We start from the raw sequence: 70,881 nt of genomic DNA, 5'->3' as shown, positions 1-70,881 counted from the left end.
AACAAGGCGAGAGGCAAGCAAAAGGAGGGGGCCTTGAGCCTGTTTGAAGCTAAGGCAAAATGGGAGGAATTCACACACACTCCAAACAATGAAGAATAAATGAGAACAGAAACCTCTTACTTCTAATATGCACTCAAATATACACAAATCACAAAACATATACAAAACTTACACCAGAATGAACGGTGGATATAGGCATGGCCAGAATCTGCGTTCACTACAGAAAGACTCAGCTTTTAAAAGGGACAGACAGATGTATATTTTTAGAATTTGTCTTCACAATTCAAAACAGTTTTTCAATTTTACATGCACACACAGATGGACACAGGCAAATGCCCACAAACAGAAAACACTGGCACCTTAACATTAACAATGCAACAACAACAGCAAAAACCTCCCTGCTTGTTCCTACATGCTGTCCATCACAGCCCTGTAGAGACACAGGAATTCTTCCTTCCTATTTCTCAGCTGGAAGAAAGCGAGAGAGTCTTGGTGTACAGGTAGGAAGGTTCATGTAGAATTCAAGCAAACCATTCAACAGGGAGACAAGTACACAACAACAAATATATTGTTCTATTACTTACATATTCTTAAATAAAACAAAGGCTGATTATTCTCATTGTAAGGTCATGGTAGTAGTATTTGCTGGGTACCAAATCTTCTACTGCTTTGATGGTTTCAAGTTACACCCTTGCAATAATTGCTGTCATCTTTCCAATTGGCTTATTACTCTACCTTGAGCAATATTTATAAGAAGAAAAAAAAATGCAAATGTCAGTGGCAAGTTAATTCAGAAAAGGAAAACTGCTATAGCTTTAAGATCTTTTTCATTTTTTTAACAATAAGCTGCGCATGCTTCAAAGTTCTTTTAATGTTTGGGGTAAAATACAGAATGAGTTTCATCAGAGTTCTGAATTATTGCTTTCCTGGTATTTCTTCAAGTACTCTTAATAGGGTTAATTTTGCTTCTTGGCCGAATTACAAGGAGAAGGTCAGTGTTACAATCGACTTCTGGATTGCAGGGACAAATTTCATCCGAAACTTGTACCCAACAATACCTGTACTCATTTTTTTTCTTCTTTTCACAAAAAAAAAGTTTCAAAAGTTTCATAAGTTTTAGTTGACAACAATTAAAAGTTCCCCATCCTAGCCAATTTTGTTTACCAGTGTCTGTTTAGAAAAAAAATAGTAGTGGTAGTTTGTATGCTAGTATCACCTATTAAAAATGCTAATAATGAAGCCTAAAATTCCAGGTAATAGTATTATCACTGTTCTATTATTATTATTGTTACTGTTATATTTCACCATATTTTTCTTCTAAAAAAGGAAGAAAATAAGCAACACCCTTTTCGAAAGCCCTTTATACTTCTAGGTCTAGACAAATGTTTAAAAGCCGTGCGAAATAGAAAACTTTCAACTACCAGCTTTAATTGAGTGTATAACGGTATTTTTAATGGAGCCTTCGCAACCAAGCGCTCTCCAGATATATCGGGACTACAACGCCCATAATGCCCAGCCAGCATGCGTTCCGGAATTCTGACCATAATACTGTAGTCCCAACACACAGGATATTACATTGTGGAAGACCATTGTACTGAATTTTCACCACTCTTGCCCCGCATATGGATTCCGCTACAGGTAGCGGACACCGGAAATTATATTCAAGAACGAGTGAGACGTACCCTCTTTCTAGCCAAGGAACAGCTCTAGTTCCTATGTAACCTCCAATGAATATTCGCCGTTTATCGTCACAAAGGGGCGCTGTCTCGTGGGTAATTCTGCGCATCCGTTTGCGTCGCACGTGGGACGTCATCAGATAGGGCCCTTCGGCAGTCTTCCTCGTGGGGACACACATGGAGAAAGCGTGTTTGTTGGCTGGAAGTCTGTAGCGAAGAGACAGAAAGGAAGGAAATGGCAGCGCTTATCGCTGAGGAGCAGCTGCAGGCCGACCGACTGTCTCCAGAGGCGGGACAGGGTGAGCAACTTCAGCAGCTGGGGAATGAGGAAGGGGCTGTCGCCTTAGTGGAAGCTGGACCTGGGAAGCTGCAAGTAGCTGCTTTGGGTAAGAAGCGGAAGGAGGCGCCACCTATCCCCAAAGGAAGGCCTAAATCTGGGCGGGTGTGGAAAGACCTCAGCAAAAAGCGGTAAGATCTTGGTCGCCAGGTGATTGGACACAGCATCTTGGGGGGAATAGGGGAGCAGTTACAGCAGTTTTTTCAACATCAGCAACTTTAAAAAGTGTGGACTTTAACTCCCAGAATTCCCTAGCTTGGCTGGGGGATTCTGGGAGTTGAAGTCCACACATCTTAAAGCTGCTAAGGCTGAGGAACACTGAATTAGAGGGACTTGGGCTGACAGAAGCACTGTGTATTGGTCAGTTCTCCTAGCTAGAGTTTATCATATACACCTCATGCCTATCTAACATGCAGACTAAATGTTACAAAAACAAGAGCCTTAAAATGTTGACATTTATCCTCAGTTCAAAGTGAGTGTAAATTTTAGAGGGCTTATATTGAATAAACAGCCTTTGGTGGCTCACAGGGACTAAAATGGCAGGATGGTTTTAATATTCTTATTTGTTATGGTAATGTTTTTTGATGTGTGAAAGTAACCTTTTGTTTACTTGGGACTCCTTGCCAAGTAAGAGCACACAGGACTCTGATCATAGACCTGCTTCACTCAACATGCTAAACTTTACTAAGATTGTTTGGTTTAGTTCTAGTTTATGGCTCAGTGTATTGTGCCAACTTCATTATTTATTTGTCACATTTATATAGCTGCTCATCTCACACAAAGCAACTCTGGGCAGCATACAACAATTAAATAAAACAGCAAATAGATAAAAAACCATTATAAAAAGATAAAAAGTAATTACTAAAATTAAAATCTTATAAAAAATTTCAAAATATACAAACCTCAGAGACAGCAGAATATCAATCATAGTTATTCAGTAAGGCTTTGCTAAGACAAACTATGGCTGTCTCACAAGATGATATCATCTAATACTAAAGCTTAGCTCTTATTTTTAGTTGATGGTATAAATGTCCCCATCTCCCCAGATTTTCCCACATGATCCAAGACAAGCCTTTACATACTTCCTGGAAACAAAAGATGAAAATACGTCAGGAAAAGAAGCTCATCAAAAATTTTGCCCAGGAGCTGAAGGAACAAAAACAAAGGGAGCGTGAGGTAAGGAAAAAATAATGTTTGTCTCAAATGTCTGGAAGTAAATATAATAGGTCCATAGTGTTATTCCCCAAGCATCTCTCAGCCCGGTCACCATCTTCACTAGTATCTTTTGTCACTCTAACTTAGTTATGGACTGAATGAGCAGGAAAGGACTGGTCCTAAGTCTGTTGAACTCACACCCTCTGTTCTGATGCTGTACAAGAAATGTGAACATAATTTGTTAGCTTGCTATATCTAATCCATGTGCCTTCATCCTCCTGCAGACTGACATAATGTAGCTATTTTGAATTTGACACATAAGAAGTTGTGTTCTGCTTCTGATGTAAAAAGTTTAGGATAGGGCTGCCACCCTGTTCAGGCATACATGCATAACTTTGATGATACTACTATTTCGTGAAGAAGTATTTGACCCATTTCTGAATTTCTGCATATCTTTGTTATTGAATGTTAACAGAGCTTCATGAGGATCCTATTTATATATTAAGAAAGACTTAGTGGACATACACTAGAGCTTGATGCTTTTTTCATTTATGTCATAAACAAAATCACGTAATATGCAACATGGGCATCCATGGGGAAAAGATGGGGGAAATAACACTTGCATTAGATGTCATGACATAATTCGTAATCATGTCACTTGTATGATGGCAGAGTATCACATATGGTCACTTTGATGTTGCTGCTGCTCAGATGCTGCTGACATGTGCCAGTGTGAAAAAATACTCTCCCCCCCAGTTCAGTCAATTCAAGTAAAAGAATAATTAGGGCCAATTTACTTTATTTAAAAATCAGGCCTGGTTTGAGCCACCTTTGTCTTATATAAATCCCGCAAATGTTGGTTTTCCTCATTACAATAAGGGTCTCATCACATAGATTCTAAAGTCTTCTTGTGTCCCGCTTAAAAGAAACTTCTGGGGACCTCATAAAAAGTGATTGATGCTTATCAGTCTAGCAAAAGTTTATGCATGAGAACTTTTAAAGTGAGAAGCAACTCAATAAAACTTTTTTCCTGTGTTACTTTCTCTACTACTTACTCTTGACAGTAATTAATAAATTCAGCTTTTGGCTTTTTGGCTTCATGAAGCTGAACATATTAGGTTTTTTTCTGTCATTCTTTGTATTCTTGTATTTTCCTTGACCACTTTGGAATTAATCTGTCTGGACATACTGGTTTTTTGTCTAGACTGTGACATATAAAGTAGTATGCATAAACGTTGTATCTTTTTTTTCTTTCAGGAGAAAAAGCAGCGGAGGAGGGACAATTTAAAAAGACGGCTAGAAAATGAGCGGAAAGCAGAGGTTGTGCAAGTGGTGAGTTTTGGATCAAGTTATTTTCGTCCAGAAAGAAAACTCCTTCCTTCCTTGGTTGAAGAAGAGTGGAAGCATTACTGTATTTCATAATTAGTCATTTTTTTACTTGACTTGATAGAAATATATTACAATGTATATAGTCAGCAGCAGTATATAATAAGTTATGCTTCCTCATTGCCATGAAGGAGGAGTGTTTTGAGGGGTGGAGGTGGGATTGTTAATCCAGTAACTATACAAATATAATTTCACTCTCTCTTGCTTAGGCTGGGAAATCTTTTGGTGAAAGGAAACTGCACTTAATTTTTCTTGGGGGAAGGGGGGCACAAAGGCCTCAGTAGGAGGGGTTGACAATCCAAAGCAAATGAAATTGTACAACAGTTGTATGCAGATAGATTTTCTGGTTTGGGGTGGAGATATTAAGCCTATTTTAACTTCACATATTTCCCAACTCAAAAACATGGAGAACAGTGCTGCTGATTTTTGGCAGCCATAATTGCAGGGACTTTGCCCCTCTCCCTCCCGGCCTGAAGCATTAGGTAGGTAGATAGGATCCTGGAGGTTCAGTTTGCGCCCTAGGCTGAGTTTAAATTTAAATCTGCCTGAACCAATTTCCTGCATTTCTGCCATAGAGATTCCTTTTGAATGAGAATGAGTCAACAAGAGAGATGCATGCTAGGATTTGGATCTGAGCCATTAATAAGGGAGCCTCAAGGGCACTTGATAGGATCCATTGCAGAGAACTTCTGTACCTTGAATGTCTCTTGAACTGTTCTCTTCCTTGGCATTGATAGCGTGCTATGGGAGTTCACCTGACCTTTTCTTTCAATTACCCTGGCTCTGATCCAAGTGTGAGAGAGAGTACCAAGTCCAAGCAGACAATTATGTTACACTGATAATAATTTATTACCAAGTTTATTCGGAGTTCCATACTGTTGGGACATCATAAGTACCAGTCTTGCAGCATAGAAAAGGTCAGAGGCATACCAACATGTGAAGTTATATAGCCCTACAAGTGGGATCATCGGCGGGCTGGTACCATGTTAATGTGGTTGAACGTCTGTATTGTTTTCATTAAGGGTCTTATACATTTGAACAGATAGTACCAAGTCCAAGCAGACAGTTTATCTCCTTTCTGCATAAAAGAAGTTGGAAGGGAAGAAAGGGGAAAAAACCCATGCTTTTCAGTTACAGTGTCTTACAATAAGTATTTGGGGGTAGGGAAAGGAAAGCCAAGCAGTGCAAAGCTGATGGGCTGGCTCTCTTTCATATTTCTCCATCTGCTGTTGACTAGTGGAATTGTGTGTTGCCAGGTGACCATTTGTGCATGAAGGAGCCTGACTGGTGGTATGTGTGTGCGCGCGCCAATTGTACTAAGGTCTTCCTTCACTCCCTCTTGCATGTGTAGAGTTTAATCTGTTGTTTTCCTTAGACGGGGTCACCTTTCACAAAGTTTAATAATTATCCTTTTCTGTGGAAAAGCTGTTTTTTCTAAAAAAAAAACAACAACAAAACTTCATGTTCTATTTTTGGAGTTTTTTAAAACTAATTTGGATAACATTCTGGAAGCCTCTCGCTTGGTTGATTGCTTTTCAGAAAGTTTTTAAGTGTACATGTGATGAGACCAATATTTCTCTTTTTTTTTTCAGATTCGAAATCCCCTAAAACTGAAGCGTGCAAAGAAGAAACATTTGCGGCGCATTGAAAAACGAGACACACTGGCATTGCTGCAGAACTCCCAAGCACAACCTAAAGCAGCCAAACGATAAAAAAGTGGAAATCTCTTTTCTGGTACATTAAAAGACTTCTTGGGATGCACAAGTCAAGACACAGAATCCAGTGTATCAAGAGACGTTGATATATCATAACTTTTTACTTGTCTTCTCTCACAACCAGCTATCATACCTTCCCTGCCCTCCCCATAAGATATGTTATTTTATCTCAATAATCTTTAGGAAATATTTCTCTTTCTGTAGTATTGGCATTAAAAAGACAAATGTGGGGAGAACAGCTGGGATATTTGAAAATGAGAGAAAGCCCTAAAGGAGTTATTGCAAAATCTGCAGCGTCCAGATGACTTCTAATTTCCAGAACTTACATTTCATTTGTTCTTTAACATGAGAAAAAAAATAATAAAAAATGTACTTTTAAGAAGAAAATGTGGTCCAGCAAATCTCTTCATGGGTTGTGTTGATTGTGGAGGACTTGGCAAAATCCAGGGTAGTTTTGTTTTTTTTTAAACTGGAGGTGTCTGGAATTTTTTAAAAAAATGTGTCAGTGGCTCCCTCTGACTTCCATCATATAACAGAATTCTGATCTTTACTAGTTAAAGGACAAGCCATATATTTTAAGTAATAAATACTTAAGCTAGAAACAAAGGATGTTAGATTTCTTTTTCTTGCTCTACACAGTATAGCAAAATAAAATGCATCTGCTTTGTGGAGAATGGTTGGTGCCCTTTACTTGTGTCAGCTTCAATTTATTGCACAGCAAATTGGGATTCTTTGGGAAAGAGTGGAGGTCTACCAATACTTATGGCTTGTTTGCATATGCAAGTTTTACTGCTTTCAGCATTTTCTGCTCTTCATGTAAGGAAATATAAGGGGATGTAAGGAACTATGAAGAATGTATACTTAATTGCAGCTCCAGAGGATCCTGGATGAAATGGATTATCTGGACCCTTTTCAGTTGGGATTCAGGCCCGGATATGGGACAGAAACAGCATTGGTCACACTCTTGAATGATCTGGTGGGAGCAGGATGTGGGTAGTGCATTCATCCTTCTTGACCTCTCAGCGGCTGTCGATACCATCAACCACGGTACCCTTTTGGGTTGGCTTGGGGAGTTGGGGGTGGGTGGCACAGTTGTGCGCTGGTTCACCTCCTTCCTTCAAGGCTAGTCCCAATCAGTGTTGATAGGGAGCAAGCGGTCCAGACCTCAGCCCCTCCTTTGTGGGGTGCTGCAGGGTTCAGTAGTCTCTCTGCTCCTTTTTAACATCTACATGAAACCACTGGGTGAGATCATCTCCCACCATGGGATGAGGTATCAATTTGCAGATGATACCCAATTATACATCTCCATCCCGGGTGATTTAAGTGATGCTGTGACCACCCTTTTGCAGAGCCTGGAGGCTGTAGGGGTCTGGATGGGGACGAACAGGCTTCAGGTGAACCCTGCTAAGACAGAGTGGCTGTGGATTGGAGGCTCCTCTGTATCTGGGGGTTTACCATCTTTGGTTCTCAATGGGGTTGCACTGCCCCAGACAGACTCAGTGCGTAATCTGGGGGTCCTCCTGGACTCTCAACTCCTGCTCAAGAAGCAGGTGGCAGTCATGACCAGGAGGGCCATTGCTCAACTTCGTGTTGTGTACCAGTTACACCCTTTCCTGGATCAGGAGGCCTTCTGGTCAATCACTCATGCCCTAGTCATCTCCTGTATAGATTACTGCAATGTGCTCTACGTGGGGCTATCCTTGAAGAGTATCTGGAAGCTACAACTGGTGCACAATGTGGCCGCGTGGGTAATCTTGGGTGCCCCTAAGATGGCACATGTTACACCTTTCCTGCAGGAGCTGCATTGGGTGCCGGTTTGCTTCCAGGTCCAATTCAAGGTGTTGGTTATCACCTTTAAAGCCCTACGTGGTTTGGGGCTAGGCTACCTGAGGGACTGTCTCATCCTCATTACATTGACCCGTCCCACCCGGTCTGGCAGAGAAGGTATGTTACAGACCCATCTACAAAACAAATGTTGACTGGTGGGGCCCGGGAGGAGAGCCTTCTCTGTCATTGCCCCTGCCCTATGGAACATTCTTCCCCCGGAGGTGAGACGGGCCCCACTCTCCTGGCCTTCCGGAAAGGGATAATGACCTGACTCTGCCAATTCGCATGGGGCAAGAAGGGATAAAATCAACCCTGGGGGTGGCTGGTGCCTTGAAGACGCTCCCTGAGTCTAATAACTCCTAGTTAACATCAGTTTCTTGGAAGATATTTATTATTTATATAGGAATCTTGTTGTAATGTATTTTAATTAATATTATTCTATCTTAATTAATATTTATTCTTTTTACTATAAACCACCCAGAATTGCTCTGCAGTGAGATGAGTGGTGACAAATTTGAAATATAAATAAATAAAGGGAAATGTTACTGATATTGAAATACATTTTCAACTAAATCTTTTTATAAAGACTAGACATTTGAGTATTGTAAGAAAAAGTAATCCAAATCACACTCTTCGTTTTTTTTTTTTATCCTGCTCTTCCTTGTCAGCTGTTCTCCATCAAGGAAGCAGTCTTACAGCAAAAGATTTGTTGGGTTGCACCCATTGTTGTATAAATGTGGAAGTATAAAACCTTTGTTTCTATCAATTAAAAAAACAACTAATTGTGATTATATTGCTCAGTACTTATATGAATATATGTAGCTTGAGGTATTTAACATATATAAACCATAATGTATAAAATTTGATGTTCCTTCTGGTTTTGCCTATGGGATATACAGGATTTGAAATTTCTCTGCAAATTCTTAAACCAGCATGCTAAAATAATTACTTTCAGGAGAATTCCTTTTATTGTAGAGAATTATTCAAAATAAAAAAAAGTTGTATCTACTTATGGCAATGTTATCAGTTGGGCTAGGCTAGGTTGAACAATACACAAAGGTTTTACACAAACAAAGGGTGCAATGTGAAGGTGATTGCTTTGAGCATCTGTGGCTATTGCTCAAAGGTTAGTCTGTCGCTTGAGAATGGCCAAGCTACATATGACTGAATTCATACATACATAGCATTTTCTGGACAAGTGTGATATTATTTATCACATTTTAAAAAATGGCATTTACTCTTTTTTTACTAGAAGCAATGAAAGATAATGAGAATATTAAAATAAAGAACAGATTATTGTGCAAGTCTGCTGTTTCCCAGAATATTAAAATTTAGCCTCTGAGTGTAGAAGCAAATGCTAGTTGTACCTTTCAAACTTTAAAAATGAGGTCTAGAAACCTGGGGCCAGTTCATACAAGCTATTAGGCACAAGTGAAAACCGGTTTAACTTCTTGCTTCTTTTGGCCTCTTCCCTCAAGACAGCCTGAGGAATTTCTTAATGTGTTTTAATAGCAAGAATTATATTATTTGCATAGCAGTAATTGTTTCTTAACAGTGACTATTGTAGGTATCTACTTACAGTTTGGCAACTCCCATGCTTAGTTTTTTTTTTCCCACAGAGGATAATCATAGATCCAGATGATTGCCCATTTTTATTTATTAAATGAAAGTTGAGTTTCTCAGGCAGGTAGATTTGATGCCATTGTCTTATTACCAGCCCTGATAAACAATATTATTTTGTTTACCATTATTATTATTATATTTTTATCCCATCTATTCGTTTGTTTATTTTGGTCAACTCAAGGCAGCAAACATACCTAATACTCCTGCCTCCTATTTTCCCCACAACAACCCTGTGAAGTGGGTTGTGCTGAGAGTGATTGGCCCAAAGTCCCCCAGCCGGCTTTCATGCCTAAGGCAGGCCTAGAATTCACAATCTCCTAGTTTCTGGGCCAGCACCTTCACCACTACACCAGACTGGCTTTCATACAGTAAGTATGATCCTATTTATATTTCAGGATTCTTTTCTTGTATGAATGATTACAGGTAGACCTTGTTTAGTGACTGCCTCATTTAGTGACCATTTGCAGTTATGACAGTGATGAAAGAGTAACCTTACGACCAATCTTCACATTTACGACCTTCACAGGTTTGTAAAGCAAAGGAAAGCTGAAGCAAGATCATAAGCACAGTTTCTTAGAGACTGCTTTGCTTAACAAACAAGTTGCTGGTCCCAATTCTGGTTTAAGAGGTTAAGTGGCTTAAGGGGCTAAACAAGGACTACCTGTATATGCAGTCCTTAGCACACCAAAACTACCATAATACACAGTCTTGATTACTGTAGGCAAGGTTGTGTATACTTTGTTTCATTCATATTAATTTTGTGTGGCTTTATTTTCCTGTTAGTCCAGAGGTTGGCTAAAGAGCTGTTACTATTTTTTTTAATCCATTTTTCATCCCTCCTACTTGGGGACTCAAGGCAATTGATATTTCCATCTTATATAGGATATTTAAGCTCCATTTATTGGCTATTGGCAATCACTATGCTTATGATACTTTTTTCCAGACTTTAATGCATGATAGTGAACAAGTTTATGGAGCTCCGAATAACTGTAGCAACAGTTGCAGAATTAACCGCCTGAGTTTTCATTAAAAAAGAAATAACACAAAACCAAGTCTCTGATCACATTCATAATGAGTGAGTCGATATCTCAGAAGCAACAGAAGTAGCTGAAAGGTATTTTAGATTTGGCAGAATTTCCATGGCTCAAGAAGTCTTAATAAAATATAAAAAAATAAATAACAATCTTCAAGCTCTAGAATCCAGCTCAGTGCAAAATGTCTTTTGTATCTACACAACTCAACATTAAAGCTTAGAAATTTTATATTTAAAATGAAAACATTCTAACTCTACAATCAGTGCTGTGCTTGTATGATACTATAATAATGTATACAGTGTTGTCTGTAATGTTTAGAGACATAGTTTCATATCTCCCAGCCTGCTCTCTCATAAATATGATGACCTCAAGAAACAGTTCAAACAGAGCTGTAAAAATGTGGGGATCTAGGAGTAAGCTAAGTTTAAAAGGTACAGAGTAAGAAGGAAAGGCCATTGTCCCCTCAGTCAGACTATATTTTACAATAGGTGAATTAAACATAGTCTATGCCTTTCAGTTAATGATTGCCACTAAATGGCTTATGATAACCCAATATAAACAGACCATGTTCATCAGTTGCAGGAGCAAAGTCTTCATTCTTGGGCTTTACATTTACAAATTGAGGCATTTAGAAGATCTTGGATCCCAGGCAGACAAACAGGAACAGCAAGCAGAGAGACTTGAAAGCTTGCTGTTTCTGTGAAAAAGCCCAGGAGAGAGGTGAGTTTGGGGATCTTTGTCAGAACTTGCAGGCAATTTTGGGAACCACTTTCTCATGGGAAGAGTTTTTGTGGTGTAGATTGAGTGACGGATCTAATTTATGGTACAGCTGGTAGCTCTTCCGCTGAAGAGGTCATACTTTCTTAGGGTGCTCACGGTCCAGGGTGAGAGCAGCAGCTAGGGCTTGAATGGGAGGACAGCTGAACTGAGGTATCACAACCTCCCTGGGGAAGTTTCACCACTTAGCTAAACAGGTAAGAAAGTTCATTGCCCTGTTTTATTTATTTGATACTGTGTTGTTTTGTAACCTGTGGTTTTAATGTTAAACTAAAAGGCACATGAAGTATTCATTGCAAACAGAAAGGCAGCATAAAAAAGCCATAGTCTGAAGTGTTCAGAAGAGATGCTTCTTCTCTTCTCCCCCCACCCCACCTTCTGATAAGAAAGCAGCTCTCAAGCTAAACAAATGTAATTTAAAAAATCAGTGATAAAGTACAGTAGAAAGGTATTGTAAGAGCTATTTAGTATCATGCTCAGGGTGGATAGAAATAGAGAAAGTGTGCTTAGCCTTCATTTTAGGAACCAAAGGAACTTGGTCTTTGAGGCCATGAAAGTTGACAGGATTGTAGGGGATGAAGCGTATGGAGATGCAATAATAGCAGGGCCAACCATCTTGAAGAATTATCATGGGAGAATGAGAGTGTTACTTCAAAAGTCAAGGAAATTTTTCTTTTCTCAGGGGTCTCCATATGTAGAACAGAACACGATAGGTAGTCTAAGGGCCATAAAGGAAGTTGTTTGGAAAAGATGCTTAGTTTAGCAGTAATGCTGTCAATGACCTTTACAGCATGAAAAGTGCAGGTGGGAATCTGCCAAGAAGACCGTTAAGTAGCAGGCATACAGGATTCCTCATTTATATTCCACTTACTTCCATATCCTTTTTATATTAAAATTGATCCTCCAGGCCCCTTTCTGGATTTTAGAAAAAATGAAGTTGTGGGATGCATCCTGATCTCCCTTTCTTCATCAGGATGAGGAGATTAAGAATGATCAAATGCCATGAATATTATCAAAATGGGAATAGATTCTCAGTTTTATGCTGTTAAGTGCAGAAGTGAATTTAAGCCTTTTGAGGCATGACTTGCAATTTCTGATTACAGATGATCTTTTGGGAAGCTAAAAATTGGTCTGGAGTTGTGGTGTGGAGAACTGATAATCTAGAACCGTTTGTCCCCCCTTTAATCTCCTTGTCTATGGCTCTAAACTTCAAATGAAGCAGAAAGAGATGACATTGAAACAAGGATAAAAGCAGAATAGCCTGAAGTAGACTGATGCTCTGCAATACATTGAAGATAAATAGAAACGATATTTAAGAACTGTCAGCCCTTCCATACTGAACTTTTATTAACCACTTCACCTGAAACAAAGATACTTGTATCTCACAGCCATTTCAGGTCACCCAATACAGTAGTAAGACTAGAAGAATTAGAACTTCCATAGGAACACTATTATGTCAGCCAGCTTATGAAACAGCTGCTCACTTGGGGGAAAAAAAAGCCTTATGACAGAAATGATCAGATTCTATTACTTATTCCAAATAAAAGTGTGTCGTTTAGAAAACTACGCAAAATGCCAACTTCCTAATCAACCAAACTAATCAAAACTACCTGCTTCAGAAAAGGAGAAGGGACTAGATTGAAATCTGCTTCCCATGCAGAAGCAGCTGCCCAGACTTCATAATCAGCCAAACGCAACAGATTAGGAGTACCTTGAAGTAATATTCAAAACAGCCTGGGAAAGTACGTTCTCTTTAATGAGTAAAGTATAATTAGGCAAATTTTCATTCATCAGAAAATCCATTCATGTTATTTTGCCCAGAATAGAGGGCAAAATTGTGGTTCCCTTGGATGTTCGGTTCATAGTACAACAAGGTCATTTGTTCTTATCTAAAGTGTGAGTTGGTTTTGGCTGAGTGGGGTATTGTTCCAAATAGCTTCCAAAATATACAGTTTTCTGAAGAATGTTTTTGTATCTTATTCCACTAAGGTCCTGTGATCCACTGTGACTATTCAATTGTTTGGCTGGGTTGGTGGGGAAGTGGTCATTCTGTGCTATTTTTGGAAAATACAGGATTTTGCCTGGAATATGTTGGGGACCATTGTTTTCATGGAACTTTTGAAACTTTTTTCATCAATGTCATTTATTATATGTGACTGTGAATTTCGTTAGTTTGGCTAGATGGGCCATTTTGAGAAAATACAGATTTTTACTGAGAATATACTTCTCTGGTAGGAGCTTGGTTCTTTCCGCATTAAGGCCTTCTGGTCCACTATATGTCTGGTGAGATTAATTGGTTTAGCTGAGTAAGAAATAATATTTTTGACTGCTTCCTAAAATGGTGATTTTTGTCTGAAACCAGAAGTGAAATGTGGGCTCTTTTGGAGTCACTGCTTTCTTGCTGCACATAACTGGGGAGTTTCATCTGTTTCAGAGTGGGTGTTCCGGGCAGTTCTGCCTTGTTTTAGACATATTTTAAGGCATTAAAGGGTTAAAAACAGTATTTAATCATTTTGTAAAGTGACTGAGCGGTGAACAATAGCAAACAGAATACAATAGCAAACAGAATAGGGGTTGTGCAATATGGAATGTGAAGGTTGTGTTTTATGTGTGTTATGTGTGTTATGTGTTTTATGGTTTTTATATTTTTAAAGCTGCACTGGGGTGGCATTTAATTTCGTTGTACAAGTAGTACAATGACAATAAAGATTTCTATTCTATTCACTGTTCCCATTTATTTCTAAAACTGCCTGTTCCAGTCTATTAAACTCCGTTCCAACTTTTACATCGCCCTGAGAATTAGCTCCAGTCATGTCATGCTGATCCAGCTCCTTATCTTCCGAAATCCTCGCTGGCTTCTCTTTGAGGCACTGTTTGCTCCGGAGAGAAGTGTGGGAAAGAGTTCTGCGTACAGTATATTTTTCCTTAGCCGTCAGCTGGTGGGGCCGGCCTTGCTCGGAACTGAAAGGCATTGTACTTCTTGCGGGCTGGAGAGAGCGAATTGGACTGTGCCTTTCCATTACGGTTGAGGGAAGCAGGTGAGAAGGTGGCTGCACGAGGCAGCTTCTGTCATCAGGCAGAGCCGGGCGCTCGCTTTCTCCTCCCCTCTTCTGTTGCGCGGGAGGGAGGAACTCCTCTTAAGAACAGTTGAAATGCAAGTTTGTTTATATATCTTGACCTATTCTTGTCAGTGAACAATAAAAACACCTGGTCAAGTTAGGAACTGGCTGCAGAAATAGGATTCCAGGCAAACAAGGTGTGTACCCAAAGCTGCTTATTGTTCCCTTTTCCTCCTGCTGGTTTTAACAACACTGACGCAAAAGTGTTGTTAAAGTGATGATCAGTGCAAACTGATCTGAAGGAAATTAGGGACTTGTAGGTGCACATACACAAAAGTTATCCCAAATAGATAAAATCAGATGTATTTGAATTGATGAGCTGATTCAGAGATGTAAATCAAGTATTTGCACAAACCTGTGCAATACATTGTAAATGTGCTGGTCCTTCTTGACCTCCCAGCTAGTTGCACGAAGCAGCTTCCTTTTTCTGCATAGTAGTAGCACCAGCCTGAAATTTGCAGTGCTTTGCAGGGGTGCATGAACATCCCACACAGCTGAGGAAGTTAGGCAGTGAAGGAGACTAGTACCTAAAGGCGATAATGATTTACAACCTGGTGGATATTTCTCATGGAAAGGAGAGGAAGATTTTACAGCCTTAGGGATGCATGTCCGTGAGCCTAGAAATGTATGAGTTGTCTTCTTGGTTCTGCTTTCAATAGAAATTCTTGGGTTTTTTCTCCACTAAGAAATGAAATCAGTGATGAAATCCAGGATATTAAAATGGCCTTTAGTAGGCAGCAGGAGTTTTCCCCCAAATCAAAAGGTGACATTATAGATTCTTTCTTAGTTGGATTTTTTGTAAGAAGAAAAAATAGTCTAGACAATGAAAGGAATCTAGACAAGATTACCCTTTTTGTCCAACATACAGTACATATATCCAAAGAAACGGGGGCGGGGGGGGGGCTGACAGCTGCGTCTGGATGCAAACTAGCATCTATTGAGTCAACAGTAAGTCAGCTTAAGTTGGCAGCAAAGTGCAAAGCTTGCTGGCATCCAACACCAAACTTAGGAGCAATTATAAAATCCTCCATTTGGTCCCAGGGCTGGGTTCTCAGGTTAAGAACTGTCCGGACAACTTAATGAAATAGACACCCCTGAAACATCCCACGTGCTTCAGCACTGCAACGCTGAGAGCAGGACTGGCAAGGCAAAACAGATAACACGTTGGCCACAGATTGAGGGCCAGCGTGGCTTGAGAGGGAAGAGGTAAGGGAGACTGAACAAGTCCCAAATTTACATGACTAGGGACCTGACTTGTTAGCTTTCCCCAGGTATTCTCAAGAGCTGGCTGCCATGGTCCACCTCAGTGTCACTCCTGAAGTCTCCCTTGCTGACTCATCAGTGAAGATTTATGCCTCTGGCCTGGCCCCCTCCCAGCTTGTGACCTTATATGCATCACTGACAGATGAAAGAGGAGTGAAGTTTGCGGCCAGAGCCTTTTACCAAGCCAACCAGAATGGAGAAGTGGACGTGGCACAGGCGTCTGCTCTGGGAGGCAACTACACGGGAGTGTGGCCCATGGGCCTCTTCTACTGTCTAAAGGCTGAGAAGATGTTCCACAGACTGGTCAAACGTGATGTGACAGGCAGCCCCTTCTATGTTCAAATTAGCCTCTTTAACTCCTCTGTGATTCTGCCCCTGCCCACGGAAGAACCACTGGCTACTTGCACTGTGGAACGATGGTATGTAGCCCCTGGAGTGGAACGCATCCCAGTTAAGTCAGGCCGGGTCCGGGGAGCCCTCTTCTTGCCTCCAGGTAAGAAAACTGAATTTTGTTTTCTCTCCCGCTTCTCCTCCTCGCCCCAGTCTTGCTTGCAATGGATGGGACCTCCAGAGGTACTTGGGAACTAGTGCCCAGAATTCTCAGCCAGCACGGAAGCAGTGCGGATTTGTGTCTGGATAAGCATAATCCCTTCGCCCTTTTTGATTGGCTAGACCAGGAAACTGACTTCACAAGTTTGACTGGATCTATATTTTATTGCTATAGGGCATAGTTTCCCAAATTTCTTGGTTCACGGTGCCCCTAGCAGTTCCTACACTGGTGTCTAATATTAAAATTCCTGAATTGAAAGGTCTGATCTGCCTCTCCATCTCTGCCTCTCCACTTTGGGGGGAGAGCGGCTGTTCTGTGGACGTGAGCACAAAACTTATTGAACTCTTTTCTTTTATCTAAGTCGGATCATGACATTGGCAAAAGAGGCCGTGTATCCGTGCATAAAGTTTAATGAAGATCTGAACGCCTTTTGAAAAAGGGGCACATAAAGGTGGAAAAGCATGTCATATCACAAAGAAGGGAACATATGGGTCACCCAGATTTGCACAGATGGTGTCAGTAAAGCTAAAGCTGAGAATGAGTTGAGGTTAGTGAAAGATGCTATGAACAGCAAAAGGTATTCATCATATATGTCCAAAGGAAGTGTCAGGCCCAGCCCAAGAACAATGATGAGGCAGTGCAGTCCAGTATAGTTCCTTTATTAGCTTACACCTTAAAGACAGAATCTCACCAGACTAAATCTATGCTAAAGCAACTAGTGGATATACCCCATGAGACTCTAGGAAGGAGCTAGCTTAATCTTCTTCTCATGGTCTTGCTGCGGGCTGAGAAAGCGCTTGCTCTGTGCCCTCTCCTGGAATGGACTCCCTCCCTCCTGATAGCCTTGATCTTCCATTCCAGTATCCTCCTCACACATGCCTTCCATTACAGGAAGAAAAATAATATGTGAGCTGATCTGTGAAAGTAGTGAAAGGATAAAGTATGACAAAAAAAAGACAGAACTACTCCTCTTATACTTTGGCTCAATCGTCTCTGAGAAGAGGATATGCATTCCATTGACAGGAACATAGTCAGGGAACATGTACTGACTTCAAAGGAATTCAGATCTTCTGGCCTAGATGGTTCCTAGGACATTGAAAGAACTTGCTGATGGTCTGGCCAAATAATTATTTTTGAAAAATCTTGGAGAATATGTGAAGTACCAATTGACTAGAGGAGGGCAAAAATGTTGCCTCTGTCTTCAGAAAGAAGGAATTGGGGAACTACAAACCAATCAATATGGCATCAATGTTTGGGAAGATTCTAGAGCAGATCATGAAACAACTGACTTGTTAGCACCTTGAAAAAAAATATTTGAAGTTTATTTATTTATGCACAGTTGTATTGATTTACAATATTCATAGACCACACCATTATAAGTTAACATGGATCAGACTATTTTCTATTAACTTCTTTCATAAATTGTGAAAATGCTGTAGATACAGTACAATACTGTACAGCAAGATTTCATCAATGCATTTGGCAAAATACCTATGACATTTCATCAGCAAGCTGGATGACTGTGGCATGTCAATTTGGATATATAGTGATTCAAAAATCATACTGAAAGAGTGCTCACTTAATAATCGTTCTTCATAAAATTGAAGTGAGATATTGAATTCAGTGCCACAAACTTCAGCTGGCCCTTGCACTCTTCAACATTTTTTATTAATGTCTTTGATGAAGAGGCAGAGGGAACATTCTTCAAATCTGCAGATGACACAAAATTAGGTGAAATAGCTGATGCCCTATAAAAATAAAACCAAATATGAACGTAGTCATTTAGAGAAATGGACCAAAAATGGACAGAAAGCAGCTTAATTGAGACAATGAAAAGTCCTTCATGTTGGAAACAAATCAGCTGCACAGACAGGATGCGAGATGCATGGCTTGGTAACAGGATCTGTGAAAAGGATTTTGGAACAGCAGCTGAGTGAAAACTAAATTTGAGTCAACAGTATGACGTGGCTGCAAAAAAAATAAAATAAAAAAGGCAAATGCAGTTCTAGACATCATTAGAAACATTGTTTCCAAGCCAGAGAAGGTAATATTATATTTGATAAGGGATATTACTCTTCATTTTTCATTTGCTCACTTATCCTTGTTCTCCCCCCCCCCCTCTGCCTCACCAGGCCCCGGGCCGGTGCCAGGACTGATCGACATGTTTGGCGGAGCTGGAGGACTGATCGAATTCCGAGCTGGCTTACTCGCTAGTAAAGGCTTTGCAGTTCTGGCTTTGGCTTTCTTTGCATACGATGATCTGCCACAGAGGCTGGATGTAGTAGATTTGGAATATTTTGAGGAAGCATCCAGACTACTCTTAAAGCATCCTAAGGTATGCCCGAGGTCGTATCTTTTCTTAAACTTCATGTTGAGACTCAGGAAAGATCCTAGAGTTTATCCTCTCTTCGCTATCCAGAATACTTCATCCAAACTGGGACTGTGCATGCATCAAAAATAATAAGCTAGGAGCCTTCTGACCTGACACAAGCACAGCGCGGGTCAGTTGCGTCAGCCCTGTGGGCGGAACGATAAGAGCAGCATTACGTTGCCAGCCCTGCCCCTTTTATATGTGCTCACATGCATATAAAAAGGTGCAGGGCTGGCACTTCAATGCTGCTTTTGTCATTCAGTGGCACACACATCCCCTCCGTCTCCGTTAAAGCACCCAAATCTTTTCTTAGGCTTTCCTGTGTGTATCAAAAAACATGCAGATGCTTTAAGAGTCATACTAAAAGTGCACTGCTTTAATGATCTGATTCATAAAAGCAGCAACTTTTTTTTCAGGCTTGCTTGCTTCCTCCTTCTGCCATATTTTCTTGTCATGTATTGGCTGGCTGGCAGGAAAAGAAGATGACCAGCCTTTATTTTTGAATGCATAGATCTGAAATAATACAGTATGTGCACAAAGAGACTTTTTTCTTTTTTCTTTTTTATAACTTTGGTATCACCATCCCTCATTGTTCTTTTAAAGAAGAAAATGCTTAAACCTGTGTATGTCTATGTGTGTTTGCTCCTCCAGGTAAGAGGTCCAGGACTTGGAGTCATTGGTTTGTCCAAAGGAGGAGAAATTGCATTGGCCATGGGTACCTTCTTAAAGGAAATACTGGCTACAGTGTGCATCAATGGTCCAACAAAAATGAGTGGTACACCACTCCACTTTCATGATGTCAAGATCCCTGCAGTTCCTTACCGACTAGAGAAGATTCTCCTTAATGAAATGGGAGTGATGTCCTCTTTCCATTCCTTGGGACATCCTCTGGATGAAACATCTGAAGAATCTATCATCCCTGTGGAAAAGGCTCATGGGCACATCCTCTTTGTAGTGGGGGAAGCTGACCAAAGCTTCCATAGCAAGGGGTTTACTGAAGCAGCCCTGACCCGAGCAAAGAAATATGGGAAAATTCATTGTAGCCTGTTGTCTTATCCAGGGGCTGGACATCAGATAGAACCTCCCGGATCTCCAGTTTGCTATGCCTATCCAGTTCGGTTTTATCCCTTGCCATTCCAGTGGGGAGGGGAAATGAAGCCTCATGCCAAAGCCCAGGAGGACTCCTGGAATGAGATCCAGAATTTTTTAAAGCTTCATCTTGGGCCAGTTCAAAATAGCAATTTATGATAAAAGAAGGCCAGGTTGGTTAGCTTCCTTTAGAATTGTGGAATTGGAAGGAGCCACTGAAGCCATGAATTCCAATTTTCTACTCTGTGCAGAAGTTCAAATTAAAGCATCTCCTTTAGATGAAGGGACGCCCTCCAGTTCCTGGGCTAATTAGATCCATTGCTGAACTGCTGTTGGTGTTAGCAAATTTTTCAGAACATTCAAATAGAATCTGCCTTAAACCCACTGTTTGCATGTCTCTCAGTCTGAGATAGAAAACAGATGTTAGCATTCTTTGTGAGCTTCTTGATGAATGCTGTTACAGCCTTCCTCTGGCAACTCTTCACAACACTAAACATTCTTCATTCTGTCTTCATAGAACTTACTTGCCATTCTCTGGACCTATGACAGTTTCTCTGAATTCGTAAAGGGTGGAGCTATTTCTTCCTGGGATTTGAAACTTAAACTTTTGCTGATGCAATATAAATGATATTTGCCTTTTTTTTTTTTTAACATCACACTGCTGTGTCATAGTTTCCAATCAACAATTATTGATGTTTTTTCAGAGATACTAGTACCAAGTCAAATATCTTCCATCCTATAAGTGTGCATTTGAGTTCCACTTTCTAAATGCATAACTTCACCTTTGTCTCTGTTAAATTTTATTTTTTTACCACCAGATTATTTGACCTATCAAGATCAATTTGAAATTTATTTCTATTTAGCTCTCAACAAATTTTATGTCATCTGAAAACCTAATAATTTCTCAGTAATCATGACCACAGAAAAGACCATTCACAGGTTTTACTGATCCATAGTTTGTTTTATCCATGGTTTGTTGGATAAGCCATAGCTGCCTGATTAACATAAAATGCTAATCATCCATACAGTACAAACTATCAAACCTTTTAGGTTCACAAATCATGATAAAACACTTGCTTGATTTGGCTTAGTGTGATGTGGGAACTCAGTCTAGATGAGAATATCCTTGTGACATGTTCTATTCTATAAAGTACATATCAGAAATATAACTCTATTAAAAGTCAAGAGTATATACAGTTTCCAAGTTTCTATTTGTCTTGTGTTTCCATAAGATTGATTGGTGTTCCTTTGATACAACTGCTTATCTGAGGTCAATAATTTTTTTTTTCACTATTCCCACCCCAAAGAAAACCTCAACCATTGCTAGGTTAGCCCACTTAAAATATAAATAACAAAAAAAAGGCTTCTCAATCAAACCCAAAACTAATTGTTCATATCTTATATTAAATTATGAGAGTTTATTTTGTTGCATGGATCAGTTACCGTCTTAGCAAGTAGCAGCACCTAGTTGTCCTTGGAAGCCAAATGTAGTTGGACCTGATTAGTACCTAGATCGGAAATCTCCAAGGAAAGGCTTTGGAAGCAGGGCACACTTTTGTTTGAGGCAAGCAGACACCAGATATAAAATTATCAGTCATATTGATTGTCAAAAAAATAAACTGACTATTGCCACACAAATGTGGAGTGGGATGGATGACTTCTGGAAGTAGGGCTATGTGGAGGGGGGAAAGAGGCTTCCCTTTCTCCCAGACTTGCAGAAAAAATTGGCAGCAAGAAAGGATTATCAGTGGAATGTGGTAGGTCACTTGCTGTAGGCTATACTGAAGGCTGTGATTTAGGATTGGACATATCTAGGGGCCCATTGAGATGACAGCACCTGGCTGATCTTGGCTGATCTCAAAAAAGGCTAAGCAGGATAAGATGTCCAGTACTTGGATAGGAGACAATCAAGAAAATTCAGGGCAATAGGCTAAACAGAAGTTGAAAAACATCACAGAATATGGCAATGGCAAATGCTTCTATTGTTTCCAAAAAAATTACACAATGTGTCTTTTAAGTCATTGGCAGTGAAGGTCATCTCAAAGGAGTCTTCCCTTTTTTATGGGTCAATTTCTTTTCTATTCTTTCCTTCCTCCTTTTGAATGGATACTGTATCTCTTGCCCTTCAAGGTCAATTGCCATTTTTAAAGTGCTTCCATGTTTTTTTATTTCAAATTAAATTAGTAAATAATGATAAATGTCTTGGTCTTTATTTATGTTCTATATTTGTGTCCAGCAATTAAAAATCTCCAGATTCCTGGATGCTGGCCCAATACATCCACTGTTGTGAATGGTTTACTTCATAAGCAGCTAGCATCTACAGGTTTCCAAATGAAACTGAGTAGTGCATACGTAACTTATAGCTGGTTCTGTTGGGATAACCAGCCTACAAATTCACATACTGATTATGAAGGTAGACCCCTTTTTATCTTGCTACTGTAGTATAATGTGGATAAAAATAACGTATTTGTTTTCTAGAAACTTACCTGCTCAAACTTCTTAACTCCTAAACACCATGAAACATGCTGTTTTTTGTCTGCCATGGAATGAATACTTCTAATCCTTGATCTGATTCAAATCACCAACCAGATCAGAACACAGATCACAACACAGATATTTATTAATCTGGTGGTTAATAACCCAATGGTTAAAGAGCTGGTTTTAGATTCAGGATATATAACTGGTATTCTTTGCCATGAATTCATTGAATATTTATGGGTCAGTGATACCTTGACATAGTGAACTGTAAATAAGTGTAATTTATAATCTTGGGATAGGGAATCTGATATCCTTGAGATGCTTTTAAATGCACTTTTCCACATCTGTAATATCTGGAAGGTGCTGATTTTTCTTTCTGTGTGATGAAACAGGTTGATGGGTTGTGAAACTTTCCTCATGGGATCAGGTTGTGAAATTATGCCTTTTGTGAATGTAATGATCAATAGGATTTGCAATCTATTGGTAAGCAAGCTTACTTTGAAGAAAGTATATATACAATCTCTAGCCATGTGCTATAGGATGTTATTTATTCTGCATATTTTTGTGGTGAACTGAAACACTGCAATAGTGTTAGAGACATTGCAATAGAGACAGGTGTCTTCCTTCCTTCCTTCCTTCCTTCCTTCCTTCCTTCCTTCCTTCCTTCCTTCCTTCCTTCCTTCCTTCCTTCCTTCCTTCCTTCCTTCCTTCCTTCCTTCCTTCCTCCCTCCCTCCCTCCCTCCCTCCCTCCCTCCCTCCCTCCCTCCCTCTTTCTTTCTTTCTTTCTTTCTTTCTTTCTTTCTTTCTTTCATTCTTTCTTTCTTTCTTTCTTTCTTTCTTTCTTTCTCCTAGAAGAGGTCAATACATTTTAAGATTCAGGGCAAGTAGGCCTGCTTGGTCTGATGGGACATTCAGTCCATCCTAAAGAAAGGTTACTAAGAAGAAGGGGTGGGGAGTATGTGAATATAGGGAAGGGGCATATATCAAGCAAACTTAAATTTTCTAAAGGCCAAAGTTTGACTCCACAGACCAGTACAAATCCATAAGTTGCTATCAAAAAAACATTGTATGTGTGCTTGCCTCTTCTGTTTACAATGGCTGTCATAGACAACATGTTCTTAGATGTGACTAACAATATTCATAAATATCCATGAAACAGCTACTTAGCAGGATGATTATAATCTTAATTGCTACAATTATCTCGATGCACATTCCTTAAAAAGCCAGTCAAATAGCACAGCGCTCATAGTGCAGGTGGCAAAGCCATAAACCATTTACATTGGTGAGAAAGTGATAATGATCAAGATAATAAAGCTCTATGTCATAGCTAGAAACAAAAGCAGAAATAACGCAGAGGTATAGATATTACAGGTCACAGAAGGATGTAAATTACACAGTGAACTTTAAGATACCAAGGCAAGTTAGTCAATTTTGAAAACAGGATTTTATCTATCATTATTGGGAAAACAGAAACAGATGGGGTACAGCATGGACATTGATAATTGGATAGATGTCTTTAAAAAAAATTATAGAATTAAGATACTATAGTTATTTTAGGGAACCTCAGCACTATTGTCTTAATTCTATTATTTAGGGGTCCAACGGGCAAACAAATAGTTATGAGGATGAAAAGCCTAAACATAAAAGTTGGTGTAGATATTATTTCAGTTATCTGAAAATGAAAGCTCACCCTATCATAGGTGGTGTTAAAGAGGCAACGTGCACAAGCTGACAGCTTCAACTCTTGCCTTGGAGTGCAGTGAAAACTCTGAATCAGTGAGGGTCTGATCTATCACTCCTCCAGTGTCCCACAGAACCAAGTCAATGGCTGCTTGGCTCTGTTCACTGCTAGTCTAGGGAAATACACTGTAGTGGAAAATGTAATGCATGTAATTGGCTGGCCAGTGCAGCGTTCTCTTTTCATCAGCTGGCAGCAGTGAGAATAAGAATAAGAATAAGAGAGAGGCAGCTTTGTGTTGGGTGGGTGAGAAAGATGTGATTTAGCTCACCGCTAGTGTGTAGAGCAGAATCCGATAGCCTGGTGAAGGGAGATCAGGAACTTCAGGGACCTCTTGCTGGGGGCACCTCAAGACTGGACAATGCCACAGCCACCACAGGTCTAAACTGACCAGATCCAGACTAAGGGGAGCATGCCCATCTCATTGTAAAAGAAAGGAACAGACTCTGAATATTCATTGCTAATTGCCCAACCATATTAAATAGGAAACACTAAAAGGGATTAAATCTGCAAATAAGACACCATTACCTTCACAAGGGGCCTTAGGTGGTCTTATTTATTTTCAATAATATTTTTATTAGAGTTTTACATAGTTAAAAGCTACTACAGAATTAGAAAAGATATACAAACAAAAGAGAAGAAAAAAGAGAACAAGAGTAACAAAAAGAAAAAAAGAAAAAGACACATAAAAAGTGATTCCCTCCTCCCTCCAAACAAGAATAAGCATTTACAGTAACTTAGCGCCTCTAATATTACAGAAGAAAAAAAACTCTTCTTCCCATTTCTCATCACTAAACAATCACCAATTTATAGATTCATCAGTCTTACTCAGCAAAAGCATTAAGAATAATAATAATCTATATATTTTAAGCTTAGATAAATCTATTTTGCATTTTGACTTATAACTTTCTCTAACAAGTAAAACAGAAAAGATTTATCCCCATAGGTTAAAGAATATCAATAATAGTAAAATATTGTCAGGTTCAGCCTAAGAAACTCCATGAGACAGTTCTGGAACAGCTCAGTTACTTTATTAGCTCACATCTGCTAGACAGAATCTCGCCAGACTAACTCTAAACTCCCCAAGCCAGCAACTAAACACTATGAATTCCTTAGGGTGGTGCCAGTCTCATCTTCGCTTTCCCAGGCTCATGCTGGGGGCTGAGGAGATGCTTTTGTCCTTGACTCCTCTCATTCCATTACATCACAAGTATATATTTTAAACTATAATAGGTCCCTTTTACATTCTAACCCATACTTTCTCTAACAAGTAGGGGGTAAAAGATTTATTCCTGTATGAAAAAAATCTTTACATCTTGTTACAGTCTTGGTAAAACAAACAAACAGACAAAAAGATTCCAGTAATAACCCAAATCAAAATTTGTACAATTTAACCCTGATCAAATAAGTCCACTTTGAATTCCTTTTTCTTCTTTTTAAGAGGCTTAATCTTCAGTCGCTTCTTCAAATAAAGTCCCACATAGTGATTTTTTTATCATTTTCTCCTTGTCTGTTTTCAGAAGCAACTTCAGAGATATAGTGCTTCCCTTCTGTGGATCCAAAATAAGAAAACTCTTCAAGTCACTCTTCTGATTTATAATCAGGATATCCCCTTTAATTGTTAAAACATCGGCTAGCATAGTTTGTATATCCATTACAACTTCTTTTTCCGTGTCACTCTTGTAGTCAAACATTTTAAAGTACATTTTCAAATCCACATCTTTTTTCATATCTTCTATATCTCTTGTATAGTCTGGCAATTTTTTAAAGTCCATTTTAAAATCCTTATTCAAATCATCCTGTTTTATCCAGTAGAATCTTTTCTTCTTCTATAACCTCTGTTAGATCCAATTTTAAAAATAAGTCCTGAACACATTGTTCCCAAACAGATTTAAATTCTTCTATAGTAAAACAATGTTCCTCCATTATGTTAGGAAATATCTTTTCCTTTAATTGCTCTCTGATTCCCTCTTGTTAAGCTTCAAAGCCCAGTCTTATCTTTTGTTTATTTTCAGAGCCAAAACTTTCCCACAATAAGTTTTCTTACAGTTAATTCCAAATCATTTACTGTATTTTTATAAAGTTTAAAACAGTCCACAAAAAAACTACCATACTCTTTCAAATCCATCTGGCCCCTTAACTGTCCACAGTCAACATTAACTCCCTTTCACTGTCTTCCAAAAGTTAAAATTTTTCTTTTTAATCTTTAAACTTACTTAAATCTTCTTTCTCCCAGGATAGAAGGAAATTCTCTCAGTGTACAGCAACCTGCCTTTCAGAAGGTTTTCAATTTCCAAGTAAATCACTAATAAGTAATTTCCAATGTTAATTAAAAGAGGAAGTGAAGCAAATCTAGTGTCTCTTTGGAGGCTCCAAACCGCAGCTTGGGCTGGATGATTTCCAAGACTCCTAAAGCACTCAACCCACTACATTACAATCTCTTAACAGGGAGCTTCTGTAAGGAGTATTTTTGGGTGATGCAGTCATCTCCTTTGTCTGGAGATGATTCCAAAGAGCTGGACTTTTCACTGGCTCCCCTTATCTGCCATGGTTGTCAGCTCCGCAAAAACAGAGCTATCTTCAATCTGCCATTACTCCCCTGGAAGTCCCTCAGGTGGTCTCATTTATGACCACACAAGATAGGAGGATTGCCAAATTTTAAAAACCAAACACTGGGCAGGTTTATATTTTGCTCATGAGAATTCTATCACTTCAATTGACACATTCATTCTGTGCAAACTGCACAACCAGTTACATAGGTTTTTGTGATGAATATAGTGTGGATCAGCATTAAGAATTTCCATTTTCCCTAAGTTATGTTTGCATAAAAGTTTCTCAAGCTTTCAAAAACTATTTTTAACCTTGTGTGTGTATGTTTCTCCCCTTATCCACCCAGGTAAGAGGCCCAGGACTTGGAGTCATTGGTTTGTCCAAAGGAGCAGAAGTTGCACTAGCTATGGGTACCTTCTTAAAGGAAACAGTGGTTGCAGTGTGCATCAATGGTCCAACAAGTATGAATGGTGGATCCCTCCGTTTTCGTGATATCAATATTCCTGCTGTTCCCTACTCATCAGAGAAGGTTATCATCAATGAAATGGGACTGATGTCCAGTTTCGGTGTCATGGGAGATCCTCTGGATGCAGTACATCAAGCCTCTGCCATCCCTGTGGAAAAAGCCCAGGGTCACATCCTCTTTGTGGTGGGAGAAGCTGACCAAGGTTTGAACAGCAAGGGGTTTGCTGAAGCAGCCCTGGCCCGCGCAAAGAAGTATGGGAGAACTAACTGTAGCTTATTATCTTACCCTGGGGCTGGACATATGATAGAAGCTCCTGGATCCCCAATTTGCTTCATCTCTTGTGTTCGTGGTTCTCCTTTACCTACAGTATGGGGAGGGGAAATGAAGCCTCATGCCGAAGCTGAGGAACACTTCTGGGAAGAAGTCCTGAAATTTTTTGAGCTCCATCTTGGCCCAGCTGGAAACAGAAATGATTGATATCAGAAGGAAGTGCAGTTTGTAGAGGTTCTTTTAGTCCACAAACATGATCAAATAAATCCTATTCAGAAGATGGAACCTGGGTTCTCATACTACATGCATCAGAAAGATAACTAAATAGTAAGAATCATATGCTATGATAGGACTGTCAGAACCTCCAGCAATCAATATATCAGCTCATTAGTTGCTTGCTTCATTTCTGCCATTTTCCAATAGGGGGGAGGGGGGAGCAAGGAAGGTGAAACCATTAACACAGATGGATTTTTATCTAGGGCTAGGAATGTATAAGGGTGTACCAACAAGAGAACCCATAACTGGCTGAGGAGAAGGGGGGTGGATGAGAGGGTAAAAGTAAATTAGGGACACGCGGGCTTTTAGTTTCAGCAATGCTTTGAAGCTGTATGTACATCTCAATAAATGAATTTCTTTTTGAACTTGATTCAAGTTTCAAGAAATTTTTCTTCATTGGGATTTGAACATCGCAGACCTGACAAGGACTCTGGAAATGCAAAAGGATTAGTATTACTTGCTTTGCTTGGTCTGTTGTAAATTTCAGGGTGCTTCCATGACTTCTATTTCAAATGAAACTATGAGATAATTATAAATATATTGGCTCAGAAGTGAATCCTTTGGCTTTATTTGTGTACAAAAATCTCCATAAATTCTCAGATACAGCATGCTGCATCTGTTGTTGTAAATGACTTGTTTCATAAGCAGCAATCATCTGCAGAATTCCTAATTAATCTCAGGGTAGGACATATGTAAACCATACCTGGTTCTATTGGGATACAGATTCACATGTATTATGCAGTTATTGAATCACTTATTTCCCTTTTCACCTTCTTACTATTTTAGGATGATGTGGGTAAAAATGTTAAAAATGTTACGTCATGGGAAAATATATTTCCAATTCATTAGCTTCACTGCCAGTCAGTAAGATGGAGAACACCATAGCTGCAGCACTATAGCCCAGCAGCTAAAGAGCTAGACAGATTTAGGTGATTTTGATTCATGTGATGTCCTTTGCCAGAGAGGCACTCCATATTTTATGAACTAGTCATCATAAATACATGTCAGGGACAGAATATAAATTAAGGAATAAGTAGGGATAGAGGTGTGGAACATGGTATTCTCCAGATGCTTTGGACTACAACTTCTACAGCTATTCTGGCTGGAAGTTGATGTACAAAACATTTGGAAGGCATTAGGTCACCTATTCCTTTTGAAGGGCATTGTTTTGATACACAATTTTACACTCTCTCATAATGTGTGGGCATGCATGTGACAGTGCACTCTATCTTATTTACAAAGGATTAACTTGCTTTGTAAAGAGCACAGCGTTTCTTTCCCCCACCTTATCTCTTTGTTGAATGCCTGATTGCCTTCTAAGAGAGCACAGCATTCCCCCACCCCATTTCCTTTAGAAGCAATTAGCCAGATGCCTGACTGAACAAGTAAGCTATAAATTAGATTCGTACCGGGCAGGCAGAGACACCAAATTCCAAAGAAGTTACAAAGAAAGCCAGAGAAAGATAAGGAGGTAGGTATTTCCTTGGTAACCAGAAGAAAAAAGTTAAACTCAGATTCACCTCTTTAGGGCCCACCTTTACTCCTCCCTGGGTCATCCCAAAATTCCCTTGTATGGATATGAGGGGATGTACTATCTGAATATATCTGAATATGCCTATAAAATCTTTGTTGCTTGCTTTGCAAGGTGTGGTTCTGGGCAACACTCCTGCCATGGTGTTGACTTGAGCCATCCAGAAAGTTCCTCGGCCAATAAAACCTCTGTTAATTAAAAAGCCTCATCTCAAGTCTTCTTATTTGGCTTTATTGAAACTTGGGAAATAAAAGGTGCCATACACTTTGTTAGAGTTTCTCTCTTTCTAAATATTAGTTGCTCTGTTTCACTAGGCAGGACACAGTACAGAATATTCAGTAATCTATATGATCATTACATAAAATGCAAGGGATGTAACATCCATGAGGTCTTGGTCTGAAAAACAAACTTTTTTTTCAGTTGGACAAAGAGGACATTAACAGAGATCCAGAAAATGAGAATAATATCCCTTTTTTTCCCACAAAGGGTTGATTATTCTTCAAATTAATTGTTTTATTATAGAATACAAATAATACATTGTAGAATACAAATAAAAGCTAAGTGCACTGGTGTCTATGCAAAAGAAACTGAAAGCTATTAACACTGATGGTTAAAGTAAATCAAACCTTTCAAACAGCAAATTTGTATCAATGTTAAATATAATTTCTAATATATATGAATGAACATGGATTACTTATATTATACAGTTGATGCTTAATATGACATTGATATTAAGAAGTTGCAAAGTGCGTTGAATTATTTTGTAATATGAAAAAAGTTTATATCTTTGAACTTAATTCTAAAGTCTCCACTCTATTTATTGTTATTTATGAGTATTAAGGGGGGGGGGGGAAGAGACCTGCTTGGAAAAGGTAAACAGGTATCTCTAACTTCCCCCTTCTCTGTACTCCAACCAATTTGCAGAGTATATGAATGTTTAAACCCCATTAAAAACCATATTGAAAATGTTTATATTTGCCTTGCTGTGTGACGTGTTGTATATATGGAAGCCATTCTTGCTTAAATTCAATTAAGTTTCTGTTGTGGATATATGCTGTCAGTTTTGTCATCACTGTGTATTCTCCAAGTTTTAATTCCCAAGCAGATATTGTTGGTATTGTACATTTGGAAGATAACGTACAATGTTGGGCAAACAATATGCCCTTTTTTATATATTTCCTATTTTATCTTAGAAATAATCCTGTCCACATTCACAACATACAGCCTCTTCAAGCCTAAAAAAGAAAATTTATATTGGCTGGTATCACAAATCATGCTAAACTGTGTTGTGGTTTCCTTAGTTTTTGTTTAGCGTGATGTATGAATGCAGCCTTGTGCAATGATATGGTTTGTGCAGCAAATCATGGTTTTAAAAGTTCTAGTGTAACATAGTGTGAATGAGGTTAATCAGTACATGAATGCCAGCTTTTCTGGGAGTTGTAATTCCTATACATCTGCAGAGCCTCAATTTGGGGATGGCTGATCTCTATTTTTAAAAATTCACTTTGGGTAGGTTGAAATGGAGGGCTATTCACATGCCAGTTAAAATTAATTGTGCAACAATTCTGTACATTATATACATGGAACAGAAGAGACACACCTCTCTCATGCTAATGTAATGACTGTTATATCCAATGTGTGGTCAGTTGTGGGGGAGGAAAAAAAATCAATCTCACCCCAGAAATCTTAAAACAGCATAAAAATGGCAGACAGATGCTGACATCCTGGAAATGCTGCCAGTGACCGTCAACTGGATTATTTTCACAATGACACCAACATGCTGGCCATTTCTAGAGGAGACCTGACTTTGGTGTATACCTTTCATGACCTAAGTGCTATAAATCTGCCAGTATTCTTGTAAACAGGAGTTTGAATCTCTTTACACTCCTTATATACAGTTTTAAGAGAATTTGAGCTTGTGGGCTCTGTTCTGTTTTGCCCTAACATCTTGAGAACTATCAACTGAAACCTAGTGCAAAATTCTGAACGTAGGAATGTGTTGTGGTATCCACACAGTCTTCCCACATAAAAACTGGAAGAAATCAACTGGTAAATTCTCTCACCCTATTTGCATTGCAACTTTGTACACAGCGTGCATTTGTTGAGTCTATAAACCACATTTGGCTGGGTTTATATGATACCTCGACACCCCCCCCCCCCATAAACCACATTATGGCTTGGTGTGATTTTTAAACCTAATCACAGACAGGAAAAGTAGTAGCCACCACCGGCAGCACCGTGTACATCATCAGCAGTCACCCCACCGGAATCTCCATCTGCTCCTCCACTGGCTTGAGGCTCAAGGCAGAGGGCTAGGGGGTCATGCAGCCAGGGCTGGATGCTGGGCCCGAAGATCTGAGCTCACAGCTCTCAGACAACTCCGCAGAGAGCAGCAGGTGCTGGAGCGAGCAAGCCTGGCGTCAGGATCTGGGGTAGCAGGAGCATCTCGGGCCCACTGAGCCTGACGCAGTTTACTGAAATAGTTTCACTTTTTGTTTTTATGAACAATCCTTATTCAGGGTATTGGCATTGGGGAAGATTGGTGAAGAGCTAGTGGTGTGGACCTCTTTTTCCCTTTGCACATACAGTACAAGAAATGCCTGTATTTCTGTGCTGCAAATTGCTCCACATGTGCACTTAAAAGAAGTTACGTACTCCTCCCCCCACCCCCACACCACTACCTTTGCTTTTTCAGCTTTCAGGATTAGAGAATTTGAGGAGCAATAACTATCCACCGCCCTTAACTGTCTGTGCAAGCTTATCTGAGAGCAAGATATAAGCAATAAGTCATCTCCATAGGGTGAATATGGATAAGTTCGTATTTCCCACTTTTACTGGAAAAAACTTTTCTCCCCTCAGGGCTGGGATGACATGATTAATAAATAGACTAAACAGGAGCAGTGCAAGCACGCATCCTGGTTTCACCCCTTTAGAAGTCTTCATGTTATCTGTCAGATGTCCTACAGGGATGAACCTGATCTGAATTTGAGTGTTTGTGTATTAAACACAATCATGATTAAAATCTATAACCTATCTAACTTGATCCTTGTTTCTATTGATAGAATCAAAAGCTTCACAGAAATCCACAAAGGCAACAGTTTCCTGTTGGCATGTTTTATATACCGTACTTATTTATCAAATGATACAATACAAAACCATGATCAATGATTGAATATCCTGCTCTAAACCCTGCCTGCTCCTCTGCAAGCAAAGTGTTTAAGTGACCCAGTCCTCTAATTGTTAGCTAGATGTTTTGCATGCATTTTGGCCATGATGTTAATCAGCCTAATTGGTCTATAATTCCCTGGATGATCACCGTTTTTGTATACTGGGATCACTATGCTTGTATTCCAGCCTTGGGGAGTTGCCTAAGGAGTTAATGTTATTAAAAAGTTTAACCAAAATAGGCTTCCACCAAACAATATTAACTTTTAATAAATCTCCAGGGATATAATCTTCTCCTGGAGCTTTGCCTGAGACAAAGCCAGGATCAGAGATTCAATTTTTTTTAGAGAGACAGGGGCTAGGGTATAACATCAGTAAGATTTAGATTAATTGGAGAATTATCAGGAGTGGGATAGGAAAGAAACAATCTACTGTAATGATTCTCCCATTCTTCTTTGGACACACTAGCCTCTAAGAAATTCTTATCTTTGCCCAAATTGGCATTTCCCACTTTCCAGAATAATGTTGTATCTTTAGAATCTATGGCAGTTAGGAGTGAGTGCTAAAGAGTCATTTATACAACATTTTCTTGTGTTTAGGAGAAGTTTATATTCCTTTTTTTTTCCTAAGCAGTTCCATGATTACCCATATGGAATGATGTTCTTTTGTTCTCCTTGCCAAATTTCTAACCTTACAACGTGCTGCTCTACATTCTACATCAAATCAGCAGCTATGTTGTTGACATGACGTGACCTTAATTTAAAGCTGTCTTGCCTTAACTCTGGTTTTAACTGTTGTTGATAGTAGCTCAGAATAATGGGGGAAGCTGGATCAGCATTAGTCAATTTAAGCCAAATATCAGCCATATGGCTTGAGTGTAGTATTACAATATTTTTATTAGCTAAATTAATGGACCATTTAATTCTTTTTGGACCTGAGAACTTTAGGTCAGGATTGCATTTTCAGCATTTCACTGACTTCAAAACCAGTGTACTGGAATGTGATAGGCTGATGATCACTACAGCCCTGTGGGATAACCTCAGTATTTTGAAATTTTCCTGTTTTGGCAGAGGGGATGCATACATAGTCAATCTTCATTGTTCAATTTGTTGATATGTACAGTATGTATAATTACCAAGAGATTCTAGGAGTTGAAATCAACACATCTTAAAGTTGCCAAGGTTGAGAAACACTGCTCTAGGGTGAGAGCCATTCCAAATATGAAAATCCTGTTTGTAAAGTAGATTTAGGAGTTTAAGCCCTGGCAGGTTTACTTTGGAATCCTTCAAATTATAAAGGAAAGGAAGGTAGAGTTCATCAATGTCAAGTTTCAAACAATTCTGACTAACTTCTTAAAGCAAAATGTGCCTTTATTCAAGTCAAATTTGGCAATAGAGAAGTTTAATTTCTCTGAAAGTGTTAGCTTGTCTCAGAAGGCAGGATATGATCATTTCAGCCTGAAATCACAGATCTATGAAGCAACAGACTGCTGAAAGTAACACTGGACAGTTCTGAAATTCTGCAAAGTCTATGTGAGTTGTTACTAATACTGTACTATGTGAGAATTACTAATACTGTACTTCAGAGAGAGGCACCTTTAGTACAGCATTACTGGTTTGATGTTCCACTGCTTCCCAAAACTTTCAACAAGATCCATCCTCATATTGGTTTAACAGACTTACAGGGAAGACATTTGGGAGTAGAATATGATATAACCAGATATATGAAGTTTCACCAGATTCTAGTGATAACATTATTTGAGAAGAGGGCAGAACTAAAGGATGACTGGAGGAGGAGATTCCAAGTAGGTTAACAAACCTAAGGAAGAACATCTTTTGAACAGCAATGTTAAATGAAAGAGTGATTAATCCCTTGTAACTTCACATTGTACAAAAAACAGTCTAGAAACTCAAATATGTGTGAGTGAACATTCAGTGAAATGAGAACATTATGATAATAAATGCAATATGTGTAACTCATGCTGTGAATTTGCATCTTGAAAATCTCCTCCAGAGCAGATGATCATTTTTCCTTTCTCAACATTAATTTTTTGCTTGACTTTTCCAAAGTTTGGAAAAGTTTGTACTTGAAATACTCTAGAAACTCTGATTGTAATTACGATTGGGCCATCTAGTGGTTACCTGCCCTTTTGTAGCCCTAACCATAGCTGGAACAAATATACCAAACCTAAACATACTAAATGGAAAGGTTGTGATCATATATATATTTACCTCAGCAGTGTTTTGTGGGTCTAGATATGTTTAGGATCAGGATCGAATGTGCCTTAACTTTAAAGTTACTGCAACTCAGAGTGAGGCAGAGAAAAGCAAGATAAATTAGAAAGTAGTGATGTGACTCTATCCTAAAATGGTACAGATTATGTTTCCAGAGGACCTCCAGTTATTGCCACTCACCTGGAAAGAAATATATTTTATTGTGTGATTCTTGCAGTTCTGCTACAAAATAAAATTGACAATATGAGCACCTCAAGTTGCCCTTTTACTACCTATTTCATTACAAGAAACAATACACTGGCTCCATGGTCCAGAAGAACTTAGGTGGCAAAAAGTTATTTTTAGACTCATTTATAGTATCTCACACTCCCTATACAATGAATATTCACTGAAAGGGATACAGTAAAGGACATCTCACTAGTCAGGAAATATAGGCTGAAATATTTATTTCTATTTATTTCATTTTGGAGCTAATCATGTTTTCTTCTTCCAATGTTTGGGCCCTGAGTGGCATTGTTTATATAGCTAAAAAGATCGCTCCCATTCACAAAAGGGAGTTATCAGCAGACTGTGTTACTCCAAGGTTTGTAGAAAGACAAAAAAGATTTAAGGAAGAGGAAAAACACAGGGATGAAACCTAAAGCAGCCTAATCAAGACTAATTTTGTGTTCAAGAAGCACAACACTAAATGGTAGGAAATAAATGCAAAGCTATGGGTGGCAAGAAGCATGGTGTGGAGTATCTTGAACAGGATAATTCTACATTATAACATTGCAGGCTCCTGTTAAAAAAAATTAAACTATACCCTATGAAAATAGTTAAACTTGCACCTCTCATAACAAATCTCTGGCAGACCTATTTTTCCTACAGAGTTCCTTTTTTCTTAAACAGCTGTGCTGTGTAATAGAATGAAATTCAGCTGCAGAAGCTATTCCAATCGTATATTGCTAACTTTTTACTTGCCATAAAAACTTTAAAGAAAACAAAAACATACAGTCTCAGAAAAAGGGAACAGCATAAGAAAAAAAAAGATGAAAAGAGCTGAGTGATACAGAACACCTGCTACTGGGGTCTGTGCAAAGCTTACTTTAAGATAGCCCTACTGAATCCAGTGGAATTGGCTTCCAAGTTAGCATGTGTAGGGCTGTTTCATCCCTAATCAGCAATAGTTCATAACGTCACCATTTTTTCCAGCCCAGACCAAGAAAGGGTGAGAGAAAAAAGTGGCAGAGAGGTGACTGCTGGGTGAAAGATATATATGTTTCTCTTTTGGTTGGGTTTTGTTCTTTTGACCCTGTCCCTCATTTGGCCTCTGTAGATCCCCAGGTGCAGGCACTGCTGGCTGAATTTTCATTTCAGCCAATCCACCTCCCCCATTGTTCCTTTATAGTTCCAGTTCTCCCTCAGTTCTGTTTTTACCAGCAGTGGCAACTTGAGAGTATTTGTTTTTTGGCTACTACAACCATGGGGTTGGGTTGTAGTGGCTCTCTAGGTTTAGCAATCCTGGTGATTCTGAGGCTCTGTCATGGGCAAGCAGACTTCTGGAGAGATGGCACCTCAGCCATCCGGTATCGCTATAACTGTGGAGAGAGTGCTATGCAATTGCTTGTGTTTCCCAGTCATGGCCGAGAGGTCCGCTTTAAAGTTGTGGGTAAGGACAGTCTTCTTTTTTCCTGCAAAATGTTAAACGGAAGCTCTTCCACCTCTTGATTCTCTTGGAAAAAGAAGAAACTTTGGGCTGTAGGAACTGTTTACAACACATAATAACTCTTTTTAGGGTGGATGGCTATTCCTGTATGTTCTGTGCTACTGATCAAAAGGAAGTTAGTCAACTTCCTGTGAGTGAAGAGTTGATACAAAGTTGACTCAGAATATCTAGATTAGAGTAGATATAGGCTTTCCTAAGTACCTCTGTCAACACTGTAGAAGAGCTATGTTGGTCTAAAATCAGGAGGACCCTGGCAACACCTTTTCCAACTAACAAACTTCATTAAAAGGCATAATCATAAGCCTTTTAATTAAAAAAAGTCAGAAGATACTGCTGGATTCCCCCTTATTTCTAAATACCTTTGTATTTCTCTTCCCTGGTTATGTCTAAAGCTGCATTGATTCAGCATATTGCTTGCTTGCTCTTTCTTGATGATGCTTGCCAGCTCCCTTGCTTTTTAATTCCAGATGTATTCCACTAAGGAACTAAGGCAAAATCTCCACTAAAAACCTATAGGATCTTACAATCCATCCTGTCATCACTGTACCAATATAACAGGAAGAGGGTAGACTTTATATTGCTTCTGTAAGTCATACTGAGGAAATGTTCCCAGAGTGACATATTTTTCCTTTTCTCCCCACCTCTTTCATTTTATTCTCAGAGTGTTTATTGGCCAGGGTCACCCAGTGAGTACTATGGTTAGAGGGATTTGAACCCACATTGCCCTGGATCTAATCTGACAAGCTACTACAGTGTAGCTACCTACACTGATTTTTGGAAACAACTGTAGTGAAAAGAGCAGGGGAAAAACAAGCTAGTGGCAATCTATGGTTCACAGTCAATCGGCTTTTCTGTAACATAATTTTGGATAGATAAATCTAGTGTGAAGTATTTAACAGGGGAGGATATCTTACAAACAAGGAAATTAGAGCACAAGGAAAGATTAGCAACTTGTACATGTGTGTAAGAAGTAATTCTGCAATGTTTGGGAAGTGAAACTAGAGGTTTAGAAATGCAAAGCCAGTAAACTTATTCACAAATCTTGGCTTTTTAAAAGAAGCTTCTTGATATGACTTGATTTCTGCAATTTTTTTTCTTGATATACTTTAATGTAGCACTTAATTCAGATCAGTTCAGATTCTTCTTGTAGAATTTGCTTTCAAATAAATGCATCCTATATGAATGTCAGCTCAGACTATGTCTTGATTTATATATTGTGTTAAGCTTGTGTTACCTAAATGAGGTTTATCAAATAAACCATAATTGGCTGGTTCATACAAATGATGAACTATGATTTACAAATTCTCATGGCTGGGTTCAGAGAATATATTAGGACCAAACCAAACAAACTAATTTATAACTAGCCAGCCTCCCAATTCTGGGAGGTAACTTCAACTTCCAGAATAGTCCAGTTAATATGGCTATTGGAGAGAATTCTGTGAAGTGCAGTCCGAAGTTTGTGTTTCATTTTAATTTAACTGTACTGTAGAGGAAACTCAAAGATAAATGAAGTCATGAAAAGTCTTTAATGATAGAAAAAACAAATTTCAGAAATGAGGTTCTTTAATCTGCTTCTAGCCATATCATAGATTTCATGGCAAATGACCAGCTGATGCTTATATTATATGGAAATAGCTCTTTGGATGCTTATATTTAAGGTCACTTATGAATTAGCAACTCAGACATTCTTCTGAAGTCATCCAACCATTGTGCCAGGCTTTATATCACTTCAGTAACAGCTGGGTGATGTTATGAAGACCTTGTAAGTAACCTAAGGAACATATCTGCAGAGCCTATTAATGTTATTTCCTTTGGAATCTTTCTGGATAAATAGCCTTTGATACTTAATGTATTAACTTTCATCAGCAGATGAATCTGGGACAGCCTTTGAAGTTTCCAATTGTCCCATCTGTGATCATTGGATCACCTCACATAATGGGGCTATTGCTTTCTCTGCTGGTTATGATGGCTGCCGTGTAGTAAAGAAGGTGAGACTTTGCTGGAGAATGCTGGGGGAGAGCTGTGTACACAATAGTTCTGAATTTCTGTTTAGAAGAGCTTTTCCCAACCTTTGTCCACCAGATATTTCGGGGTTAAATTTGCACCAACCAAAGGAAATGTTGGCTGGAAATGATGAGAACTGCCATCCCAAACTTCTGAAGGGTCCTAGGCTGGGAAAGGCAGAAATAAAATTTATGCAGACATCTGGGTTACACCATTCTTTCAGTGAAGTCAAGGGTAATGTAGAGGGCATAGGGAATGACTTTGAAGGACAGGAGGAGGAACTACCAAGCCAATCATCAGACAAGCAGGGCTTGAGTCCATTCCAAGAAACTGATTTGAGAAAATGTCTCAGACAAACCCCTCCCTAATTCACACAAAGGTAAAGTGAAGGAGGGGGATTCTATTACTATACTTGTTCCCATAAAAGTAGTTTTAGACCTATAAAGAATTAGTTTCTTAGTCTGGTCTACCTTATAGGGCTGACAGGTAACATATTGGCCCCCTTTATTCATATATTACAAAGAGGAACAGGTTGTGTTCCAAAAATTAGTGGAATGGAAATTCAGTATTTATAAACTATTCTTGTTTGGAAACCCTGATCATAAAAGATGGAAAGGCTCCTGCCAATTTTATTGTTAAAACATTTTCTGAAGCATAGCAATTAATCTAATACTCAAAGTGATTTAGCGTAAAGCTAGAATTTGAACTTGGGTCCCATTATTCTTTTTTAAGATTAGCTTGCCAGCTAACTTAGGTTTTGGGTATGGAATTCATGTATTGGCTCTACTTTAACAGCATCATATCCTGTGGCAACTCCCCTGTTGGCTAGAGGGGTTAGGAGTTGATACAGTACCTCTAAAAAGCATCAGATTAAGTAAGGTGCTCTAAACTAGTATTCCCTATTCATACAGGCAGTTTAATGCACCAAATTATTCAATACTCTTTGCCCCATCAGAAATAAATTACAGGTAGTCCTTGGTTAAAGACCCTAATTGGGACCAGCAACTCCATCATGAAGTGACACAGTCATAAAGTGAAATATCACATGACCGTGCCGACTTACAATGACAGTTCTGGCTGTGGTTGTTAGCAAATTGCTGTGGGTCATTAAGCATGATGTCATGTGACTGCAACTTGTGACTTCCTGCCAGCTTCCCCATTGACTTTGCTTGTCAGAAGCTGGTTGTGCAGGTTGGAAATGGTCGCAAATACTGTGGGATGCTGTAACCGTCATAAATGCAGGCCTGTTGCCAAGCACCTGAATTGCAATCATGTGACTGTGGGGATGCTGCAACAGCCACAACTTTGAGGACCGGTCGTAAATCTCCTTTTTTCAGTTCTGTTGTAACTACTAAAAGCTTGTAATTATATTGTAACATTTTGGATTAATATTTTTCTAGGATGGCATGCATCACTTGAAGGTCCATTTAGAGGAACTAACAAGGAACAGAACAGTTGCTGCCCATGATATCAACATGATCTGCCCCAAGCCACAGGAACATGTCACAGCTCGAGAGAACAACATGCGTCATGTGCACAAGCCCCAAACTGGTCTAGTTCACCCGCTTCACTCCAGTCTAGTGCAACCAATGGTATCCCAGCTGCAGCCCAGTCAAGTGCGCCCGGGGGAGTCCCAGTCTGGCCTACGGCCAGTCCAGCCAGGGCAATCCCAGACTGGCCTACTGCTCCCGCCTGGCCAGGTTCGCCCACTCCAGCCAGGCCAAGTGTACTCGGGGAAGTCTAAACACGGTCTAGTTCACCCACTTTACCCAGGACAAGTGCATCCAGGGGAGTCCCAGCCCGGCGTAGTGCGTCCAGGGGAGTCTCTGCCCGGACAGGTGCGCCCAGTCCAGCCCGGCCTAGTGCGTCCAGGGGAGTCTCTGCCCGGACAGGTGCGCCCAGTCCAGCCCGGCCTAGTGCGTCCAGGGGAGTCTCTGCCCGGACAGGTGCGCCCAGTCCAGCCCGGCCTAGTGCGTCCAGGGGAGTCTCTGCCCGGACAGGTGCGCCCAGTCCAGCCCGGCCTAGTGCGTCCAGGGGAGTCTCTGCCCGGACAGGTGCGCCCAGTGCAGCCCAGCCTAGTGCGTCCAGGGGAGTCTCTGCCCGGACAGGTGCGCCCAGTCCAGCCTGTCCAGGTGCGTCCAGTCCAGCCCGTCCAGGTGCGCCCAGTCCAGCCTGGCCTAGTACGTCCAGAGGAGTCCCAGCCCAGCCAGGTACACCCTATCCAGCCTGCTGTAGTGCGTCCAGGGGAGTCCAAGCCTGGCCAGGTGCATCCAGGGGTGTCCCAACCTGGCCTGGTGCGCCCAGGGCTGTCCAAACCCGGCCTAGTGCGCCCAGTGCAGCCTGCCCAGGTCCACCCAGTCCACCCAGGCCTAATGCGTCCAGGGGAGTCCCTGCCTGGCCAGGTGCGCCCAGCCAAGCCCAGCCTAGTGCATCCCGGAGAGTCCCTGCCTGGCCTAGTAAGTCCAGAGGAGTCCCAGCCCAGCCAGGTACGTCCTATCCAGCCTGCGATAGTGCGTCCAGGGGCGTCCAAGCCTGGCCACGTGCGTCCAGGGGAGTCCTTGCCTGCCCAGGTGCGCCCAGTGCAGCCCGGCCTAGTGCGTCCAGGGGAGTCCCTGCCTGCCCAGGTGCGCCCAGTCCAGCCTGGCCTAGTGCGTCCAGGGGAGTCCCTGCCTGCCCAGGTGCGTCCAGGGGAGTCCCTGCCCGGCCAGGTGCGCCCAATCCAGCCGGGTCTAGTGCGCCCAGTCCAGCCCAGCCAGGTGCACCCAGGTGAGTCCCAACCTGGTCTGGTGCGCCCAGGGCTGTCTCAACTCGGCCCAGTGCTCCCCATGCAGCCTGCCCAGGTGCGCCCAGGGGAGTTCCTACCTGGCCTAGTGCGTCCAGGGGAGTCCCAACCTGCCCAGGTGCGTCCAGGGGAGTCCCTGCCTGGCCAGGTGCGCCCAGTGCAGCCCGGCCTAGTGCGTCCAGGGGAGTCTGGGCCCGGCCAGGTGCGCCCAGTGCAGCCCGGCCTAGTGCGTCCAGGGGAGTCCGGGCCCGGCCAGGTGCGCCCAGTCCAGCCCGGCCTAGTGCGTCCAGGGGAGTCCGGGCCTGGCCAGGTGCGCCCAGTGCAGCCCGGCCTAGTGCGTCCAGGGGAGTCCCTGCCTGCCCAGGTGCGCCCAGTGCAGCCCGGCCTAGTGCGTCCAGGGGAGTCCCTGCCTGCCCAGGTGCGCCCAGTGCAGCCCGGCCTAGTGCGTCCAGGGGAGTCCCTGCCTGCCCAGGTGCGCCCAGTCCAGCCCGGCCTAGTGCGTCCAGGGGAGTCCCTGCCTGGCCAGGTGCGCCCAGTCCAGCCCGGCCTAGTGCGTCCAGGGGAGTCCGGGCCCGGCCAGGTGCGCCCAGTCCAGCCCGGCCTAGTGCGTCCAGGGGAGTCCGGGCCCGGCCAGGTGCGCCCAGTCCAGCCCGGCCTAGTGCGTCCAGGGGAGTCCCTGCCTGCCCAGGTGCGCCCAGTGCAGCCCGGCCTAGTGCGTCCAGGGGAGTCCCTGCCTGCCCAGGTGCGTCCAGGGGAGTCCCTGCCTGCCCAGGTGCGCCCAGTCCAGCCCGGCCTAGTGCGTCCAGGGGAGTCCGGGCCCGGCCAGGTGCGCCCAGTCCAGCCCGGCCTAGTGCGTCCAGGGGAGTCCCTGCCTGCCCAGGTGCGCCCAGTCCAGCCCGGCCTAGTGCGTCCAGGGGAGTCCCTGCCTGCCCAGGTGCGCCCAGTGCAGCCCGGCCTAGTGCGTCCAGGGGAGTCCCTGCCTGCCCAGGTGCGTCCAGGGGAGTCCCTGCCTGCCCAGGTGCGCCCAGTCCAGCCCGGCCTAGTGCGTCCAGGGGAGTCCGGGCCCGGCCAGGTGCGCCCAGTCCAGCCCGGCCTAGTGCGTCCAGGGGAGTCCCTGCCTGCCCAGGTGCGCCCAGTGCAGCCCGGCCTAGTGCGTCCAGGGGAGTCCCTGCCTGCCCAGGTGCGTCCAGGGGAGTCCCTGCCTGCCCAGGTGCGCCCAGTCCAGCCCGGCCTAGTGCGTCCAGGGGAGTCCGGGCCCGCCCAGGTGCGCCCAGTCCAGCCCGGCCTAGTGCGTCCAGGGGAGTCCCTGTCTGGCCAGGTGCGCCCAGTCCAGCCCGGCCTAGTGCGTCCAGGGGAGTCCCTGTCTGGCCAAGTACACCCACTGCAGCCAGGACAAGTGCGTCCAGGGGAGTCACAGCCCAGCCTAGTTCGCCCACTTCAACCAGGCCGTGTACATCCAGAGGAGCACTATCCTGGGCAGGTGCATTCAGTGGTGCTTCAGTCTAGCGTAGGTATGTGGATTTTCCTTTTTAGTTAAAATGCTTATTATTGCCAGTATCATACACATGTAGTATTGAGCGTATACAATTGCTCCATAAGAATAACTTTGGTTTCTGGATTGATGTTTTTAGTTAAAGAATGAATGTGCAGATCCTATACTGTGTGAGAGTATACAAATGTATATGTCTAAGAATTATTGCTATATATTGATCTTCTAATTCTAGCTTCCATTGTTGAACATAAATCCATTCCAGTTTTCAGCTGCTTGTGTATTTCTGGCCTTGTGATACTAAGTTCAAACCAAGCAAAAACATTAAGGCTTATCATGATATGTACATTTAATCACTAATTTTGCTGTTTTCTAAACAATGCAGTTTCTCTTGCCTACCCAGGTCGGCCTCTAACTCAGCAGCAATGCCAGGTTTCTTCTGGGAGAATACCCTGCGCAAATGTACAAGGACCAACAGCTTGTCATCAGACCGGATGTTGTTATGATGCTAGGGATCATGTGACTCCCTGCTACTATGGCAACACAGGTAAAGAATAAAAATACTCCAATGTCTTGCAGCTGAGCCTGGAATCCAACCACTGCTGCGCTTCGAAAAATAAAATATCTTGCTTGCTCTCAGCCAATAAATGAAGAACACTCTAGTTTATTTGCTGAGGCAGTTTATTCCCTATTCACATTATTCACAGCATTTTATCAAGAACATTTTCATAAAGATGGGATGTATATGCAATAGTCCTAGCCTGGCCTTATATAAGTTTCAGTTTTAAGCTTTTTCCATATTGTTAAGGATTTGAACAAACATTGTAGTTGGCTCGCTTTGTGGCTAATTTATCCAGTTCTGTGCTTGATATTTTGCTTCCCCAATATTATAGCTTAACATTCCATATCATTTAGTATACCTAATTCTGCAAATCATTTAGAGATGGAATGGCAGTGAAATGATTCAAAGCCCAGCTGGATCAATGTACTGTATATAGTAAATCCAAAATGGTGATTATAGAATGCATCCTGATACAGTAAACTATAGCAGCAATATCATGACCCATAGTAATAAATTGGCGGGAGGGGGAGAAGGTGAGAGGAGGGTAACATTTCCCATGCTAGTTACCTGCCTCACCTACTTCAGAATACAAAATTAGCTGTGGTTTAAAATGCTGTTTAGATGTAGTATTGCATATCACTACAGGTTCTTAAGGTAGTTGTACAGTCGTTAAGTCGTGTCCGACTCTTTGTGACCCCATGAACCATATCATGCCAGGCCTTCCTGTCCTTCACTGCCTCCCTGAGTTTGCTCAGTTTTATGCTCATTGCTTCAGTGATGCTATCTAACCATCTCATCCTCTGCCGTTCTCTTCTCCTTTTGCCTTCAATCTTTCCCAGCATCAGGGTCTTCTCCAAAGAATCCTCTCTTTGCATTAGGTGACCAAAGTATCTGAGCTTGAGCTTCATTATCGATCCTTCCAATGAGCAATCAGGGTTGATTTCCTTTAAGATTGACTGGTTTGACCTCCTAGCAGTCCAGGGGACTCTTAAGAGTCTTCTCCAGCACCACAGTTCAAAGGTATCAATTCTTCGGCGCTCAGCTTTCTTTATGGTCCAGCTCTCACAGCCATACATTGCTACTGGAAAAACCATAGCTTTGACTATGCGGATCTTTGTCGGCAAGGTTCTTAAGGTAGTAGGGTTGGCTTAAATAATCTTACTATATTCAGTACTAATGTGTTATATGGCCCTTAGGAGAGTCTCAAAAAGTTCTGCAAATTTTTCAGAGTGAATCAGTTTAAACTAATTTAAAGCTAGCCATGGAGATACTTACTGGCTAATATTTATGCTATTACCACCATTCCTATTTATTGCTGATAATTGAGAAAGCCAAAGGATACCAAAAAAAGTCAATATGTGGTTTATTTAATCACCTTAGAAAGATGGGAATCCCAGAAACATTTCATTGTTGTGCAAAACCTATATACAAGTCAGGAAGCCACAGTATGGGCAGAACATGGCGAAAGAGACTGGCTCTAGGTTAGCAAAGGAGTGAGACAAGGGTTTATACTCTCCCTTGTTTTTTTCAACCTATATGCTGAATATAAAGAGAAGCAGGACTGGAAGATGAGCAGAGTTTTAAAAATGGAGGAGGAAACATCTATAACCTGCACCATGCTGATGACACTACTCTGATAGCTGAAAATGCAAAGGATCTGCAAGCTCTAGTAATAAAAGTCAAGGAGCACAGTGAAGAAATGGGACTTAGGTTAAATATAAAGAAGACCAGACTAATGACAACAGGTACAAAAAACAACTATCAACAGTAAAGGAACAAGCAGTCAGGAAAGATAAGCACTCAGAAGAGCAGCCATAAAGGCCTTGGAAAAAGTATTCAAATGCTGTGATGTGTCTATACATACAAAGGTTGGATAGTGCAAGCAATGGTAGTCCTTGTGACACTCTATGGAAGCAAAAGGACTTTGAAGAAGCAGGATCATTTTGAATTTTGAACTTTGGGGTTGGAGAAGATTCCTGAGAATACCATGGACGGCCAAGAAAACAAACAAATGGATCATTGAACAAATCAACTCAGAGTTCTCTCTCAAGGCAGAAATGACCAGACTCAAATTATCCTCCTTCAGGCACATTATATGAAGGTCTAGCTCTCTGGAAAAGGCTCTAATGGTGGGAAAGGGGGAAGGAAAAAGAATAGGATAACTAGCAACAAGGTAGATGGACTCAGTTGTTGTGATAGGTGCACCATTGGAAGATCTGAAGGTTAGGGACAGATCATCATGGAGAAAAACTTGTATGATTGCTAAGAGCTGATACTGACTTGATGGCATGTCATCATCATTCTATTCATTGGTTGTAAAACTGAAACACATAGTTGTAAACAGACATTGAAACTTGCTTTACAATGTTTGCATGTGTAACTTAACTGCAACTGAGTGATTGCTAGCATGGAAGGCTTGAACTAGGCTTGAACTATTTCTGGCATGAAGGCTTGAGTTAGCTTTCTTTGACTTGGTCCCTCCAGATGTGTTGGGACAACAACTCTCCAAATTCTCAACCAGCGTGGTCAGTAACTCTAGAAATTATTCACTTGGTCCTCTACTGATTACATATTGGTGAAGCTTATTCTATATACACATTATTCTTAATTCGAGTTGAGAAGCTTCAAAGCTGCTGTGAGAATGGCAGCTGAGCAATGAGTTTTCTGCTCCCAGTCTGATGAGACTGGATGAGAGAATGATCAGTTCTGCCTTTTCCTGAAATAAAACGTGTACTAAGAGTTCTTGATCTGTTCATCTTATAACCCCTGCACTTTGTGCCTTGCAGTCACTGTTCAGTGTCTTCGAGATGGCTACTTCATCTTGGTAGTCTCCAGGGATATGTTGGACTATCCAATCATCTTGGAGAGTGTCAGACTCTCCTATGCCCAAGCAGGTTGCAGTCCAGTCAGGAAAACTGAGTCTTTCCTGGTCTTCCGCTTCCGTCTCACAGAGTGTGGTACAACAGTCCAGGTGAGGTCGTAGTCTAGGCAAGTGCTAATTTATCTGGATCTTTGGTATAATTACTAGACCATATAAAAATGAATGTGTATGTTGTCCTTCTAGGTGACTGGTGGCAGATTGATATATGAAAACCAGCTCATTTCTGGCATTGACATCCTAAGTGGCCCAGATGGCTCTATTACACGAGATAGCACCTTCATGTATGTTGAGCTCTCCATGTACTGATGAGATGGTAGTTTTGAGATGAATATTGTTAGTCTTCTAAATTATTTTTTTCTACAGATTAGATTTTGGTCGTCTTTAGCTTTTGACTTATGTAGCTATTTTTCTAGACTATTGACCATGTTAGCTGAGTATAATGGGAATGGAAGTCCAATTATATAAGGTACCCTACTTTTGGCATAGATTGGTTGCAGACTGGTTTTAAGGTTCATAATTTTGCAAACTAATGCTCATCTTTTATAGCTCTTCTTTTCAAAGTATCTAAGATTATGTGTGGCTTGACACATTCACTTAGACTGCCATAAAAGATCATGTCATAACAGGGGTTTGTTAAGTTATAGAAGCTTTGGTTATTCAAAAAAGGATAGATATCTACTAAAGCTAAGATTAATTTTGAACATTCTAGTCAAAGCAAATGATTACAGGAAAGCCTCTTCTGTCTTGTATATGTAGGCTTCATGCTCGTTGTATCTACAATGCTACTGATTTCCTGCCACTTCAAGTTGAAGTCGTCTTACCTCCCAGCCCAGCTCCAATTTTCCAAGTGGGACCTCTCCGGCTTGAGCTGCGTATTGCCACAGGTACATGTGCCTTAATGTCTGATAGCAAGACTGCTGTGCATCTCCTCACCCTGAAAAACCATACAGCCATATTTTGCATCTTGTCCCCAGATTCGAGTTATACCTCATACTACTCAGAGTATCCTATTCTGAAGATCCTGAGAGAGCCTGTGCATGTAGAGATTCGCATCCTGCAGAGAATGGACCCATCCCTAGTTCTGGTTCTGCATGAGTGCTGGGCTACCCCAAGTTCAAATCCCCTTGAGCAATTACAGTGGCCAATCCTAGAAGATGGGTGAGTAAATAAAAAAAGAAAAATATTAATTCTTATAGCACTGTGTGGTTTCATTCTCTTCTCCAATGGCAATGCTTTATTTATCTTATTTAAAACAGTTACATAGCCACCCAACTTACTAAAGTGACTTTGGATGGCTTACAGAAAATTCAACAAAACTGAACACAAAGATTACAAAACCACAATACATAAACCAATACATAATAATGAAATCGTAAGATAGAGATCCAAACAGAAATGACACCATCATTCACTTGGGGCTTCAATGCATCATGACCCCAAGGCTTAGAATAAGAGCCAGGTCTTGACAGCCTTTCTAATGCCTCTTGTTCCCAGGTGCCCATTTGAAGGAGACAACTACAGGACCCAGCTGGTACCCATGGGGCCTGCTACATCAGGGTTTCCCTTTCCTAACCACTACCAGCGTTTCATCATTTACACATTCACATTTGTGGATTCTGCCCCTCAAATGGTGCTAGATGGTTTGGTAAGAATATAAGCAAAATAATTCTTACTGTATTCAGCTTTTCCAATGAAATTACCTTCTAAGGGAGTGGGGAACAATGTGTACAGTGTGCTATTGAATGGAAAGGAAAAAATCTAGGAACTACTTTTCTAAGAAAATGATGTGGCCAGGCTTTTAATACTAATATAGATCACACATGTTGCTAAGGAGCAGGTCCAAAACAAGACTCTGGAGGGCACTAACATGGATTTTTAGTGGGAATTCTGGGGTGAGACAAGTATATTTAGTTGCAGTCATCCTTTGTTACAAATCTCTTTAAGAAATCTTGTTTCCTGACTATATGTATCTAATCTGTTTATGAAAGCTGTGCATATTATATCTAAAGAGAAATGGACAAAATATGTAATACCTTAACTGTTAGGGCACTGCTCATTGCTTGCTAATTTGGATACATAAAGAAGGCTGAAGTTGGGTCTGTTTAGCAAGGTATTAATGAGTACACTCTGGGAAATACTGTATACCTTAGTGGAAGTCATAATCTTGTGTCAGTTGAAATTATCTCTGCAGTACTTTCTAATAAAAACAGACCTGGCAAGATTGAGGCTGGTCTACTCCTCTGTTAACAGGTTCATGCTATATCTTTTCTAGGTGTATCTCTTCTGCAGCGTATCTGTTTGCCATCCATCCCATGTTGATTCCTGCAGGGTTGCATGTCAAATACCAGTGGCTTCAAGTAAGTTAAAATGGCTTCTCTACCACAGTTTTAAAGGACTTTTCTCAAACTACACAGGTGTTCATGAGACACATGATATGTAAAATAGTTAACATAAATATATCTTGGAATGCATAACCTGGAAATAGTGAGTAAAAGGCTTGGCACTAAAGAATTGCATCAAGAAATCAAACATGATCCAGTTTAAAGAAGGGGGTTTTGTAACCATTTTCAATGGTTTAGTATCACTCATAGACCTAACTAGCTCACTGTTTACCCATAAAGTCAGAATTTTGTATGAGCAAGGAAGATAGAGTCCAGATCATGAGAAACAATTGTCCCATTCTACTCTGCCTTGGTCAGGCCCACTTAGAATACTGTGTCCAGTTCTGGACACTGCAGTCTAAAATAGACATTGACGCATTGGAACAAGTTCAGAGGATGACTATCAAGATGGTAAGGGGACTGAAAAAAAACCCAGCCTTATGAGGAATAGTTAAAGGAGGTAGGTGTGTTTTGCTTGCAGAAGAGAAGACTGGGGGGGGGGGTAAGGTAGCAGTCTTCAGATCTACCAAAAGTAGTCATATAGTGGAGGGAATGGACTTATTCTCTGTCACCCTAGAGGCAGAGGGCAGTACAAGAACCAGAGGCACATAGATTCAGGTGATTAGATATTAGGAGGAATTTCTTGATGGTAATGATGATTCGGAACCAGTGGAATATGTTTCCTCATGATGTGGTATATTGTCCTTTACTGGAGGTTTTCAAACAGAGGCTATATAGCCATCTGTCCAAAATGTTTTAGCAGTTCCTCCATTGAACAAGAACTCAATGGACTAGGTAACTTTTAAGGACCCTTCCAACACTGATTCTGTGCATTTTAAGTTAAAAAGCACTGGTCCTGAAACAGGTTCTTGAGGAACGCCACTTGTTTCTCTCCATTCAGCAAGTTGCTAATTAGTTCTTCCTTTTTTTTTCTTTTTTCTTTTTGCCTGTTAGCAATCTGTAAAAGAACAGAGCCTTTGCCACTAAGTTGTATTTTAATTAAGAGTTTTGCCAAAGGCCTTTAAAAAATCCAAATATTGAGCATAAGCAAGGTTATCTTCATTCACTTGGAGGTTATTCTAAAACAAACAAACAAACAAACAAACCCTCAAAGGTTGGTAAAGCGATATTTAACATTGTAGGTTCTATGTCAATTTTCCTTCAGTGAGGCTTATTCCTCTGTGTGCCTTGTTACTTTTTTTGTTGAATAGTGTTTCTACCAGTTTGCCTGACATTAAACTTACTGGCTTATAATTTGCTGGATCTCCATTGGATTTAATTTAAAAATTAATGCCACATTGGTTAGCTTCCAATCTCCTGAGACTGATTTGAGTGGCAAGTTTGTTAACATGGTAGCAATTTCACATTTGGGCTAAGAACTCTCAGTGGATATTATCAGGACCTGATGATTTTCTACGGTGTAGTCTCTCAAAATATCCTGGAATATCTTTATCTTAATTTGTTGCTTTAGTTATTTCAGAGAAAGGCAATACAGGCTCAATCTGTCATATATTTTTATGGTAAAGAAAGCTGCAGAGAAGGAATTCACTTTCTCTGCAGTCTCCGTAATCCTTGGGGATCCCTTTCATTCCTTTGTCTAACAGCCCAACTGCTGCTTTGGCCTTTTTTTTTGTTCTGAATATATTTAAGAAGTTCCTTTAGTTTCCTTGTATATGTTATGCCATAAGTTCCTCATTTTTAAAAATTCCTTATTGCCACCTTATACTTTTTCTGCAAGAGTTTGCCCTTCTTTTTGTTGTCATGAAGTCAGGTTTTCCATTTCCTGAAGGAAGCTTCTGTTACATGTACAATTTCTTGACACTACTAGAAAGTTATGCTGGACTCTTCCTGGGCTGTTTATTTATTTATTGTATTATATAGTAAAATACAACTACCATACCAAAAATATATGTACAGTGGTAGAACGAATATGTACACTGTACATATGTACAGTGTAGAAAGAACACCACTGTAAAAAAAATCCTCCCCACACTATTGTGATTAAAAGAAGCATAACAAATGTGAAAAAAAATGAATTAAAAATTATAAACTATCCATTTGTATCAATATGGGATTAATTCAGACCTTATGTTTGTTGTTAAATCTACAGCCTATAGAAACATGATGTTTACCTTTTCATTTTTAGAATATATTTTTTAAAAATAGACCACAAACTCATATCTGGAACCCACTCTTTAGTCTACTCCTTTCAGTTTACATAGGATTATTTTCTTTGTTGAGCCCCAGGCTCATTAGAGCCAAAGTTCTTCATAAAGTGACCAATTCCATATATTAGGAATATAATTTAATGTCTCATTTAACTAATAATAATATTCTGTTTTTAATTCCATATAAAATTATTGGTTTCACTTCAAGTGCTGTGTCCCTTAAGAATCCTAAGATTCTAGGAACTTCTGAGGCTGCAAAAGTACCTGAGCCATCCTGTTTCATCAGTATACAGGTGAAACTCGAAAAATTAGAATATCGTGCAAATGTTCATTTATGTCAGTATGGCAACTCAAAAAGGTGAAACCAATATATGAGATAGACGCATTACATGCAAAGCGAGATATGTCAAGCCTTACTTTGGTATAATTGGGATGATTATGGCGTAGAGCTTATGAAAACCCCAAATTCACAATCTCAGAAAATTAGAATAGTGTGAAAAGGTTCAATATTCTAGGCTCAAAATGTCCCACTCTAATCAGCTAATGAATCCATAACACCTACAAAGGGTTCCTGAGCCTTTAAATGGTCTCTCAGGCTGGTTCAGTAGGAATCACAAGCATGGGAAGGACTGCTGACCTGACAGTTGTGCAGAAAACCATCATTGACACCCTCCATAAGGAGGGAAAGCCCCAAAAGGTAATTGCAAAAGAAGTTGGATGTTCCCAAAGTGCTGTATCAAAGCACAGCAATAGAAGGTTATGTGGAAGGGAAAAGTGTGGAAGAAAAAGGTGCACAAGCAGCAGGGATGACCACAGCCTGGAGAGGATTGTCAGGAAAAGGCCATTCAAAAGTGTTGGGGACTTTCACAAGGAGTGGACTGAGGCTGGAGTTAGTGCATCAAGAGCCACCACACACAGACGGATCCTGGACATGGGCTTCAAATGTCGTATTCCTCTTGTCAAGCCGCTCCTGAACAACAAACAACGTCAGAAGCGTCTTACCTGGGCTACAGAAAAAAAAGAACTGGTCTGTTGCCCAGTGGTCCAAAGTCCTCTTTTCTGATGAGAGCAACTTTTGCATCTCATTTGGGAACCAAGGCCCCAGAGTCTGGAGGAAGAATGGAGAGGCACACAATGCACGATGCTTGAAGTCCAGTGTGAAGTTTCCAGAGTCTGTGTTGATTTGGGGAGCCATGTCATCATCTGGTGTTGGTCCACTGTGCTTCATTAAGTCCAGGGTCAACGCAGCCGTCTACCAGGAGGTTTTGGAGCACTTCATGCTTCCTTCCGCAGACGAGCTTTATGGGGATGCTGACTTCATTTTCCAGCAGGACTTGGCACCTGCCCACACTGCCAAAAGTACCAAAACCTGGTTCAATGACCATGGGATTACTGTGCTTGATTGGCCAGCAAACTCGCCTGACCTGAACCCCATAGAGAATCTATGGGGCATTGCCAGGAGAAAGATGAGGGACATGAGACTGAACAATGCAGCGGAGCTGAAGGCCGCTATTGAAGCATCCTGGTCTTCCATAACACCTCAGCAGTGCCACAGGCTGATAGCATCCATGCCATGCCGCATTGCGGCAGTCATTGCTGCAAAAGGGGCCCAAACCAAGTACTGAGTACATATGCATGCTTATACTTTGCAGAGGTCTGATATTGTTCTATTTCCAATCCTTGTGTTGTTGATGTCATGTAATATTCTAATTTTCTGAGATTGTGAATTTGGGGTTTTCATAAGCTCTACGCCATAATCATCCCAATTATACCAAAGTAAGGCTTGACATATCTCGCTTTGCATGTAATGCGTCTATCTCATATATTGGTTTCACCTTTTGAGTTGCCATACTGACATAAATGAACATTTGCACGATATTCTAATTTTTCGAGTTTCACCTGTACGTTTCAATTGATATATTGCCAAGTGGATGTTGTAGGTAAATCGTATTCAGAACACAATCTCTCAAACTCTTTAAAACATTGATTTTCAATTATTATGGTTTTATATAACTTCCAACTACTGTGAAGAGATTTTTATTTATGTATTTATTTTATTCAATTTGTGGAGTGCCTATCTCACATTCATGACTCTGGGTGGCTCACATAATTGAAACAACCACAGATACACACACGCAAACCCCAATAAGCAAATACAGATCTCAATAGAACAATAACCCCATTAAAATCAAATTAAAATTTGGTCCTTTGGACTTTTCCTTTCAGGCTTTTTTCTTCACCAATCCCCTATTTTTTTTTTTTAGAACTTTCCCCTTTTGTAGTTAAATGTAGTTAGACATTGGACCCTGCTGGGAATTTATCATTTGCATGTATCTTACTCCTGTCTCTTAGGAGACCGTCGGTTTTTGAAGAAGGAGAATGAGACAGAATCCTTTGACTTAGTAAGCACTTATGGAGCTGTAATTTTTCAAGAGAGTATTCATGAGAAACAAGTCAAGTGGGAGAGTGGTAAGTAGCTGCAGTAATGAGGAGCCAATGAGTGGCCAGGAATTAAAATGGTATATTTAATATACTTGATATTTTCCTTAAAGCACTAATCTTGGGTCACCACATTTTTTGGTAAAGTGAATGCTTGATATGAATGGCCACTTAAATAAGAATATTTATAAATGGATTGGTAAATGGTCATCAACTGACAATTATTGCCCTTAATACTCCAAAATGTAGTGACAGTCCTGAAAACTGTCATGAAGCTGTTAGGTTATTATCACAAGAGAAATGCAAGCTATGAACATCCCCTTTCTCCTCATTCTTTTTAACCCAAGCTGGGGTAATGCTGGTAGAATTTGCTAATAACTGGGACCTCAAACCACTGTATAGTCTATCATGGAATATGTTATATGAAGATTTAGTAGGAGAGCTTCCATAAGAAATGTGGACATCATTATGTGGCCTATTTTATGCAGTGCCTACTACTGCTGTGGCCCCTACAGAATAATCATAATACAGCAAGAAAAACATTTTTCAATAACTTGGTCAAGTGGTGGCTGCTTCATGAGATGGCAATGCGGGAGTTATAAACTGTCTTCTCTCATCCATAGACATGATCTCCAGCGAAGATCTGACTCTGGTGCTCATGGTGGTACTACCTATCATTGGGATTATCCTATTAGTTGCCGTGCTAGTGCTCTGGAAGAAAAAAAGCAGGATGGCAAAGCTCTAATTTTGTTAGACAGAAAATGTATAAATAAAGCTATACCCAGTGGCTTATAAAAGATCTCTTGATATTCCAGTTCTTCATTGACTAGATAGAAAATCTGCCATTAAGTGATTATTATTATTATTATTATTATTATTATTTATTTGATTTGTCCCCGCCCATCTCCCCACAACAGAAGTGATTACTTCCAGAGGTGTTACACATCTCCACATTGCTACAGTTATGAATGCAAAAAACCCATTTCTGATGTCACAATTTCTGCTTTGCTCCTCTATTTTATCGTATAAATCTTCTGTTGGAAACTGTGCCCCTATACTTGTACTGTATGTACAAAGAGACAATCTCTGATAATAATACAGATTCCTGTGTGATGCTCTCTAAACTTATTGCTGGTGCCTCAATTTTACTTCAAAAGGAGGAATGAAACTAAAAGCGTCAAGAACACAAGACAGATTCTAGAAAACTTTTCTATTAGCTGGTTTCTGAAAAAGTCCAAATAAAGTCAGAATGAGTTATTGCTGGTTATAACTCATGTGAGTTATTATATGAGTTGCAGGTTAGGAAACATGCCCCTGAGACCATGTGCATAAATGCAATAATGGGAAGATGGGAGCAGCATCTATTAGGGAAAAATGGCCAGGTAGTAAAACAACTACTGCTTCCCCACATTTTCCAACTCTCCCATTTTTATGTCTTTCCAAACACCTTCCCAACTGCATCACCAGAAGTTAGTGGCAAACCACAGATTTTGCCCTATCTTTTCTACCATGAATATTACACGGTGATCCTTACATTTTTTTGGAACTTACTTCAGTTCTACATACTGTATTCATAGCTAAACAGCAGAGATGGGCTTCTATTCTTGGAAGCCCCCTTTGTCTATACGATTACATTTTGGTTTCCTGTCACAGAAACAAAAAATATTAAAGATGTAACCCAGCCTAATATCCTTTTAAAAACAACAAAAATCTTGCACTTTTGGCATGATCCCTCAACTATTCTGAGCATCTCCTGAAGAGCAAAATTGCTGAACAGCCGTTTGTTTAATTTGCATATAAATGAAGAGTGCTGTTGGCTTTTGAGAAAAATAGCTAACCTGGGTTTGGTTTACTGTAAGAAAATGAAGGAAAGAAAAATTACATAGCGTAGCCATGAGGCAGGGCCTATAGGTGTGTACAGATATACATTGTTGTTCCTTGTTGCTGTGTCCCCTGAACAGTATGATCATTGTGAAAATTTACTTTTTTCAGTTTTGCCACAGAGTTTGACATGCTGTGTGAGCACAGCAAGTCATAATAGCTGTTTTCTCAACAAGATCCATTGTCTAATGCCAAGATGCAAGTGTCTTTTGTTTACCTCTTTTGTCTACCCCTCTCAAACCTTGTTATTTGATAAGCTGGAGATATCAAATGTATGTATGAAAAGTCCTTTCCTTCAGGACCGGTCCGGCTATTAAGCAAAGTAAGGCAGTGCCTCTGAAGGAATCCTAAGATAAGACCTCTTTTGCTGAATGAGTTAAAGTGTGTATCAGTAGGATATATTACCAATAAATAAGTCTTTCTTTAACAAAATTAAGTTGTACTAAATTTAGGTGTCAGTTTCACACTTGAGATATTCACTATCCCACTCTAAAGATCCGGCATTGCAGGACTGATTATTTGGCCTGTTCCATGGGCAATAATTTTCTCAATTTCTAATGTTAGGTGAATGGGTGGGCTGGCTGCAGTCAAATAATGTGCCCCAAAAAACCAAAAAACCAAATCTGATAGTGGGTGAAAATGCAAAACAATAGAAATGGAATTTCATCACTTTAGTGCTGTATAGAGAAGTGGGGGACACAGCACCTGAATGAAACCTAAGATGTTCCACACACACCAAAATGCTTTGTTGAACAGGATGAACGTGTTGGCTATGACTCTGAAATCAATCTCTCGTGAGACTGATTTAGCATTCGTGACTGTGCAGAAGAGACCTGAGAATGAGTCTGGCTTGCTCCATGCTTGACCATAAAAAGATCTTTATTCTATGGAGGCATGAGAATGCACTTTCTGATGTACAAGATGTTGTCAGAATGGTCAGAGGTATTTTTATCATTTTTTTTTTCCTGGTGATAATCGATATAGGTAGCTTCCTTTTTCCCAGCTCAAAAGAAAACCACATCTTGAAGAGCTTAAAGTTTTGCTTTCTGTTCATTGTCAATGTCCATTAGCATTACATCAATGAAGCTGTAGTCAAGAAGCATCAAATCAGTCCTATAAAATGTGCAATATTTGTGCTTTCATCCTGTCTTATGGCAAACTTTTCAGTATAATAAATAATGAAGTTTGTGCTCTTTCAGCCCTTCTAAACCAGAAACATTGGCAGGTTTTATTGCCTGCTTGAGTCCTAGAGAAAAACTGGACCAACTCAGCATGGAACTTTATACAAATGCTACTGCTATAAATTGTATTCCATATGATACTAATTAGTCTGCGCAAAGGACTTCATGGTGGAGACGAGGAAGGTAAAGCTATGGATAAATTGAGGAAAGTACCCATTTATAGTTGCTGATGACTGGCATCTCCCTTTCTAGTGAGTGGAGACCTAAGGATGATACTGAAGGTTTTTCAAAAAACAGGTTTGAAAAGAGTCTTGAGATGGGACAAGATACCAGGAGGTCATTAATGAAAGAGATTAGTCATCTGGTTAGCCCCAATCCCCACTTAACAATGGAGTAATACAAGTTCTAGGTACAAATATCTTTTGTACAGCTGTCTGCAACAAAACAGCTTGATATTAAAATGGATGTTGTATGAATAGAATTCTCCCTGCTCGCAAAGCGAAGCATTGTAGATAAGATTGCAGTTAATAGAACTGTGCAATGCTTTAGAAAGCATAGGGTTGCTCATGTAATATCTGTTGGCAACTTCTTAATGCAGACGTATCTTTTCCTGGGACTGTGTGGCAGAAAAGAAACATTCTTTGTTGGCCAGGAAAGAGTCCCCCTGTCACATTATCAACACTGCACGAGGATAGTATCTGCTTGCTGGTAAAGAGGCAGGTGATGAGAATGCAGCCCCTTCTAATGGCCTTATAAATGTGTAACATTTTTGAAATGACTTAGGCTGCTTTCTTGAGATTTAAATAATCAAGCTTTTAAAAAAAATTTCTGGAGAAGTTGATGTGCTCTTGTTTTGATCTGTTCAGTCTTAGCTACTGTCTTGCAGTCACTGTTCAGGGTCTTTGAATTACCTTTTCATAGTGGCTATCTCCAGGAATATGCAACCTCACTAGCAAGTTGTGATAGTTGTGAAAACACTTCTTTTCCAGTTCATACTCCAAGAGTATGGTACAGGTAAAGATGCAGCCCTTGTAGTTCCAAGTTTTCAATGCAGAAGTTGTAAAAAGTCTTCCGTTTAGACTTTATGAATAAATGCGATGACAAGCTTATAGACGAAGATGGCTGTCTCTGGCATTGGTAACTAAAATGCACTGGGCGTTTTAATGTCCTGTGGCAATTCCTTTGTGTAAGTTCCCAGAAGAATCATGAGAGTATTTTTTACTTGAAGAAAACACTATGCTGTGGCTGTGCTAACATAACACACTTGCCAGGGTTAATTTAACCAGTTTGCTCAGTTATTTCAATCTTCTGGGTTAATGCAATGATCCATAAACTAACCACACAGGCTGGATTAATCTAAAATGCTAGGTTAAAATGTGGTGAACTACTTCATGGCCTCTGTTTTACATCAATATAACCAAATGCTGTTTAAAACATATTTATACAGAACAAAATGTACAAGTTTATTTAGAACAGAATGAAATGAAATGAAATGAAATGAAATGAAATGAAGGTAATTGGAACGTAAGAAGCCCAGAGGAAACGGCTGCTCAAAACCATTCTGACATCCAGACACAGAAAAGTGCCTTATGCAAATTGGGTACTGACCCACGTAGCTTACTACTGTCTATACCAATAACACAAGTACCAAATTTCACATTTCAAAGCAGTATGCGTGCTCCCTATTTGAGGTCGTATTTCAAGCATTCCATTTCAATGAATGGTTACCAGAATGTTCTGCCTTCAGAATGTGCTGATAAACGGAATGCTAGATACTCAAATTTAAGCTATTTGTCATCAAAATTGCTGAACTGTGATACCTCCTCGTCTGTGAAAAGTTCAAATGCTGTTATGCTTATACTGTATGTTCATGAGAGATACAGAACCACCCTGTGTGTGTTGGCAAAATGCAGTACAACATAAAATTGTTTGAAATATAAGATATCATTCAAAGCCACAGTTATAGTTGAATATTCTTTTTTAATGAAACTAGAGAGCAGCATACAAAAAACTGCACATCTCCCCATCCCTTTCTTTATCCTCATCCCTGCCACTACCCCTATATAGTCAGCAGTGGATGGGTTTCGACTCAATATTGTTACAATTACAGCACCGATCAAGCTGGAAAAACAAATACAGAGGGAAAACAAATCCATTTAGTATAGGAGGCAACTTTCCATGCTACAGAAAACTGACATAAAAAGCTATAATGTACCCTATTTTCCATCCCCCACCCCCACCCACCCAACTCCCCCATGTTTACCCCATATCTTTTCACTACAGCAAAGAATAGGATCCACCTCCTTCGCATCGCGGAAACAGAAGCTACAGACTGTAGAATTTCAGGCTTCTGTCCATGCCTGTGGAAGCAAGGAACTTAGCATGGTGTCCAAAGGCTACTCCTGTTGTCAGCCCACTATGCTCTGTAAAAAGAAGACGGGACAGTCAGACAAGAAATTTTTCACTGTATGTTTATCTCTTCAAAGAAACAAAAGGCAGCAGAAACAGCCCAAGTACTGATGCTAGCCACCAGTACAAACCACAGTATTGTACAATGCCTCTGAAGAATGATACGAAAGCCAACATTCTCATACCTGTGAAGTGGAGAACTTCTGTCCACTGCTTACAGATGAACACTTGGACATCAGTACCACCCAGGGCCAGATAGGTACCACTCTGATCAAAGATGAGAGACTTCACCTAAAGAGGAGAAGCACTGAAAATAAGCTTCTAGAACCAAAGCATGCTATGTTCATATGGTTTGGGCCTGGGATATCTCTGAGACCACCTACTTTGATTATAATCTGCCCACCCAATACAAACAAGCAGAGACAGCATGCTGTGGATCCCCACCTTAAGAGAAATGGGATCTTTGATATGACCTTCTCTGCTCTGGCTCTGCTATGTCTGAAACAGTTTGCCTCCCACGGTCAGGATGGTGCCTTCCCTATTAATATTCAGGAAGGCAGTTGAAATACTGCTCATCTGCAGAGCCTTCCTGGAATAAACATTAGGCTATGTCATGACTGAACTAGTGGTTATATGGGAACCACTGACTGTTATGGCTTGGATTGTTTTTGTATTGTACTATAACGTAAGCCACCTAGAGTCTATAGCGTGAGGCTGCATACAATTCAAAAGAAAACAAGCTCTCACATTGATGCAACAAGCTCTGTCCCATCCCAGGGAAGAGATTCCAAAGCTTTAAAAGCAGAGAGAAGAACTGTCTCAGAAGAGATTTCAGTGGCTATATTAAAATAAAGAGGGGTCAAAAATATAGGACAAACAAAATGCAACTAGGCAAACCTCAAAGTTATTATCCAGCTGCAGTGTCTTGAAATTCTTCAGCTTACGAAGATCCCAGAGTTTGACTGAGGAGTCATCAGCAGCAGTGGCCAAGTAGTAGCCATTCTCAGAGAAGGCAATGCTAGTAATCGGACCAGAGTGCCCAGGGAAGTTTGCCACGTTAGTCCGTTCCTGAGGAAGGCAAGTCAGTTAGTGCTATTAGAGCGATGTAGTACCCTCCAAAGAAATGCAGCTTGTGTCTCCACTGCCTTCACCATGAACAGAAATGTTAGGCTTCATTCTCCATTCAATAATATTTCTGTATGATGTTTTGAGTTCAGCTCAACATAGCATTAAGAGCAATACCTAGGAAGATAGATACTTCACAGACCAGGTTCCAAAAGAGATTAAAAAACTGTTTGAAAGAAGAAAAAAGTAAGCCTTTAGTACATCAACAAAGTGCTTCCATGTGTTTTAGCTGACACAACATAGCAACAACTAAAAAAATGGTTTTTACTTTAAAAACTGATATGCCTCCTTTCAAAGCAAAATTTTTCCCAGAACAATTTACATAACCATTTAGATTATATCTTAAACCTTTGTACTGAAAACAGCAGTAAAAAATATAATTGTTGCAAGTATCTTTTGATGCAGAAGAATGGTGATTATAGCTCCTAAAGGTACGGCTTGTTTGAAATGATCCCCATCTGTGAATCTGCCTCTTCTGGGGAAGAGGAACATTTGACACTACTCTCATTCTTCTTCTCCCCCAAGAAGGAAGAAACCAAACAGAGTTTCACTTTCTTATAACATTAGCATGGGAACTTTCTAATTAATGGTATATAACAGGACCATACCTACTAATTCACAAAAGCATTTACCAGCAGTCTAAATAGTCAGTAGTGATCTTTCTGAGTTTGTATTTTAATTCATTGAAATTAATTATGGGAATGTTCAAAACAGTATGCATTGCAAGGCTTTACAACATAAAGTACCTTTGAAATAAAATATAGTGCTGAACTTAAAGCACTGCTTTGATAATCCTACTTTGCAGGATATATTAGTAGACTTCTAGGTTATTCTAAATCTCCAAGCTCTACATAGGATACAGATACAGGTAGTCCTCATTTAACGACCACAATTGGGACTGGAATTTAGGTCACTAAATGATGCAGTCATTGTAACCATGGTCATTAAGCAAATCACACGGTTAAGTGAATCACATGATTCCCTGTTGATTTTGCTTGCCGGAAGCCAGCTGGGAAGGTCGCAAATGGTGATCACGTGACCTTGGGACACTACAACTGCTTTAAGTGTGAGCTGGCGTGGGGATGGTGCGATGATTGTAATTTTGGGCACTGGTCATAAGTCACTTTTTAAAGTGCTGTCGTTACTTTGAATGTTGCTAAATGAATGGTTGTTAGGCGAGGACTATCTGTACTATCTCTTGTATATTCTCTGTTCACCTTGCTGTCATTTCTCATTCAAAACCTCTAAATGGATAAGGATACTTTAGAATATTCATGGCCAGTGTCAGCAAATCCTTAATAATCAGGCTTGCAAAGTAAGACTTTCTTACACTGTTCTATTACAAGCCAATCCTTACCTTTAAGTCCCAGATCTTAATCTGGGAGTCCATTGTTCCTGTCCCAAAAATAAGCCCATCAGGATGGAACTGAGCACAGGTAAGAGCTGCAGGAAAAGAATATTGGATCACCACACAGCTGAGAGAATATTGGATCACTACACAGCTTCCTCCTTCCCATATATCTAACACATTCAGCTGCAAACTGCACTCACTCAAGCATGTCTCACAGAATACCAAATTTAGATTCTAAAGGCAAAATCCATACCACAGCCAGAAGTTTCATCTGTGACCTTGGTGAGAACACGGCCAGTCTGGATGTCAGAGAAAGCCCAATACTATAAAAAGCAAAGGTTGAGGTTTTGTATAAGCAGTTGGTTTCAGAAGACCATGACTAAATTTGTTTACTGTTATGTTGAATTCTTGTTTTTTAAAATCTGATCTATAATTTTATTTTCAATTGTGACTTAAGACTGTTTTATTGCTATTTTATCTGTAATGGAGACATTGGAAAAATATTTTTAAAAGCAGGATATAAATAGGTAGACTAAAATATACCTCTTGATTCACTCTCACCTGGTCATCAGAGGAGCTCAGAAGATAATCACCAGTTGCATGAAGGCTCAGCCCTGTGACAGCACTCTCATGGGCTCGCACAACTTGCACACAGGAAGCGCCAGGGACTGACCAAATCCGGATAGTGGCATCTGGAGATGCTGAGAACACGAGTTCCTGGAGGGAAAGAGAAGTCATGTCCCCAAATATCAATTCTGTAAAACTAAGTGTAAACCTGATTCATTCAATGAACGTATGCGAGAACCTCAAAAGAGAGTATATAATTGCTTATGGTGGTATAAATATAATCAGCATGAGGTTCTCCCACAGAAAAAGCCTGCAGAAAATCTAGAGCCCTTACCTGGGATGGGTGGAACACTACGCTGGTGACCTTCTTTGTGTGACCTTTCAGAGTCGCCAGGATCTGTTCTGAGCTCTTGTCAAAGACAACAACATTTTTATCAGCCCCACCTGCAAACAAGAAAAAAACTGAGAAACCTGAACAGCTCAGCAAGAGGATCTATTAACAGAAAGCATCCTTCAGTGAGTCTTAAAAGACTTATTATCAATGTAATATTACAGTAATGTTATTATTGTAGCCTCATGGAAACAGACTCCAGGAATATGAAATATGGGTTCTAAGCTACTGTCCTTTCAAATATAAGCATGGAGCAAAATAAAAAAAAAATCAGGAAAAAAAAGGAGGCAGAAGCCTTAACATACCTGTGAGGATCTTGTTGGTGTCAGAAGGACACAGGTCAAGAGCAAGGATGCCAGGGATACTGGCACTGTGTAGTCCCTGTTTAAAAACACAAAGTACTGGAATTAGGATTCCAAGCTCTCTTATTTTATTCACTGACTAGCAGGCAACATAGGAGGAAACTTTTACAAAAGCTGGGTGTTTCTGCATATGTGTGTGTGTGTTTAATCTATATTTTTATTTATTTATATATATTTCAAATTTGGTCACTGCCCATTTGTTTGCTGATGCTCCTAAAAATTAAGCAGTTTTTATTCTGGCAAGAATATGTGGTTGTCCCACTGCAGGCTTGCAACATTAGCAGAAAAAGCAAAAAGGGAATCCAGTATCAACAACAAGGCAAAATAATTGCCCTGTATAACGAAATAGGGGAAGCAAGATTGAAGCAAGGAAACAACAGTAATATGTCACTGGATATTGGTAGTAAAGATGTACTGCTAAATTGGGAATGCAAAGGAACCACGAGCATACTAAGAATTCTGTATTTTTGAAGCTGGCAAAAGGCCTCAAGAATTTCTCTCTCAGATGATTCCAGAGCACAGCAATATCTAAAATGTAGACAATGGTTATTGATTTAAATGGGCTCCCATCAAGCTGCAAGGAGGAAACTCATTAGCATTCTTAAGGAAATTTAGGAATCTTCTGGATTCTTAAGATAATCTTCTCAATATATTTACCACATGTGAAGCCACCTGCCGGTATCTACTAAGTTCTTCTGGTTTCACCAGCTCCTCTGGCACTGTCTTCCCTCTCTGCCAAAAGAAGAAAACACAATTCATCCACCAAGAACACAAATTACCCAGGACAAAGAATTGGATCTTTTGGTTCTTCTACTAACAGAATTTCTATGCACTTCCCAGAATCATCCCAGATTCCCCACTCCAGTTTAGTAAAAAGGGGCACTTGCCTTTTTACGCTCTGTGGTCAGCACTGTGGCTTTGTCTTGAAGCTGCAAGATAGAAAAGTATTAGAAAAATTAGGGTCAAGGTTGGCATAATAGTGAATCAAGAGGCAGGAAGTATTATCAGACCTTGCAGCTTTAATGTAAAATAGAGGGCTCTGTGGTATAGAATAGGATATGCAAAAAGTTTGTGTTTCAAGCATAAAACATGGTTAACCATCCTTTGAGAATGAAACGGAGGACTTCTGGGGAAGCAATAGTGGATTGAAGACGGCTCTGCAAAGAGCAGAGCCGATGGCTGCAGTGGAAAGAGGAGCGGGGGAATGGATCAGCTCCTCGGAACTCCTCTCCGGATTATGGAGGACTAGGATTACCCACAAGTTTGCTCCATACAGAGATCGTAAAATAGTGGTCTCTGGTGGGTTTTAGAGCTCTGAGAGCTGGGGGTGGGGGGAATTATCTTGCCTAACCTATGGTTTGGCACCTTCAAAAGGACACTGGGTTCACCCACTTCCTCAATTAATCACCTTAGGAAATTGCCTATTATTGAGTTTTTGGATGCTAAGAACCTTCTGAAGGGCAAGTTTCACTATGCCGGGAGAGTTTCCTTCTATCCTTGATGAAAGAAGTTTCATGTAAGTTTAAGGATTAAAAAGAAAAAATCCCCAAAACAGGCAATATCATGCCTGAAATTGGGTGTTTCACAAAGTTGTGTACTCATAGTGGTTCAAAGCAAAACTTTTTGCACATCCCTACTACAGAAGTGGCACAATCACTTCTACAAATGTAACAGCTCAGGTAGATGTATTATAACTGTTTATCTGTAGCAAGTCCTGAGCCCAAAATATTTCTTACTTTCTGAATAATCTCTGGGGTCATTCCTGCCAACTCTCCTAGATCCATTGGTTCACCAGCACCCTGAAAAAAGAGCAAATAGAGCATTTTAGTCCATAGAAAGAAAATACAGTACAAAGAGAATTATGAAATTATGTGGAACTTACCACAGCATTAGGTTGTGAAGAGGGTACAGCTTGGGGAACAATGAGGCCAGCTTGGGGTTTCAGAGTTGCCAAAGCTGGGAAGAAAGAGATGATTTGGCAAGTTTAACACAATTGGCATAATGGGGTATTTTCTTGGACATCAACATCAAAGAAAAAGAAAACTTCTCAGCTTTACCTTCTCTTGCAGCAGTGACCTCTTTGGTAAGACGAGCAATGACACGGCAGGCAGCATCATGTTGATATAGTGCATGAGAAAGTTCCTGGCGTGTAGTCTGAAGTTGCTGGCGCAAAGTGAAACTGTGCAGCATGACAGCATCCTGAAGGAAGTAATTTAGTACATTAATCTTCTACGTAAAAATAGCTAGGCACATTGGCTTAGTGAGTAACTGCGAACACACAGCATGACATGCAACCCATTAATTTCTGCCTTGATCCTCCCACTTCTGTGAACAGGAAAATCAAGGTGAAAATGGATAGTTTTTCATGATATTTGAAACCAGGCTATTGATTTTTAGAAATCCTCTGTTCTATGAGCACAAAATCTGATTGCAGACAACATGAGTGGCGGAACTAAAGCAAGATTAAACACTGACTTGCTCACAATAAAGTAAGAATTCTGGATTACTGTATGAAAATACAGACTGAAAAAGAAGAGTTTCTTGGACATTTAGCCAGAATAGCCAGTCTGGTGATTTTTCTATTCTTTTCCTATTCCAATCCAGCAAATCCTTACTTGCTTCTATTCTAAAAAGGACAGAAAGCTCTTCACATCTGAAACAAAGGAGGAATAACCTACGGTACAGACAGGATAATTTCAGTGCCATAATCTCAAAGAACATAACTCTGACATCTAATATTGAAAAATATATATTTACCCATTCATCTTGTAGTGCCTTCAAAATAGCTGGAATACTAGTAGCAGAAGGAGGCTTAGGCCGAATTGGGTGGGCAACTGTGAATGAAATATATACACGCATTAATTCTAGAGAACCTCTAATATTTACCCTCACAAGCCTTTAAACCATGGCTAGGAAACTTCTGTCAGCTTTAGTTTTAGTTAATTGTTTTTTGGCCTTTTTTTGGGTAGTAATAAATCCCCTCATGCTCCAACTTTTTCTTTATCAGCCGAACGTATTATGGCAGTAACACTTTTCAGCAAACTAGCTCCATTTACAGAAGAATACAACAGTGCAGCTTTTTGTGGGGGAGGATAAACAGAAGGAAAGGAAAGCAAGCACTCAGATGGACTGAATGGAGGTTGGGGAAGCAGCAGAAGAAGGAAGACACTGAGCAGGGAGACAATAAGAAGGTAGAGAAGGATGAAGAGAGGAGGAGGTAATCAGCTGGGTGTGGGGCTGAAGACTGTGGATCACACAGGAAAAGCCGAGAGGCTGCACTTCATGCCTTGCTATTTTAAAACTCGAGGAGCCCTGAAAAAAGTTGCAGAAGGTACATATGTCTTATAAGAGTCTGACCACAGCTCTCAACGTAATTAAAGATGGATACACATGTTCAGGCAAACCAGATGGAAAGAGCAACATGGGAGATAATGGACAAAGTACAAAGTGAGAAAATACAAACAAACATAGGTGGAACTTCTGACTAGGGAGAAGTGCCAGATACACTTTTCAGTCAAGATTTATGCATGTAGCTGTTTGCTTTGAAATGCTAGTTGTTCTGAATGCATCTGTTGAGCAATCCTCTCCTTAAACTTACCTGGCCCTGATACTTTGGAATTACTTTACGTCTTTCTATCAACTAACAAATATTTTCAAGAGTTCTATGCAAGGTCATAAGAAATTAGTCAGAGCAGGTATTCTGCATTCAACAAACTCTAATTCTTCTGTTCTTCCTTACCTTTGATATCTATCAGCTGTTCTTCAGACAGTGGCTGGTTGTTCACTGGATCAGTCCCATTCTCTGCAATATACTTTTCAATCAGTCTTCGCTCATAAACATGGTTTGAGACTGGAGACACACAAGGATGTTCTGGTACCTCATTAGAAACTGCAAGAAAAGAGTGAAGGTAAGAAAAGAGTTTGCTGGATTAGGTAATTTACAAACAACAGGATCAATCTTGACAGACATGTCTTCTATCAATAATATTAATAAGCAACTTACTATTCTTCTTTAAAATATGAATAATACAATGTAACAAACTGTGCTATTTTATAACTAATTTGCAATGAACACACATTTTAAAAAGCTTTCAACCAGACAAAATAAAATACCTATAGAAAGCCATGCCTAAAGACTTCTGAATGCCTATTAAACAAAGACTTGTTGTGTATAATATACTACAAGTAAATAATGTTTATTATAGCCAAAACACATGAATAGCAAAGTACAGATATAATTTAAAAGTTTGGCATAAGATAAAACAGTTTAACAGATAAAATAAATTGATAAGCATTACATAAAACGTTTAAAAACTCAATCTTATTAATTTATTAATATAGCCATAGTTTTTATAGCCATAGTTAAAAATTTGGCTGTCACCACTGAAATTTTAGAAATTTTATCTGAGAGTAAAATTTACATATTCAAAAATATATCTTTCTGGCCTCAATTTTAAAACAAGTAAGATTGTGTCCTGCCAAAAATTCTTGCAAAAATCAGAGTGCAGTAAAATATGATCCACAGTTTCAAGGTCAGTACATTTACAGTAACATCTTTGAGAGATGGGAATCTTGACCATTAAGGCTGCTAGAAAAAGGGAATCAGATGTTTGGAAATCCATCTCAGGGAAATCCATCTCAATGCAGCATAGCTGAAGTTCCCAAGCATTGTTCAAAGCAGTCCAATGTTGAGCACATTACACTAGCAGGCGGGATATAATTAAAATATATGTTACTATTATCAAACAAGACACTCTGAAAAACAGTGTAGTTTGTGCACTAACTTCAATTATGTAAATACATTTCTGGCTACTACTGAAGTCTAGACATCCATATTCAGGTCTGAATCCAGGATTACATGGAAACTGCAAACCTGAATCTTCAAGAACAACATAATCCTATTTAACATAGATTGAATGAGTAATGCTCAATCTATAGTTTGACTGTTCAGGAACATCTTTGTTTTGTGTTGATTAAACCTCAATGAATAGCAAGATTCTTTGGATTTCACTGGAAAGAAGAGACAGGATTTGGTGTCACCAGTATATTGGTGGCACTGGTTCCTCAAATTCCAGATGTCAATAATTTGATGCATATGTTAAATAGCATGGAGGGCAAGACAGGATGCTGAGGAAAGCCATAAAGCTATGCTGAAGGCACCAAACAGGAGACAAATCCAGACACATCATAAAATAGTAACCAGCTTCCATCCAAGCAAAGCTCTTCTGACAGATACTAGTACTGAAAGTCATCAAGAGAATATGTATGAACACATTCTCCCCAACCCAGTTTTTAACATAAAGAATGAAGGTAACTAAAACCAAGTCCCTTAATTAGGCCAGAATGGATCTAGATAATTGATATATTCCAGAAATCCTAAGAGCTTTATGTAGATATTTCCTCCTTTGTGGAAAGTTTGAGATTAAATGGAAGACATGAAGTTTTAAACTAAATTAGTGATTGGGAATGAAACAAATAGTTAATATTTATTTCAGGCTAAAGAATCTAAATAAAAAAACTGACATCTATTTTATGTCCAATAATGTGACAATGAACCTTTAAAAAGGGATGATTATGAAAACCTTAAAAATATTAGTTAATTTTTATGTGTTCAATTTCTGCAGCTTCTCCTAGATTTATTTTTAGGCTACAGTACAGATTTTCCCCTTACCAAAAAATGTATCCTGTAAACCAAGTTGTATGTCAGCTGGCTTTGGGTATAAAGATATATAGAAATAACAGCAGGACCTTCCACAAGATTTACCTTCACAAGATGGTTACAATGAGTTAATATTCAACTAGAATATCAAGTCCAAAAAGAAGATAAGTAAAGTTGTTGATTTAACATTTTAAAAAAACTACTGTTGGAAATATATGCTATCTATGCAAATCAGACTCACAGGCATTTCTTAAGGCCTTAAGATGAAAATGCAATGTATGTCCACATCACTGAATCTGTAATTTATACAATTATAAATACAGTCAAATAAACCAAGAATATAACTGGAAGAAAAATGTATAAACGTTCAGTTTAACAATTTAGAGAAAAAAATTAAAAAAGAAAATAAGAGATGAAATGTGATAGAGACAAATGCAAATTTCTTCACTGAAGAAAAAGAAATAAAATGAACAGATATAGAATGTGGGATACCTGGTTGACAGCAGTATTTGTGAAAAAGACATCAGAACTTAGTTAATCATAAGCTAAATATGAGCAAGCAAATATCATGTAGTTGCCAAAAAACTGAATGCAAGTTTAGTCTGTTTTGACTGTCGTTTGAAATTAGTTCCATTACATTCTGATTCAGCCAGACCTAATATTGTGTCCATTTCTGGACCCCAAATCTTACAAAAAATTCAAAGTGAATGGCACAGGTACAGAGAAGGGCAACAAGGAAATCAGAGCACTGGAAATGTTTATGGGAAACTGAAGGAATTGATATGTTTAGCTTTGAGGGGAAAAAATGACTGAATGGGACAAGATAATACTTTTCAAGTACCTGAAATGATTTAATACAGAAGGTCAAGATCTGATGCCCATCGTTCTAAAATGCAGGACCCAGAATAATGGTCTTAAATTACAGAAAGGCAGATTCTACTTGAGCAGATGAACAGCGGAACTAATTACCTAGAGAGATAATTGTTTTATTCACTGGATGTGTACTAGCAGGAGCTGGGTAGTGATTTGTTATGGATGCTTTAATTTGCATTCCTGCACTGAGCAGGTGGTTAGCCTTGATGGCTTCAATAGCCACTTCCAATTCTATGTGGACTAGGCATTTGTACAGTTCATTATAACTGAACTTAGCTGCGGCTTCTAGCAGACCCCATTATTTACAAATAATCTGAACTCCATAAAGATAACCCTTATTTTCACCTAGTAGCTTCAGAAACCAAGAACCACACTTTTTATAATAAAATGGTAAAATTCTAAAGTTACGAGCTGAATGGAAATTCAAAATCTAGAATGGATTATTGAATACTATACGATCAAGAGAATATTTAAAGCAATGCAGTCTTGCTAAGTACACTTCTACAAATACTATGCTTCCAAAATTTTTATTAAAAAGATATTTTTCCCCAAAGTGTGTTTCCATTAAAAATTACTCCAATAAAATCTGTGTATTAGATTCATAAAGCTAGAGTTTAAATGAGACTAAAAAAGCTAATCAAAAATGAATGTTTGTTGAAAGTGAAGAAAAACATACTTCAGATTATGAATTCCATGGCTTATTAAACATATTTAGAATCACAGAATTGGAAGGGACTATTTAGACCATGGAATTCAACCCTCTGTGTCCACACAAGAATCCAGTTCAAAGCATCCATGACAGAAAGCTGTTCAGTATCTGCTTGAACGCATTTAGTGAAGAGGAGCCCACCTTTATCTCAGTAGGTAATAGGTTCGCCTGTCAAATTGTTACTACTGTGAGGAAGGTTTGTTTTCTAATATTTAAACAGAATCTTGAATTCATTATTTGGTGTCCTGCCTTCTGGAGTGGGAGAGAAAAGGCTTTCTTTTGTGTCAGCCCCTCAGGTCATACCTATCTACCTGCAGTATACAACAGTGATCGTAATACTATCTTACTGATTGTAAAGATTATAAAAAGATTACAACCCCTCAGAGATATCAATATTCGAAATTGTCATATAAATACTAATGCTGCTGCTGCTAAAAGAGGAGCCCCTCTCTCGAGCCCTCCCTCTCCCCCATGTGAGGCCGTGGCTGCGCGCAGGCGGGAGGAAGAACGAGAGCGAAGCAGAAAGCAGATCACTCACTGGAGCATATGAGGGACATGGCGCGCACCTCCTCGGTATAATCCTTATGGCTGCTTCCGGGCCACGAGACCGAGGAGGAAGATTCCGCTTCCGGTAGCCCGGTGCAGCTTTTTTAAACTCTATCACACGCCAGGCCACGGATCGCGCGGGAACCTCCAACGCCGGCCGGAAACGGAATTTCCTCCACTCCCTCTAGCACTTCAAAGGCACAACCCCGCCGCATGGCCTAACGGTCCGGCGAAGACAACCTACTTCCGGATCCGGAGGACCCTGGAGGAGCGATAAACTACCATTCCCAGCATGCACTTGTTGGACATAACGTGGATTTGGAAATATAGTTAAAAATAGATTCACTCACGGTTAGCGGCCAAGCTCCTGAAACGGAATGGAAACAATGGAGAATTTAACAGAAAAGAAAAGAAAATTAGCATACCTATCTAATGTATCTGTTCAGACTCGGAAAGCAGCAGTAAGAAAATACTTTTCACATGAAATTAAGCTAACTTCGAAAGACTGAATAAACACGCTGGACCAAGTTGTCCTTGCTTACAACAAATTCTCGATTCCCCCATTGTTTTCTACGAAAAACTCCCCTCCTCCCAGGAAAGACAGGCCGACTGCTGCACTGAAAGCCCAGAGACCTGGCTGTGGTAGTAGTCCAAAAAGTTTGGAGCGCGCCAGCGTGCCCAATTCTTAGGTAGAAAACGACATAAATACTGTAGCTTAACATTTACACGGAAAAGCGACAATAATATTCGGAGAGTGACCACGGAATCACTTTCAACTTTCAT

The 70,881-nt window shown here is 40.1% G+C and overlaps 4 protein-coding genes across 10 annotated transcripts; 3 read left to right on the top strand and 1 right to left on the bottom strand.

Moving 5' to 3' along the window:
- Positions 1 to 1,787: 1,787 nt before the first annotated feature.
- Positions 1,788 to 6,878, top strand: CCDC86 (coiled-coil domain containing 86). The gene is made up of 4 exons (XM_007431413.4): positions 1,788 to 2,144; positions 3,060 to 3,189; positions 4,426 to 4,500; positions 6,147 to 6,878. The coding sequence occupies exons 1-4, from the start codon at positions 1,912 to 1,914 to the stop codon at positions 6,264 to 6,266; spliced, it is 558 nt and encodes a 185-aa protein (XP_007431475.1). The 5' UTR covers positions 1,788 to 1,911; the 3' UTR covers positions 6,267 to 6,878.
- A 4,465-nt stretch (positions 6,879 to 11,343) lies between these two features.
- BAAT (bile acid-CoA:amino acid N-acyltransferase) lies at positions 11,344 to 28,231 on the top strand. 7 transcript variants are annotated; one of them, XM_025168665.2, is made up of 5 exons: positions 11,344 to 11,473; positions 11,621 to 11,727; positions 15,921 to 16,405; positions 18,595 to 18,797; positions 19,485 to 21,121. In XM_025168665.2, the coding sequence occupies exons 3-5, from the start codon at positions 15,943 to 15,945 to the stop codon at positions 20,079 to 20,081; spliced, it is 1,263 nt and encodes a 420-aa protein (XP_025024433.1). In that variant the 5' UTR covers positions 11,344 to 11,473; positions 11,621 to 11,727; positions 15,921 to 15,942; the 3' UTR covers positions 20,082 to 21,121. The 7 variants fall into 7 exon arrangements, with proteins under 7 accessions (XP_025024433.1, XP_025024434.1, XP_015744128.1 ...); XM_025168666.2 differs by having other exon boundaries at positions 11,583 to 11,727; XM_015888642.3 differs by lacking the exons at positions 11,621 to 11,727; positions 19,485 to 21,121 and adding an exon at positions 27,035 to 28,231.
- Positions 28,232 to 43,018: 14,787 nt separating this feature from the next.
- On the top strand, positions 43,019 to 53,906 carry ZP1 (zona pellucida glycoprotein 1). Its single transcript, XM_088145144.1, has 9 exons — positions 43,019 to 43,160; positions 45,962 to 46,146; positions 46,240 to 46,337; positions 46,813 to 46,940; positions 47,031 to 47,214; positions 47,551 to 47,701; positions 48,329 to 48,413; positions 52,958 to 53,074; positions 53,668 to 53,906. Exons 2-9 carry the CDS (start codon positions 46,015 to 46,017, stop codon positions 53,787 to 53,789), a joined length of 1,017 nt encoding a protein of 338 aa, XP_088001270.1. The 5' UTR covers positions 43,019 to 43,160; positions 45,962 to 46,014; the 3' UTR covers positions 53,790 to 53,906.
- Positions 53,907 to 58,066: 4,160 nt separating this feature from the next.
- On the bottom strand, positions 58,067 to 70,284 carry PRPF19 (pre-mRNA processing factor 19). The gene is made up of 16 exons (XM_007431408.3): positions 70,091 to 70,284; positions 66,051 to 66,200; positions 65,069 to 65,145; positions 64,369 to 64,510; positions 64,194 to 64,267; positions 64,048 to 64,110; positions 63,199 to 63,240; positions 62,969 to 63,043; positions 62,255 to 62,330; positions 61,893 to 62,002; positions 61,553 to 61,708; positions 61,245 to 61,314; positions 60,998 to 61,083; positions 59,413 to 59,583; positions 58,701 to 58,806; positions 58,067 to 58,529 (listed from the first exon to the last, which is right to left on the bottom strand). The coding sequence occupies exons 1-16, from the start codon at positions 70,107 to 70,109 to the stop codon at positions 58,432 to 58,434; spliced, it is 1,515 nt and encodes a 504-aa protein (XP_007431470.1). The 5' UTR covers positions 70,110 to 70,284; the 3' UTR covers positions 58,067 to 58,431.
- Positions 70,285 to 70,881: the final 597 nt, after the last annotated feature.

The sequence above is a fragment of the Python bivittatus genome, unplaced genomic scaffold, assembly GCF_059951505.1.
Source record: "Python bivittatus isolate LINGU-HERP-01145 unplaced genomic scaffold, Pbiv_v1 ctg000480_np1212, whole genome shotgun sequence".
In the NCBI taxonomy this organism is placed as follows: Eukaryota; Metazoa; Chordata; class Lepidosauria; order Squamata; family Pythonidae; genus Python; species Python bivittatus.
Note: the sequence above shows the minus strand (reverse complement) of the source record. Positions and strands in the feature narration are given on the sequence as shown.

Bases quoted from the DNA above. Each gene is read 5' to 3' on its own strand.
- CCDC86 (XM_007431413.4), top strand. From the start codon at position 1,912: ATGGCAGCGCTTATCGCTGAGGAGCAGCTGCAGGCCGACCGACTGTCT. The intron at 3,190-4,425 runs GTAAGGAAAAAA...TTTTTCTTTCAG, and splicing joins AAAAACAAAGGGAGCGTGAG to GAGAAAAAGCAGCGGAGGAG. The intron at 4,501-6,146 runs GTGAGTTTTGGA...TTTTTTTTTCAG, and splicing joins AAGCAGAGGTTGTGCAAGTG to ATTCGAAATCCCCTAAAACT.
- BAAT (XM_015888642.3), top strand. From the start codon at position 15,943: ATGGTCCACCTCAGTGTCACTCCTGAAGTCTCCCTTGCTGACTCATCA. The intron at 16,406-18,594 runs GTAAGAAAACTG...CTGCCTCACCAG, and splicing joins AGCCCTCTTCTTGCCTCCAG to GCCCCGGGCCGGTGCCAGGA. The intron at 18,798-27,034 runs GTATGCCCGAGG...TTATCCACCCAG, and splicing joins TACTCTTAAAGCATCCTAAG to GTAAGAGGCCCAGGACTTGG.
- ZP1 (XM_088145144.1), top strand. From the start codon at position 46,015: ATGTTGGACTATCCAATCATCTTGGAGAGTGTCAGACTCTCCTATGCC. The intron at 46,147-46,239 runs GTGAGGTCGTAG...TTGTCCTTCTAG, and splicing joins AGTGTGGTACAACAGTCCAG to GTGACTGGTGGCAGATTGAT. The intron at 48,414-52,957 runs GTAAGTTAAAAT...CCTGTCTCTTAG, and splicing joins TCAAATACCAGTGGCTTCAA to GAGACCGTCGGTTTTTGAAG.
- PRPF19 (XM_007431408.3), bottom strand. The intron at 64,268-64,368 runs GTAAAGCTGAGA...CTTTCTTCCCAG, and splicing joins GGTCACTGCTGCAAGAGAAG to CTTTGGCAACTCTGAAACCC. The intron at 61,709-61,892 runs GTAAGGGCTCTA...CTTTCCCTCCAG, and splicing joins TAGTGTTCCACCCATCCCAG to GAACTCGTGTTCTCAGCATC.